General features: G+C 42.6%; 2 protein-coding genes across 6 annotated transcripts; both read right to left on the reverse strand.

The window, feature by feature from the left end:
• Positions 1-6,485: 6,485 nt before the first annotated feature.
• Positions 6,486-35,344, reverse strand: LOC115575308 (nuclear GTPase SLIP-GC-like). Of its 5 annotated transcripts, none has more exons than XM_030407242.1 (23): positions 35,040-35,343; positions 34,459-34,537; positions 32,307-32,419; positions 32,090-32,140; positions 31,919-31,957; positions 30,483-30,516; positions 30,209-30,301; positions 29,821-29,911; positions 27,787-28,003; positions 27,410-27,637; positions 26,776-26,982; positions 26,472-26,647; positions 26,089-26,182; positions 25,909-25,996; positions 25,623-25,744; positions 25,130-25,303; positions 24,878-25,035; positions 24,581-24,698; positions 18,803-18,911; positions 18,564-18,697; positions 18,270-18,351; positions 6,766-6,847; positions 6,486-6,622 (listed from the first exon to the last, which is right to left on the reverse strand). In XM_030407242.1, the coding sequence occupies exons 2-23, from the start codon at positions 34,523-34,525 to the stop codon at positions 6,589-6,591; spliced, it is 2,511 nt and encodes an 836-aa protein (XP_030263102.1). In that variant the 5' UTR covers positions 34,526-34,537; positions 35,040-35,343; the 3' UTR covers positions 6,486-6,588. The 5 variants fall into 5 exon arrangements, 2 of the variants coding, with proteins under 2 accessions (XP_030263102.1, XP_030263103.1); XM_030407243.1 differs by lacking the exons at positions 6,486-6,622; positions 6,766-6,847 and adding exons at positions 16,941-17,904; positions 18,046-18,127 and having other exon boundaries at positions 35,040-35,344; XR_003982652.1 differs by lacking the exons at positions 6,486-6,622; positions 6,766-6,847; positions 18,270-18,351 and adding an exon at positions 24,236-24,462 and having other exon boundaries at positions 18,672-18,697; positions 35,040-35,344.
• Positions 35,345-41,360: 6,016 nt separating this feature from the next.
• LOC115575240 (nuclear GTPase SLIP-GC-like) lies at positions 41,361-52,729 on the reverse strand. Its single transcript, XM_030407110.1, has 17 exons — positions 52,622-52,729; positions 52,374-52,421; positions 52,205-52,243; positions 51,924-51,957; positions 51,703-51,795; positions 49,651-49,741; positions 47,210-47,426; positions 46,866-47,093; positions 45,780-45,862; positions 45,226-45,394; positions 44,974-45,131; positions 44,691-44,808; positions 43,071-43,179; positions 42,827-42,960; positions 42,545-42,626; positions 42,279-42,393; positions 41,361-42,131 (listed from the first exon to the last, which is right to left on the reverse strand). The coding sequence occupies exons 1-17, from the start codon at positions 52,655-52,657 to the stop codon at positions 42,080-42,082; spliced, it is 1,806 nt and encodes a 601-aa protein (XP_030262970.1). The 5' UTR covers positions 52,658-52,729; the 3' UTR covers positions 41,361-42,079.
• Between the last annotated feature and the right edge of the window lie 19,360 nt (positions 52,730-72,089).

Raw genomic sequence — 72,089 nt, forward strand, 5'->3', positions numbered from 1 at the left:
CGACTTACATAAACTGAAAACAGACAAATCCATGCAAAAGGGATGCACACTATTTATCCTAAAGAGGAATTAACTCTTAAAGAATATCAGATCGTATGGTTACATTGTAACCTTGGTTCTCTGAGTGAAGAGATTATCTCTCCACTCCGTGGATATGACCCCCGCTGCTTGTCAGGGCACTTGGATATTTCTTTAAGACACACCGGCTTGCCCGCTAACGCCTCATTGCGTAGCTATAAAGCACCTGCGCCGGCGTGTAATCACTGATAGTTTGAGCGAAACGTGTCTCTGAGCGGCCTAGGGGCTGGAGAGATAGTCTCTTCACTCAGAGAACCAAGGTTACAATGTAACCATACGTTCTCTATCGTCTCGAGACTATCTCTCCACTCCGTTACATATTCCATATGTACGGGGTAGATCTTTAAGACACCCCGTGAGGAGACAGTGCAACCCACAATCCCATGTGCAACAAACAAACTATTTACAAATGTACACTATATACAACTCCCTGGAGCAGGCCCTGCAAGTCGCTAGGGCCGGCCATGGGAGGGAAGGGCTGCCGGGGGAGCCCGCAAGACGCAAGACTGACCCAAGGGGGACAGGCAAGGGCCCCGCAAGACGCAGGGGCCAGCCTGTTCACGGAGCAACCGCTCAATCAGCCCGCAAGACGCAAGGCTGAGGGGGAGACAAAAATGCCTACCATCGGGCCACGCCCAGCACACGCTCCCCAAAGGAGGGGCTGGCGGCCACATTCAACCGGTAGAACCTGGTAAAGGTTGACTGGGACGACCACGTGGTGGTGGAGCATATGGAAGCAAGGGAAGCCCCCCGCCACAAGGCCCATGAGGCTGCCACACCTCGAGTGGAGTGTGCCTGGACCCCTGGTGGAACAGGCGCACCTGACAGCGCATAAGCCTGACGGATCATGTCCACAACCCAGTGCGACAGCCTGGATTTTGACAGAGGCCTGCCCAAACGCCCATGGTCGTAACACACAAAAAGCTGGTCGGACTTCCGGACCGCCTGAGTACGACGAATGTACGCCGTCAGGGCCCTGCATAGTGCGGACTGGCTCTGCTCAACCTCCTCGCCAGCGCTGGGCGAGGAGAGAGACCGGAGCTCGACCGACTGAGCCAGGTGGAACTCAGTCAGGACCTTAGGCAGGAAGGCAGGGTTGGGGCGGAGAACCACACTCGAGCCGTCTGGGGAAAACCGACAGCAATCACCGTGCACCGACAGGGCATGGAGTTCACTCACCCTTCTGGCCGAGGTGACGGCGAGCAGAAGGGCGGTTTTCATGGAAAGCCATTTGAGGTCAGCACCCCCTAAAGGTTCGAAGGGGGGACGCTGAAGGGCTCCAAGGACGACGTCCAAATCCCAGGGGGGAACTGCAGGGCCGGCGGTACGCACCGTAAGTCGCTGGGCCCCTCGAAGAAACCGGGAAATGAGCACACAGTCCTCCGTACTCAGTGCAACTTCCCCGATGCGCACCGCCTTGATTGCTGCCACCAACCCTCGCAGTGTTATGGCGGCCTTCTGTGCCTCAAGCTGGGACTGCAGGAACCGCAGGATCTCCTGAGCCGAGGCCAAATATGGGTCCACCTGGTGAGACACACACCAGGTGGTAAACACCTGCCAACAGTATGAATAGGCGGCCCTCGTGGAAGGAGCCCGGCATGCTGGATTGTCGCCACCACCAGCTCCGGCAGCCCTAAGGCCAGGAGCCTGTCCCTCTCAGGGGCCAGGCCACCAGCCTGAGCCCCTCTGGAAAGGGGTGGAACAGGGCTCCGTTCGCCTGGGAGAGCAGGTCCCTCCGGTGCGGGAGCTCCCATGGCAACCCGTCCAGCAGGGGTGGAATCGCTGAGAACCACGGCATGTGGGGCCACAGAGGAGCCACCAGTATAAGCCGCACACGCTCCACCAGAACTCTTCGGAGAAGAGGCTGGAGAAGGGTGAAGGGAGGAAAGGCGTAGAGCAGAACCCGGGGCCAAGGATGCGCCAGAGCATCCCAACCCATGGGGGGATCGTCGTTCCTCAGGGAGAAAAAGAGCGGGCAATGCGTCGACTCCCTGGACGCAAACAGGTCGACCTCTGCCCTGCCTAGGCGGCGCCATATCTCGGAGACCACCTGAAGGTGGAGTCTCCACTCCCCCGGCTGGGGCCCTCCCCTCGACATGATGTCCGCCGCGGAGTTCAGTGCCCCTGGTACGTGCACGGCTCTGAGCGAGAGGAAGTGTGGGTGAGCCCACTGCCACAGGATGGTTGTAAGCTTGCACAGGGCAGGGGAGCCGAGGCCCCCCTGTCTGTTGATGTAAGCGGCCGTCACTGTGCTGTCGGTGCGGACGATGACATGGTGACCCCTTAGCCTTGGCAGGAAGCGACGCAGAGCGAGGAGAACCGCCCTCAGCTCTAGGACGTTTATGTGCTGGCACAGCCACCGGCCGGTCCAGACCCCGTTGACACCACAGCCTTCGTGTACGGCGCCCCACCCTGAGGAGGATGCGTCTGTGTACACTAGCTGGCGATAGAACAATGGACCCAGGGCTTGGCCCCGCTTGATGTTTGCTGGGACCCTCCACCACTGGAGGGCCCTGTGAAGCCTCCGAGAGACCACCAATTTGGTCTTGTGGGACCTCTGAGGGCACAACCCCAAGCTCAGCAGGCACCTCTGCACGGGCCGCATGTGTAAGAGGGCAAGGGGGACCACCTGCACCATGGCTGCCATTAGGCCCATAAGGTGAAGGCAGAGTCCCCAGTTGACCAGAGCCTGCAGCTGGAAAGGGGCGAGGCAAGTCCTGAAGGCCTGCTGCCTCTCCAGGGTCAGAGCAACCGTCGCCCTCCTCGAGTCCAGGACCATCCCCAGGAAGGTGGTCACTTGGGAAGGCTCCAGCCTGCTCTTTTTGTAGTTCAGACGCAGATCTAAATCCTGAACGTGGTTCAACAGCCGGGCGACGTGGTGGCAGCACTGCTCCTCCGAGACTGCACAGACCAGCCAGTCGTCGAGGTAGTTCAGGATCCTGATCCCTCCCTGCCTCAGAGGGGAGACGGCTGCATCCATACAGTGAGTGAAGGTCCGTGGTGCCAGAGAAATGCCGAATGGCAGTACCTGGAACTCGTACACCCTGCCTGCAAACCCGAACCGCAGGAACCGCCGGTGACCCCTCCAGATGGGTATCTGGAAATACGCATCTTTGAGGTCTATGGTGGCAAACCAGTCTCCTGCAGTGACTGCCTGTCTCACCCTGGGGACTGTCAGGAACCAGCATCGCAGGGGCCGGAGATACCTGTTGAGCCCCCTGAGGTCTACAATTGGGCGGAGCCCCCCATCTCTCTTTGGGGCCAAAAAAATAGCGGGAGAAAAACCTGGCCTGGTGATCTCCGGAGGGCACCTCCCTTATAGCTTCCTTCTCCAGGAATGTGGACAGCTCCGCCTGCAAGACTGCTCTCTGTTGAGGATCGCCCACTGTTGTAAAGGTGGGTGTCCTTGTTACTGGTGGCCGGCGTAAAAACTGGATACGGTATCCGCGGGTCATGGTTGAGACCACCCACGGGTCTGCCCCCAGGGCCCCCAGCCGGGGCCCGTTGGCCGTCAGGAGGGCGGGGGGCGCCTAGAGGAACTCTGAGCCTTAGCAGGTCGTCCTCTCCCTCTGCCCTGTCGGCGGTACCCGCGCTGCCGGGAAGCCTCCAACTGGAGTCTAAAGTCCCCTCGACCCCTTGTCGAGGCTTCTGGTGCCAGCTGAGGCCGAGACGGTCTTGGCCTCCCAGGGCCCGTGGCGCGCCTGGCCAGGCCACCTGAGACCTCCTTCGCACAGCGAAGGCTCTCCTGAGCCTGCTGTATCAAGGCAGTAGCGTGGGGCCCAAACATTGCGGTGGGTTCCACTGGCACCTTAAGCAGGCAGTCTCTATCCCCCTGCTGAAGCTGGGACTGAGACAGCCACAAGTGGCGCCTGACCACCCAGAAGGAAGCTAAGGCACAGCCTGCTGCCTCAGCCTGCTCCTTCAACACTGAGGAGAGGCATGAGGAGGCCATCCGCAGCTCCTCGCCTACACTGGTGTCCGCCTGAACTTGATGAGACAAGTCGCGGAGGTAGAGTGACAAAATGGCCCCGGTATTGGCCAACCGAGTCAAACCGAATCACCTCCTCAAACCGGTGGGCCAACTCCCCTCTTGTCACCTCGCCCACTATGTGCTGTGCACAAGAGAGGTCATTGTCATCAGAGGAAAAGATGGTTTCCACATCCACGTCCTCCTCCTCGGCTTCTTCTTCCTCCCTGCCTGACCCCGAAGCTGGGGACGGGAAAGAGCTAAGCGGAGGCCGGACCACCATAGGCTGAAGAGGAGGTAATGGAGCCTGCCAGGCTCCTAGATACTCCCTCCTCCCCTCCGAGGCTGTCGCCATTCTCCCAGTTTTCTGTCTCGGCCCCTCAGAAACATGGGAGCCTGCACGCTTTGCAGCAAAAAAGCGACAGCAGGCCTCCCTAGTACGTGCAGGCAGAATAAAGCAATCCATGCACGACTGAGGATTTTCCTTAGAGACCAGAGCATGCTCATGTCCCAAACACAGCACGCAGTTATCATGCCCATCATCTAGGGGCATGGCCACCCCGCAGCCCACACAGCAATGTCCCTCCTGGTCTGCCATACTGCCAAGGGCCGGGAACCGGAAGTACTTCGCCACTTCCTGTTTACCTGCTAGCCGGCAGCACCGCGGCTCTCTTGCTTGTTATTTGTTTTTGAGTGTACTCTGCGTGCCGGCCGCTGCTGAGGGCCGTACGTTCACGAGGGGATGGGGGGCAATACGCCGGGGAGAGGACGCCGCCAAGGCCGGGGGCCGGAGACCTCCGGCTTGCCCAGACCAGATGCACGATGTTACCCCACCGAGCGCGTCAGCTCACGAGCCGCGAGCAATATGTCGGGGAGAGGACCTTGCTCCGACACTGTCAGTACTCGGCTCTATCCACTGAGCGCGTCAGCTCATGAGCCGCGAGCAATACGCCGGGAAGAACCCACAGCCACCACTGCCGGGAGCCTGAGACCCTCCGGCTCGACCGGGCAGGATGATGGCTCCGCTGAGAGAGGACAGAAAGAGTTCTGCACAGCAATCCAGGGAGGCTGCCAGAGACAGACACCCCGACTTACTCCGGTAAGCGGATACACAGCTGTACAGTCTCCTCTCTTTCCTTACTTTTCCCTTTTTCTTACTTTCCTTTCTTTGTTTTATGTAGATTGTGTGACACTGCACCCTGACGCACAAGTGGAGATCAAACAATCAGTGATTACACGCCGGCGCAGGTGCTTTATAGCTACGCAATGGGGCGTGGCCGGGCAAGCCGGTGTGTCTTAAAGAAATATCCAAGTGCCCTGACAAGCAGCGGGGGTCATATCCCCGTACATATGGAATATGTAACGGAGTGGAGAGATAGTCTCGAGACGATAGAGAACCACTACGGGTTAGACACAGTGCTGGTTGCCTGATGTCATGTCACTGATATCATTGTTCTTCCTCTTAGCAATCAAACTTTTCTTTATCTCTGGTTTATAAAGGAACTAGGCTGAATAAGCACAATTTCAAAAAAGTCCTCTTGAGGTCCATCCCTATTTATGGGCCGTTTATGAGTCAGCATGTTCCATTTTCTTGCATCAGCAGGTAGTTAGTGGCAGTTTGCTAACATGAACAAACATGAGCAAATACCTGCAGCTACCATTGTTCCAAAATTAATAACAACATGCCTCAACTAAACCTGTCTGGATACAATATTCACCAGAAAAAACAGCTGAACATCGTTGCCCTGTATGAAAGAAGTTTTGAAGATGAACGGCTTCAGGACTGTGACAATTTATTTCTCTTCATTGACAAAATAAGGACCAAAACCAATTAAAATAAATGTCAGGGAGAACGTTGAGCAGATTTTGGGTGCTTTAACTACAACATTAACAACAAAGAAGCCAAACAACCAGTGGCATTTTCACTCAGAAGTGCACTTTATTGAAAGTATACAAAATAAAAGAAAATTGATTAGTGGATGCCTGGAACCGTCTCCCATAGGTGTTCAATTGATTCAATCATTTTCACCCCTTGAGTCCTATATGAAAGCAACCGTATTTGTCAAGTATCTTCACTCATTCATTCAGGTTTTTTCTTATCACTTGTCTGTACACTTGAATCAAAACAATCAGCTGGTTTATCACTATCATCTAATTCTCTCTATTTCTCACATATGAACACACAGAAACAATCATTTAGCATTAAGACAAAATGGTCATTCAAGAGCATTTGTTTAAAAAGCCTGATGTCCATGTCATATCTGACCTAAAGCTTAGGACCAGTGCTATATAAACCGCGATATCCCTGGTTTAAATCTGACTGGGGAACTTTGCTGCAACACACAAATATGTTCGGTCTGAAAAAAAAAAAAAAAACAGAAAAAAACTTCTTAAAATCCTTCTGAATGAAATTTACAACAAGAAAACTCAACATACAATTCTCAAAGAGAACAGGGATAACAACTTGACAGAAATGGTTGAGGCCAAATCTCAAAGGCCTCCTGTCTCTACACAGCAGGTCTGCAGGGACCTTTAGTTTGTAGTCAGACGTCTGCTGCTTCTCCCCACTGAGCAAAACTTAAACGTCCACCAGAAAGACAAACATCAAGACTGTGACATTAAACAGTTATCAGCTGCTACTGTAAGTAAATACATTGTTAGCATTATTCAAAACAGGTTAGAATTAGAGCATCATGTGAACATTCTAACAAAAGTTTTACCAAATCTGTGGTGTTTCTTCTTCTTGGCTTTCCTTCAAGTAATTGAAGTGTTTTTTCATCTCCACAAGTTCCACTGTGAAATCTAAAACAACATAAAAAACATTTTGTTTACAACATGTGCACCATCAATAACACTATTGGAAATGTCTTGGCATTACTTTCAATAAACATTGAAGGTATTTTTAGAGACTGTCAGCAATTCAGCATCAGAAACTTTATTAGTTATCACTCATACTGTCAAACAGTTTTCAATATCAAACTGAATTCAATGTGATTTGTCTGTCTACATTCGTGTTCAGACCAGGCAAATGAAAATAAAGATGTGCTGCACAACATCTTTGACTACATAATTATTGGAATTGATAGAATGTGACAAACCTTCAGGTCTCTCAGTTGGCCCAGCATTATATCTTTAGCCTGCTCAAACATGGTGTTCTTTAAAGAATGTACATGCTGCTTGATAGTGTCCCTCATATTTTTCAGTGAGTCCTTTCCTCTAAATCCTGCTGCTTCTGCAATAAAACAGAAATATGTTCTCAACTACATTTTCTGCACTATGATGATGATGTTTTTTTGTATTATCATACTACCAGGTTGTTTATGTCATGACTTCTAATCTTACTTTGATAGCAGTCCTTAATGTTTTCCTCAATTGTTGTTGTCAGACTACTGTAGACAAGTTTCTTGTACTCCCGCATGATTTCATTGAGTCTCATCTTAACTTTTTCTTCCTTAGAGAAAAAAACAATACAAGGCACAATATTTTCTTATGTTTTCACCTTGTGGAATATGTGTCCTTTTGTCATCATTGCAAATTTTTTTTGTAACAGAAACTACCAGAAAAAAAAGTGATTTGGCAGGAGTTTCTGTCTGTGAAGAGATATTTGTAAACATATAGTGTCACAATCATGCAATATGCACTCACGAAACTTTCTCTTTACTCATTTTATATAGAGTATTTGAAAAAGGTATATATTTATACATTTTTAATGTATCTATTAAATCTTACTTTCATAGCAGTATCTGGGATAAGCCTGATAAAACACTGGGAAGTAGTTGAAACTGCAAATATAAATCTAAGATGACAGTCATGTAAAATTTTGGGCAGACATTCAAACAACCTGTGTAATTGTGATAAACACCCTAGAAGATGCAAAATTGTATCAAACTTGCAGTAACTTACCTGAGCAGGAGAATCAATTGTTTCCTGGTTTGTTGTGTTTTCTATAGTGACAAAAATAGTTGCAAACAAAAATGTTATACAGTAACTTGTTGATGCTCCTGTCAGTGACAAAAAACATATATCTTCATTAGTTAGATTAATGAGAACAAATAGAGTCAAATATTTTCATGGTGCAGAGCATTACCTTTAACAACATGAGTCTTTTCCGGTGGTGTCTCTTAAATGATGATTCACGTCAGCTGCCAGGATGTCAGCAATCAAAAATTATAAATGGATGAAACATAGTGAGTCATAAAACATTTAAGTACTGACACTGGCCCACTTCATTTTGCCCTCTGTCAGACTGTCCAGCGTTTATTGTTTCCTGTTTATCTTGATCCTACTTGCCTGAACCCCTCCCTCATTCTGGGACTTTGTTGTCTCGTACCTGGGTAATGTTGCCTTTCTGTTCACCGAACTGGTTTCAACCTCTGTTAGTTTTGAATTAAAGATTTTGAACTTTTCTGCTCTGTGTCATACTTGTCATTTTATGCCAGTCTTGAGCCGGCACCAATAGAATAATATCTGTGTCCAACAAATAACCAAGGAAATACTTTACCTTTGAGTTTTTGAATATATTCGCTGAGGCCCCACTCAGTTAATTTGTTACAAACAAAATCGTCCATGATCAACAGCAACTAGAAAGTAAACAATCATAATACAAGCAATCATAATATGTTTGATATTTGGAGCGAAAAGAGACAAGTTTAACCAATGGAAAAGGTCTTATTTAATTTCACTGTAATAATGAGGTTCACAAGTAAAGCCATCAAAAAGTCAATTTTGTGAAAATGCTGTTTTCCATTTCCATATTTAATAAAAAGAACATTTCATGGATGTTTGATGATGTAATTCTATCACAACTGAAATTACCTGCTAAGCTTAAGACATTTTAAAATATCTTTGTTTTATTCTCCACTACCTCCTACCACTATAAAAAGCTTTATAGTGATAGGAGGACAGCAGACGCCTGACTACAAAGCGACATAAAGGGGCTGAACTTAACAGAATGCAGATTTTAAAAAGGGATACTTAAAGTAGCAACATTATGTGCACATAATACATCCATATCACATAAATTACATGGTTATTACTACAAATTAGTGACAAAATAACACAGTAAGTTTCCTACACATTATCATAATTTTTAACTTTAGTTTATCTCTCAGTTTTTAATGTAATGCATTGATGTTATTGTACTTATATTTAGTCTGTTCCTCTTTCATGCATGAACATGACTCCTCCTGTGCTTGATGAACTCTGAGATTGTTCTCTTATATCATCTCCACCCATTGCCAACGTTCTGTCCTCTCTGCTAATCAAGCAGGTTCAGAACGTTCAATTCAAATGTGTAAATACAGATGTGTTAATGGAGTGGAGTTGAAGTACAAAGTAAAATAAAAAGAAATAGTAATCTCCAAGTCCCTCAAAACTGCACTTAAGTTCTGTACTAGTTACTTTTCCACCTCTGTTAAAAGGATACAACAGCAGGAGAGGGTTGTCTAATTATTGGTGCACTGGGGGCTCCTGCTGGTTGTTTGGGGTGGTGTTAAGTGAAAGTTTGTTTTTTAGACATACTATTTTATGTCTTAGATGAGTATATTTTATTCAACGTGTCTGATTCTAACAGAAGTCCAGGTTCAAACTGAATGTTGGGAGAAGTGTCATCGTCTGAATCTAAACCCTTCGCAGTCAGACTTTAATAATAATCCACACTGTGTAGAGGGCGTCAAGAGTTCTTTATTCGTATCACAGTGTTTGGTTTCTATAAGCCTGTATACACTAATGTTAGTGTTTATTTATTTAAGTTTGTTGAAGGTTTGTCAAAGAATGAACATTACCCACTACAATAGTACATGGGGAAAACAAATAGAGACTGTGATCAAACTAAATCTGGAAAATGTACATAAAATGAAATGGAAATTAAGTTCTCCTCCTTGAACCAGCACCTTATCGTGGTGGAGGGGTTTGAGCACCCGAATGATCCTAGGAGCTATGTTGCCCGGGGCTTAATGCCCCTGGTAGGGTCTCCCAAGGCAAACAGGTCCTAGGTGACGGGTCAGACTAAGATCGGTTCACTCGCCCCTGATGAAAGCAAGAATACCAAGGACGTGCACGTCGCCCGGATCGGCGTCACAGGGGCCCCACCCTGGAGCCAGGCCTGGGGTTGGGGCTTGCAGGCGAGCGCCTGGTGGCCGGGTCTCTGCCCATGGGACCCGGCCGGGCGCAGCCCGAACGAGCAACGTGGGCCCGCCCTCCCGTGGGCTCACCACTCGCAGGAGGGTTCAGAAGGGGCCGGTGCAGAGGGATATGGGTGGCGGTCGTGGGCCCCGGCGGCCCAATCCCCGGATGGTGATTCTAGTCATGGGGACATGGAATGTCACCTCACTGGGGGGGAAAGAGCCTGAGCTGGTGCGGGAGGTTGAGCGGTACCGACTAGAAATAGTCGGGCTCACCTCCACGCACAGCCTGGGCTCTGGAACCCAACTCCTTGAGAGAGGCTGGACTCTCTTCTACTCTGGAGTTGCCCGCGGCGAGAGGCGGCGAGCTGGTGTGGGCTTGCTTATAGCCCCCCAGCTCAGCCGCCATGTGTTGGAGTTCTCCCCGGTGAACGAGAGGGTCGTTTCCCTGCGCCTTCGGGTCGGGGATAGGACTCTCACCGTTGTCTCGGCTTATGGGCCGAACAGCGGTGCAGAGTACCCGGCCTTCTTGGAGTCCCTGGGAGGGGTACTGGAGAGTGCTCCAACCGGGGACTCCGTCGTTCTCCTGGGGGACTTCAACGCCCACGTGGGCGATGACAGTGTTACCTGGAGGGGTGTGATTGGGAGGAACGGCCTCCCCGATCTGAACCCGAGTGGTGTTTTGTTACTGGACTTCTGTGCTAGTCACAGTTTGTCCATTACGAACACCATGTTCAAGCATAAGGGTGTCCATATGTGCACGTGGCACCAGGACACCCTAGGCCGGAGATCAATGATCGACTTTGTGGTCGTGTCATCTGACCTCCGGCCGTATGTCTTGGACACTCGGGTGAAGAGAGGGGCTGAGCTGTCAACTGATCACCACCTGGTGGTGAGTTGGATCCGCTGGCGGGGGAGGAAGCTGGACAGACCTGGCAGACCCAAACGTATCGTGAGGGTCTGCTGGGAACGTCTGGCAGAACCCTCTGCCAGGGAGATCTTTAACTCCCACCTCCGGGAGAGCTTTGACCAGATCCCGAGGGAGGCTGGGGACATTGAGTCCGAATGGACCATGTTCTCCACCTCCATTGTTGACGCGGCTGTCCGGAGCTGTGACCGTAAGGTCTCCGGTGCCTGTCGCGGCAGCAATCCCCGAACCCGGTGGTGGACCCCGGAAGTAAGGGTTGCTGTCAAGCTGAAGAAGGAGTCTTACCGGGCCTGGCTGGCCCGGGGGACTCCTGAGGCAGCTGACGGGTACCGGCAGGCCAAGCGTGCGGCAGCACAGGCAGTCTCGGAAGCAAAAACTCGGGTCTGGGAAGAGTTCGGGGAGGCCATGGAGGAGGACTACCGGTCGGCCTCGAAGAAATTCTGGCAAACCATCCGGCGCCTCAGGAGGGGGAAGCAGTCCTCCACCAACACTGTTTACAGTGGAGGTGGGGAGCTGTTGACCTCGACTGGGGACATCGTCGGGCGGTGGAAGGAATACTTCGAGGATCTCCTCAATCCCACTGACACGCCTTCCATAGAGTAAGCAGAGGCTGGGGACTCAGAGGTTGACCCATCCATCACCCAAGCCGAAGTCACTGAGGTAGTTCGTAAGCTCCTCAGTGGCAAAGCACCGGGGGTGGATGAGATCCGCCCTGAGTACCTCAAGTCTCTGGATGTTGTGGGGCTGTCTTGGCTGACACGTCTCTGCAGCATCGCGTGGCAGTCGGGGACAGTGCCTCTGGACTGGCAGACCGGGGTGGTGGTCCCCCTATTTAAAAAGGGGGACCAGAGGGTGTGTTCCAACTATCGGGGGATCACACTCCTCAGCCTCCCCGGGAAAGTCTATTCCAGGGTACTGGAGAGGAGAATTCGGCCGATAGTCGAACCTCGAGTTTGCCCAACCAGTCCACATGTGTTTTGTGGACTTGGAGAAGGCATTCGACCGTGTCCCTCGTGGCATACTGTGGGGGGTGCTCCGGGAGTACGGGGTCGGAGGCCCTCTGTTAAGGGCCGTACGGTCCCTGTACTGCCGGAGCAGGAGCTTGGTTCGCAATGCCGGCAGTAAGTCAGACCTGTTCCCAGTACATGTTGGACTCCGGCAGGGCTGCCCTTTGTCACCGGTTCTGTTCATTACTTTTATGGACAGAATTTCTAGGCGCAGCCACGGGCCGGAGGGGATCTGGTTCGGGAGCCAATGGATCTCATCTCTGCTTTTCGCGGATGATGTGGTCTTGTTGGCTCCTTCGAGCCGGGACCTCCAGCATGTCCTGGGGCGGTTTGCAGCCGAGTGTGAAGCGGCTGGGATGAGAATCAGCACCTCCAAATCCGAGGCCATGGTTCTCGACCGGAAAAAGGTGGCCTGCTCCCTCCAGGTGGGAGGAGAGTTCCTGCCTCAAGTGGAGGAGTTTAAGTATCTTGGGGTCTTGTTCATGAGTGAGGGAAGGATGGAGCGTGAGATTGACAGACGGATTGGTGCAGCGGCCGCAGTAATGCGGTCTTTGTATCGGTCTGTCGTGGTGAAGAGATTACCAGTCAATCTACGTTCCGACCCTCACCTATGGCCATGAACTTTGGGTCACGACCGAAAGAATAAGATCCCGGATACAAGCGGCCGAAATGAGTTTCCTCCGCAGGGTGGCAGGGCGCTCCCTTAGAGATAGGGTGAAGAGCTCTGTCACCCAGGAGGAGCTCAGAGTAGAGCCGCTGCTCCTCCACATCGAGAGAGCCAGCTGAGGTGGCTCGGGCATCTGTTTCGGATGCCCCCGGGACGCCTCCCTCGGGAGGTGTTCCTGGCATGTCCCTCCGGGAGGAGACCCCGAGGAAGACCCAGGACACGCTGGTGTGACTATGTCGCTCAGCTGGCCTGGGAACGCCTTGGGGTCCTCCCGGAAGAGCTGGAGGCAGTATCCGGGGAGAGGGAAGTCTGGGTGTCCCTGCTCAGGCAGCTGCCCCCGCGACCCGGCCCCGGATAAGCGGATGAAAATGGATGGATGGATGGATGGATGGAAATTAAGTTTAATGTTTGAATGTTTCCCAAAGGCTTGTGTATTCCAGCTGCTTGCTAACTGTGTCTGTCTGTTGTTTGGTGCTGAACAGGTAGCTGTATAGGACATTGTTGGGGCCATAGCCAGGGGAGAAAAATTTTATACTTTGTTAAACATGGCTGTGCTGCTGTGTTTGTTACTTTGTCAGATGACAGAAGAAGCAACACAGCCTTTATCAGACAGCGGTGGAGTGGCAGAGTCACAGCAGCAGGTGAACTTGAATAAGGACATGGTGGTTAATTTAATTTTAAGTGTTAGCTAGTTGTAATATTAAAAGTAGGCCTGGTGAATACTAATGATCTTCTTCAAGATTTGAGCCGTGCTTTGTCGCTGCTTATAGCATCAATATTATATTTATCAGGTGACAGAGGAATCCCTGCCAGGCTGTAGCTCATATAGGCAAAATTCAGAGCTACCGGTAAATTTGACATGGTGCTATACTAAATGTTTTACTGCATATGTTTGACTGCTTATGTATAGTAGGTAATGCATCATACAAAGTTAATTTCAGGCTGGCATCATGTGTTATTTCATTAGGATGCTGCAGCAATCTTGCCTGGTTGTAGGCCTAGTTCAGGGAGAGACCAGGTGGCGTTAAAGGTGAGACCTCAACATAGGTTATAACACTGTAATGTAATTAAAATGTAAATTTGTTTCTACAAAAAAAATTAAATGTGTAAATATTAACTTTATAAATGTGATGTTGCCTGCCTGCATATTTTCAGATGCAGTCATAGAGAGTAGTTAATTATATAATGTGGTCTATTTCTAAGGAAACTGGTCCAACTGTAGACAGCAACTGGGAGAGAGTGGTTTGTCCCCACCAATGTCAAAATCAAACCTACACCCTTGGTTTGAACATGCTGAGATCAATACAAAGCTTGAGAGTGCTGCCAGAGGACACAACTTCATCAGTGTATCAGATCTTTGAGAAGTCCTGACAAGGTTGCATTTTTCAATGTGGAAATCAGCATATTAAAATATTTTCAAATGTTGCATGTTGGTGTTGCAATCATATGTTTCTCCTAATGTACTGTATATAAGGAAGCTTTAGTTGTGTTGCACCTTAGTTTATAGTAAAGCTATCTGTGTTCAAAAAGAGAAAGAAATATTGAAGGCAGTGTTCTTGCTCAAAGGTTAAAGATCTTTATGGCGATGACAATTTCATAGTTGTTTATTCGCCATCTCAATAAAGGCTTTATAACCTTTGTGCCAGAGGAGTGTCTTGGTTGTTTTTTATCTCTTTGAACCTCAGTTCTCCCTACCAAAGAGCACCATCATCACATTTAGCTTGAAATTCTTGAACACTTTCGTGTGTTTAAATTGTTCATATAATGTGTACTCATACAATTTGCTGGTGCATTGTATCTACATCAGTGTTGGCAATGTTCCACACACACAAGAAAGGCAAACTCACACAAATAGAATGCAAAACATTTATCCTGAAGTGGAAATAACCCATAGGGCGTACGAGGTGAGCCACTTATAAACACAGGGTGTTTCACAACATCACTTCTGAGTCCCTAAAAGTGACGAATAGCTCATGGGTCGGTCCTTGGTAATGATTACTAACCTATGAACAACAGGTTTTTTTTAAATTGATAGTTAAATGTGTGTAAATGATTGCCTGGTTGAGACATTTTTCATGTGTCATTATCAACAAATCCATACTGGTGGTTATTTTTAATTTCTGTCATACCTGTTGGGCAATGTTGTTGCTCCACACATCATAGATGCTCCATGATGATGTGGGAGTCATTAACAGGTTTGTTGGGGCTGACTTCACTCTTTGTTGTCTCGTCGTGAAACTAATAGACTAAATGTGAACAGGATTTAGTTTGGGCTCTTCTCTTAATCTGTTGGGCAATGAAAGACCAAATAATAAACTGATTAGATATGGTTTATATACGGCTAGAGATGGTGGGATTTACAAATTAACTTTCATATGGAATAATTGTGTTATTGTGTTATTATTGTTTTGCAAAACACACTTTTGGACCTATCAGAAGGCTTAACTTTTTCTCAGTGAAGCCATTTCTTTATGGAAACTATTCCTACCACATGTACACATCACTTAAATACACTGAAAACAGACAAAGCCAGGCAAAAAGGATGCAAACTATTATTCTAAAGAGGAATTAACCCTTAAAGAATACCAGATCCACCTCCTGCTATACACAGAGTGTTTTACTGTTAAAGTGGTTGCCTGATATCATGTCACTGATATCATTGTTCTTCCTCTTAGCAATCACAGTTCTCTTTATCTGTGGTTTATAATTTAACTAGGCTGAATAAGCAGAATTAAAAAAAGTCTTGTTGAGGCCATCGATGAGTCAGCATGTTCCATTTTCTTGCAATCAGCAGGCAGTAAGTTGCAGTTTGCTAACATGAACATACATGAACATATTCTTGCTGTTACCATTATTCCAAAAGGAAGAACAACATGCCTCAACTGAACCTGTTTAGATATGAGGAATAATATTCGTCAGCATCACCAGTTGTTGTTTTTGACTTTTCAACTCCCTCAATGAGGCATTTTCCAAGAACCTTACAAGCCTCTTCCATGGTTCTTTTTGGCCTGTTTCACCTGCCTGAAATGAAACAACACATTTGGTATTGTAGCGGTACAGACAATGACACTATACTGCAAACTTATCAGTTTATTTCTTTGGATTTCAAGACAGTAATTATTGTACCTTTATTCTTGCCTTTAGTCTTTCTCCCTAAAAAACAACTTTTTTCCAACTATAACTGTTGCGCAATGTTGTTGCTCCACACATCACACCTGCTCCATGATGATGTGGGACTTATTTGAATAATAACAACAGCTATGTTGGGGATTATACCTGCAAAATATTTTTACACCAATCAGTTGGGGCTGATTTCTTTACTCATTTGTTGTGTCGCTGTGAAAGTTATAACGTAAATGTGAAAAGTATTTTGTCTGGGCTCTTTTCTTAATCTGTTGGTTCATTTGGCCACTTTCAGATAGAATTATTGTGTTGTATTGTGTTATTAATGTTTTGCAAATCACACTTTCGGACCTATCAGAAAGCGTAACTTTTCTCAGTAAAGTCATTTCTTTATAAAAATTGTTCCTACCATGTGTTCACATCACTCATGACTTACATACACTGAAAACAGACAAAGCCATGCAAAAAGGATTCAAACTATTTATCCTAAAGGGGAATTAACCCTTAAAGAATACCAGATCCACCACCTGTTAAACACAGTGTTAGTTGCCTGATAGCATGTCAGTAATATTATTGTTCTCCCTCTTAGCAATCACACTTTTCTTTATCGCTGGTTTATAAAGGAACTAGGCTGAATAAGCACAATTTAAAAAAGTCCTCTTGAGGCCCATCCCTATTTATTGGCCATCTATTAGTCAGCATGTTCCATTTCCTTGCATCAGTAAGCAGTAAGTGGTAGTTTGCTAACATGAACAAACATGAACAGGAACAAATACCTGCAGCTACCATTATTTTAAAATTAATATCAACATGCCTCTTCTGAACCTGTTTAGATATGAAGATTCATTATTGTCAGAAAAACAGCTGAACATTGTTGCCCTGTATGAAAGTAGTTTTGAAGATGAACAGCTTCAGGACTGTGACAATTTCTTTCTCTTCATTTACAGAATGAGGACCAAGAACAATCAAAACAAATGTCAGGGAGAACCTTCAGAAGCTTTTGGGTGCTTTAATGACCATATTAACAACAAATAAGACAACCAATCAGTGGCATTTTCACTCAGAAGAGAACTTTATTGAACGGTATACAAAATCCAAAAAGATTGGTGACACTTTAAGGGATGTCTTGAACCGTCTCCAACAGGTGTTCAACTGATTCACATCATTTCCATTCTCATAAAAACATCCAATGACCCCTCGAGTCCTGTAAGAAAGATTCTGTATTTGTCATGTATCTCCACTCATTCATTCAGGTTTTCCTTTGTCACCTATCTGTCCATCTATGCAAAAATAACAGAAACAAAACAATCAGCTAGTTTATCATTTTCATCTAATTCTCTCTATTTCTCATATATGAACACGCAGAAACAATTATTTAGCATTAAGACAAAAGGGTCATTCAAGATCATTTGTTTGAAAACCCTGATGTCCATGTCATATACGAGCTAAAGCTTGTAATCAAGGTTCAGGGGTTTAATGAAAACACACAGAACTAAAATGTGAATATAATTAAATTGCAGTGTATTGATCCCAATCAACCATTAAACTCAACTAAAAATTAACTACTAAACTATGAAAAATAACAACATGAATGAATACCATAACATATACTCAAGAAGGAGAACAAATGAAAAACAAAATGTCTCTGCACCATGATGGTGTGGTTGTTAAGACTAGTACAATGAAACCACAACGTCCCTGGTTTAAATATGACTGAGGAACTCTGCTGCGACACACACACACACACATGTTCTGTCTGCCTCTGATTCAATCAATTAAAGAGTGAAAATATCCTTTGCAGGAAAAATAAAAAATAAAAAAATCCTTAAAATCCTTCTGAATGAAATTTACAACAAGAAAACTCAACATACAACCCTGAAAGAGTACAGGAATAACAACTTGACAGAAATGGTTGAGGCCAAATCTCAGAGGCCTCCTGTCTCTACGCAGCAGGTCTGCAGGGACCTTTAGTTTGTAGTCAGGCGTCGGATGCTTCTCCCCACTGAGCAAAACTGAAACATCCACCAGAAAGACAAACATCAAACTGACTTTGAACAGTTATCAGCTGCTACTGTGAGTAAATACACTGTTAGCATTATTTAAAACAGGTTAGAATCAGTGCATCATGTTAACAAATCCAACAAAAGTTTTACCAGATCTGTGGTGTTTCTTCATCTTGGTTTTTCTTCAAGCAATTGTAGTGTTTTTTCACCTCCACAAGTTCCACCGTGAAATCTAAAACAACAAAGAAACAATTTGTTTACACCAAGTGCACCATCAATAACACTATTGGAAATGTCTTGCTATTACTTTCAATAAATATTGGATGTATTTTTAGAGACTGTAATTGTTTTAAACTTTGATAAAACTCCCTTACCTGGGAGTGAGTAATCATCTGTCTTGAGTGACAGCTTGATTGATTTCTGCATCGTTTCCTTCAGTTCCTTCAGGATGTAAACCTAATTCAGCATCAGAAACTTTATTAGTTATCACTCACACTGTCAAACAGTGTTCAATATTAAAATGAATCCTATGTGATTTGTCTGTCTACATTTGTGTTGAGACCAGACAACAAAACAAACAGATCACCTAGAATCACAGATGAATATAAAGATGTGCTGCACAACATGTTTGACTGTATCATTATTGGATTTGATAGAATATGACAAACCTTCAACTTTCTGAGCCGTCTCAACATTATATCTTTAGCCTGCTCAAACATGGTGTTCTTTAAAGAATATACATGCTGCTTGACAGTGTCCCTCATATTTTTCAGTGAGTCCTTTCCTCTAAATCCTGCTGCTTCTGCAATAAAACAGAACAAATATGTCAACTACATTTTCTGCACTGTGGCAACAATATAAATGTGTGTTACTGCCAGAGTGTTTATGTTATGATCTTCCATCTTACGCTGATAGCAGTCCTGCATGTTTTCCTCGATTGTTGTTGTCAGACTGTTGTAGACTGTTTTCTTTTTCTCCCGGATGGTTTTGTTGAGTACAGTCTTAATTTTTTCCTCCTTGGAAAAAAAAAACAATACAAGGTAACTTATTCTTTTTCAACAAGTTTTCAAGTTTTCAACTTTCAAATATGTGTGTAGGGTGAAATCTTGTGTCTGTGGGCTTCCAGCATGTGTTCTGTCTGATGCCATCTGATCTGCAGATTATGAATGCGATGTATTGTACATGGTATAATGTACAACTAATATACAACTCTCATCTGCTCTAGACAAGCAACTGATATTTAATTGCCACGACTGCAGCTTACATCAAAATAAGAAAACGGGTGGGCAGTGCAGAACGACGAAGATGTAAGACGCGTTTCACAGAGGCTCTGCTGGAATGTGACTTTTTTTTACACTTTTATATTCAGGGTTCGTACACATTTTTCAAGGTCAAATTCAAGCACTTTTCAAGCACTTTTAAGGGTCATTTTTAAGATTTTCCAGCACCTTATTGCTGGGGTAAAATACGTATCTAAAGGAATATATATACTTGTGATTTTTTTTTCATCACTTTTTATAACAATTATGTAAATTGTATTATGCTGTAAACATCTAAAATTATATTTCATAATAGCAAAAACTTCAGAAATTAATCATCCAGTCTGATCCCAATATTGAGAAAGCCACAGAGTTATAATGTCAAGCACTTTCAAGCACTTAAACTAAAATCCAAGCACTTTTCAGACCTTGAAAACACAACATTGAAATTCAAGCACTTTCAAGGATTTCAAGCACCCGTACAAACCCTGTATATTACACTTTTGTATTCTTTGTACCGCAATAAGCCCTAATACTGCAGCCTAAACTTATTTTTTCGCTCGCGGACACTCTATGATGGCAGGCCGAGGGAGAAATGATGCTTCTAAAACATGCCGCGGCAGGCCCCAGCCATCACCTGAGCCACAATCCTCAGAGCAGCCAGATGCTAATGCTAACGCCACCCTGTTGCTAAACATGAGGGAGATGATGGACGATATGCGATCGGATATTATCAGTAAGTTTAAAAACAGCATCTCAGCAGCAGTTAAAAGAGAGATCGTGGTGGCTTTGGAGCCCTTTGAGAACAGACTTGCTTCATATGGTGAATCGTTTGCGGACCTCGAGCGCTCGGCTAACGCTCACGACACAGAGCTATCCGACCTCAGAGCTAATTGTTGACTCCTTGTCAAAGAAATGCGAGGACCTGGAGAGTCGTTCAAGATGGTATAATGTTCGCCTAGTTGGCCTGCCTGAGGGCACTGAGGGTCCCCATCCCACCGAGTTTGTGGCCCAGCTCCTACAGGACATACTTGGCCTGTAGGGCCCATCGCACTCTACGCACAAAACCCAGGGATGATGAGCGCCCTCGTCCACTCGTGATTCGTGTAAACCTATTTCAAGTTCGGAACCAAATCCTATGTCGTGCCGGAGGAGCTTCCCCGCTGTCCTACATGGGCAGGAGGATCTCATTCTACCCCAACTTAACCCCGGCGGGCCGCCTTTGCTGCGTTGAAGAGGGAGCTCCATTCCTGCCCAAACATCAAGTTTGGTCTTCTTTACCCGGCAACGTTACGTATCACTCACAGGTTTATGGATCTGACATTGGCTTTATACATTATTGAGAAGAACATTAAAAAGGGAGTCATTGATGACACTATTTAGCACACATGTTTATTTGCTATGGGGCTGCTACTGTTATTATTCCTGAGGACTACATTTGCCACCTATCCTGGATGTCATGTTTTCTTAATGTGTTCAGTGAACTACAGTTCTGATATGACACCAATTTTGTTTTCTTGTTTACTCCTGTTATTGATCCTCTATATGTGTGTAACAGTGCTGTGTGTGACACCGAGCTTCAATTTCCGTGAGGGAACCTCCCAAAAGGATGAATAAAGTTGTCTAAGTCTAAGTCTTGATTTAACCCAACATGGCTCATTGTGACCACTTGAATGCAGGAATACCTCAGGCAAAAACTGTAGCACTCTAGGTCCCTTACTGTTATGACACAATTGCTTGTGAGATGCTGCAAGTGTTCATAATTTTATACTGTTCAAATTGTTGTTCAATATTATGTATTGATTTATTAGTCAGATGAGTTAACTGGCCTGGTTATAAGTACAGTTATCACAGTGTAACTTCATTGATTTAACTCCATGTTACAGTTCCAACACCTAATTAGTTGTAGTTCTTCAGTTGTTTACTATAGGCTCTCTTCAGAGCTATAAGAGGTGTGACAGCATGTTTGTTTAGGGGGTACATTGTACATATCCCGTTTGGGGGGGATGCCTCTGCTAAAGTCCATGTGGGTGGGCAGACGGATGGGAGGGGAAAGGTACGTGTTTGTTTTCATGCTTTTGTTTCTGTTTTTCTCTCTTTTTGTTTTGTTTCTTTTTGTCTCAGTCAAGTTTTCACTTCCAGCTTTGCCTCAGATCATCACTCTTATATAATACTCCTGTTAGCTGTAATTAGCTGTCACTGACATCTGGCGCTTTTTTAACCCCTCTAAGAGGGAATATTCTTTTTTTTCTCAGGTCCATCACACTTTCACCCGCATTGATTATTTTTTGGTTGATAATAGACTGCTGTCATCTGTATCTAACTGTAAATATGATGCTATTGTTATTTCTGTTATTTTTTTATTTCCCCTATTATTATGAATATATGCTTTAAGAACTTCAATTCTACGCATGCAGCATGGCGTCTTAATACACGCTTGCCCCTTTGTTATTGGATATGTTCAATGAATCATTTGAACTGGGCCGCCTTCCTCAAACTCTTAATCAAGCCTCCATTTCCCTTCTTCTTAAAAAGGGCAAGGACCCATAGCCTGCACCTCTTATCGTCCAATAAGTTTATTGAATGCTGATTTTAAATTGTTATCCAAACTATTAGCACTACACCTGGAATCCTTTCTCCCCTCTATCATTTCCTTGGACCAAACAGGGTTCACTCGAAATAAGCACTCTTTCTCTAACCTTAGACGTCTGTTCAATGTACTTTACAGTGTCTCTTCTTCCAACACTTATGAAGCCATTATTTCATTAGATGCCGAAAAGGCATTAGACAGGGTTGAGTGGGATTACCTCTTCTATGCTTTGGAGAATTTTGGTTTAAAGAATAATTTTATTTCATGGATTAAGTTTCTTTATTCAGCCCCACAAGCCTCAGTCAGGACGAATAATATCCAATCAGAATTTTTTCACCTGTATCGCTCTACTAGAGGGTTGCCCCTTGAGCCCCCTATTTTTCGTAATCGCCATTGAACCTCTCTCGATAGCCCTTCGATCCAATCCTCTTATTACAGGCTTGGATTGCACGTGTCAACTCCGTAAAAAAATGAACATACTCCCAAGACTCTCCTACTTATTCCAGTGCGTACCACTCTTCCTCCCTCAGTCTTTTTTCCTCAAACTCGATAGCCTGGAATAAGAAAATCCCTAGGCTGCGCAAACAATATTTGCAAAGACTGAAGCCACTGGGAGGGCTGCCAAATCTTTGGTTCAATTATTGGGCTACCAATATTAGGATTCTTAAATACTGGCTTCAATATGAGGCTTTTGATCCACCCCCAGCATGGCTGGTTATGGAGGCAAGTTCAGCAAAGCCAGTCTCCCTGAAAGCCTTAGTGCACTCTCCTATCCACTCCTCCACTTTTCCCTACACCAAAAATGTGATCGTTAAGACCTCACTCAGGATCTGGGTTCAGTTTAAGTGTTACTTTGGCCTACAGGCATTCTCTATTTATGCACCACTCGCAGCTAACCATGCATTTCCTCCTTCTCTAATAGACAGTGTTTCTTAAGGTGGACAAATTTTGACATTCATAGACCTGTATATTAATAATGTATTTGCTTCATTTCAGTAACTTTCAGATACATTTTCACTTCCTAAGCAACATTTCTCTAGATATTTACAAGTCCGAAGCTTTGTTTATGACACCTTTTCTAGCTTTCCTAATTTACCCTCTGACTCAGCCTTGGATACTCTCTTGATACCAATCACCACTCTTAAAGGCTCTATCTCATATATCTATAATCAAATTAATCTTTTACGTTCAGAGCCCTTAGGCTTGATAAAGTCTCTCTGGGAGGTGGACCTAGTGAAGTGTGTGACTGGCGATATCAGAGGAAGTCTGGACAGAGATTTTGAGATGGGTACATAAATCTTCTATTTGTGCAAGACACAGTCTTATTCAGTGCAAAGTTGTACACTGTACCTATTATACTAAGGCTCAACTGACTAAGATTTATGAGGGTGTAACTCCAACTTGTTATAGGTGTCAGCTATCTCCTGCAAACTTAATACACACGCTCTGGCATTGCCCTTCTCTATATAATTACTGGACTGAGATTTTTAATACCCTGTCAGAGGTAATTGGGGAAAAAATAAGGCCAAATGCTCTGAGTGCACTATTTGGGGTTGCCCCTCCTTCCCTCACTAAGTCCAAAAGGATGTACTTGCTTTTGCTACCCTGCTGGCCAGAAGATTACTTGTAATTAATTGGAAATCAACAAGACCGCCCTGTCACGTCCGCTGGATTAGGGATAACCTTTATTTTCTTAAGTTGGAGAAAATCAGACTGTCTTTAACTGGCTGCTCCAGTAAATTTGAGAAGTTATGGGGCCCTTTCCTTCAATTTGTTTAGAAGACAGATCTTCATCTCACCCCCAACTGACACGACAGAAGTAGCTTAGAGAAGTGGATATATTATCTCTGCTGTGATGAGGTCTATATGCCGCTACCTTGACTTGGGATGTCTGCTACTTTCTCTATTGCAGTTTAATATTACCTGAGTGATGTGCCTGTATTTCTCATGTCTTTTTGGGGTTTTTTGGTTGTTTTTTTTTGGTTTTTCGTTCCCTTTACCTTTTAATTGTCTATTTCTGTCCTAGTTCTACTTTTTAACCTTTTTCATCTTATCATCCTTATTGTGGTTTTTCTAGTTTGATATAAGTTGTTTGGACATGCAGCAATACCTCAGTGACCACTCTTTCTTTCTGTTGTTTCTCCTAAAAGAAAAATGTACTTAACTCCTTGTAAATTGTTTAATACAAATGTATACATCTGCAAAACCCAATAAAAAAAGATTGAAAAAAAAATAAGAAGATGGATGGACTTCTGAGTAATAATGATATAATAAATTAATGCCGACTGAGTAGTTAGGGGTCCAAATGTGTACATGTTGATGGATATCATTGCTGGTGTGATCCTATAGCAAGATGGTCTCTTGTCAATGCCAAGGTAATATTTTCAGTTTTTCTTCTTTCTTCTTATCCTTTTTTAAAAATATATTTAAAAAATATATATTTAAAAATATATACTTATTTATTAATTGTTCTTTAATCTATTTGTCTTACTTTCATAGAAGGACCTTTGCCAGTCAGCCTTTTTTTGTTAGCACTTTCGCCAAGAAGGTCCTGGGTTGGATTCTCACTGGGGCGGGGCCTTTCTCTGCCAAGTTTGCATGTTCTCCCTGTGTACTCTGGTTTTAATCAGGGTTATTCTCCAGTCAGTGCCCATGACCAAGCCACTGGCTAAGATCTGCAGTTGGTCCATGTACATTGTTTCTTCTTAGTGTTCAATTCTGTGTAACTTACAAAGCAATGCAGTGAATAGATGATAGTTAGATGGATGTTTTTTTCCCTGAATAAACAGCTTGACATTGGACTAATGAATAGGATGGTATTGTTCTCATATTTTACCTCTGTCTTGAGAAATATCAGTTGCAGTTCGACATCTTTGTACTTCTGAATCAGCTCCTCCATGCCAAGGGAAAATGTATTGATGACCCCATTGAATGCTCCACATTTTTTCTCATTTCTGAAACATGATAACAAATTGTACATTTCATGAAGAAAGAACTGACATGTTTAAATTTCAGTATTAACATTTGTACATATGTATTTTCAGACATAATTCATATTAACTGTATATTGAAGAATCTCTTAATTCTGTACATTCTACATATTGTCATATATGCTTATTAATTCATTTCTTACGGGAAGGTCTTCTTGAATTCCTCATCAATGCTGTCAGTCAGGCATGCAGCTAACTTGACATTGAGGTTTATTGGTTTCTTGTTTTTTGGTTTGTAGGTGCCACAATTCCTAACCACACATTTTAAGATCTTGTGAAAACCACGACCTGATACTCCTCTCTGAAACAAAACAGAAAAAATTAAAAGATAGTTAACATATTCATATAAAGACCAAAATCAGTTGTTTTGATTTAATAATGTTTTAAATACGTACAGGTTGTAAGATGGACTTTAAGACTTTGTCACACAAGCTTTCTGATTTTTCAACCCCCTCACTCAGGCATTTTTCAAAAGTCATGTAAGCCTCTTCCATGGGTCTTTTGACTTTTTCAAGTTCATGACTTATTTTTTCTTCAAGGTCTTTGCACACATCTGCTGTATTGCCAGCCTGAAATGAAACAGCACAAAAAGTATATAAAGAAATGAAACCATAACACTTATTTAATTTTGTTGTACAATGTTTGAAATGTACTTCTATTGCTTACGGTATGACCATCCTGACTGTGATTATGCAGCCTCTCAAACTAAATTCAGGATTTTAATCAGTATCAAAAGTTAATTGGGTCTGTTATTTGACTTTGCTATGTTTTCATTACATATGAGCATACTAAAAGAGCATACTTACAAACAGAAGCTTACTGAGCTGCTCTGAATATTTACTGTCATTATTAATGACAATTAAGACATTTGAAGAAAATAAAAAATACCACGTTTCTGCTGTGGGCCCCTTGAATCAGAGAGAGAATCCCATAAGCTCCAGACACATAGTTCAGTGTCTCTGAGTGACGGTTATTGAGATCTTGCAGAAATTCCTGGAGTTTGGGTATTTCTATAAAAAAAAAAAAAAAGATTTTAAAAATGAAATATAGATTCATGCCATTTATTTATGTTCTACACTAACATTCATATTTCATAATCCAATTAGTCATTTCTGTATATAGTTATTTGCGCTGTACACTTTCTGTTATCCACATATATGAAGACTTCTCCTACCAGTTTCATCTGGTGCTAGATGTTTTTTCTTGAAAAACTCTTTGGAGCTCACTGTGAACACTTTAAAACATTCGTCACCAAAATGTTTCTGAAAAAATAAACAAAATTGAAGAGTTTTAAAGCAGGCTTGCAGTTGTAGACAATCTTTGGTTGGACATCCTGTCTGTCTATAAAACTCACCTTAACCTTGTTTAGTTTTTTGAATTCTTTGTTCACTTCTTCCTTGGCTTTCATGTTTTTTTTTAATATGAGTGCACGGACACCAGCTGCTGAACTGTAAGAAAAGATTTGCATGAAGAGGAACATCGTACAGTATAAAGTTTTTTTTGCTACAGTGTTCTTTCAAAAATAGAATTAAAAGTCAAAATAATCTGTTTGTAAACCTGTGCCTGTTTCTATCTGTTGAACAAGTGAATGAAAAAAAATATATTTTCTACTATACTACTAATCCTAAAAATTCTTTGTTTTCCCTGCCGCACCAGAAACGGACCAAACTGTGCCCCAGGACTGGATCATATCCCTGAAATTACATGTATTGCATTTGCTTGTGCATGTTCACTTACGAGTCATCTGAATCTTCAATATTATCCGACTTGGTGCAGATAAAATCAATCTGCTGACACTCGCCACCATTTCCCATGATGCTGCTGGCACTTTTCAGGATCTCCCAGGTTTCTTTCTCTGCTGCTGCTCGATTAATTTCAGTCACAATCCACACAATGGAACAACTTCCAACAACCTGAAGGAGCATAATCCCAAGGTTACTATGAATAGGTACGTTATCAGTGCTGTGTGATAATTTGATGTAACACTTTTCCTGTTAAGACAGTAATGTACATTAATCAACAGTCCATGCATTTAAATTACCGATTTCCACATTTCATCTCTGCTCTTGTTACGGTCACCAGTTCCAGGAAGATCCACAATTGTGACATGCTGGAGAAGACGATTCTTTGGCACCCTGACAGTCACACACTTCACTAGTGGCCAATACCATCTCTTTCTTTCTTTACCGTCTCCGTCTTTTGAGTCACTTTTTGTGTATTTGACACATTTTGCAGACAGCTCTTTAGCCTGAAACAAATAACGAAAATAGTTTTATAAATTAGGGAGAAGGAAAAGAGGAAGAAAGAGGAAAACAAGGTCCCAAGAACACAGTTTGAAGCTAGAAACATGGCAGGGCCCGCCAAATATGAACAAAGTAAAACAGTATGAAAGGTCAGTTCGGTTGTTCAGTCTATTCAGTCATGACAATGAAAAGAGTTTATGTGTTTGTTTTGACATCAAAATCAGTCAATGAAGATCTGATTGAGATTTCTCCTCCAAAACTACATAGTGCACCTTTAACCCATTTTTCCACAACAGCTCATTGCAAAGATGGGTTTTGTAGTTGGAGTATACATGATGGTCCTGTAGCAACATTAATTATGATGTTCCAAGAACATCATCAACACTTTTATATGAGATAAACCATGTATACATAATATTTTGTCTCACTTACTGATTCACATGTCAAAATCTTCCTCTTGGATTGGAGAAATTCTGGAATTTCTTTGAAGTATTTGTTATCCATGAGGTCTTCAGCAGATTTGCTTCTCCATTCCTCTCCATACACTGCTGACAGCTTTTCATCAATGTCACGATAATCTTCCTCTTCGTCCTGATCATTTCCCTGATCTGCATTATCCCCAAGGAAATTTAACAAGGACCACAACTCGTCTTTCCACTCCTAAAATATAAATGATTGTGTTTAACTCATGTTTAAATGGCATGTAAAAACGATAATGTCTGCACTAGTATATGTTTTTGCAGCTATATCATTTTTTCCAACTAGTTTCAAGTAAATCTTGGATCTAAACTCATTCAACCAATTTTTACCTCTTTTGTGATGAACTCAATGTCCGCCTCATACTTTGGGCTCTTCATGTTGGCCTCCACTTTAATCATGACTGAGGTACATGCACTGATGCTTCCTGAAGGCAGAAGGTTCTTCTCTCCAATGACAGCATTTATCAAAGAGCTCTTTCCAGCCCCAGTTTTACCAAAAACACCAACCAGGACCCTCTTGTCTGTCTCCAGGTCACTGATTTTATTTCTGTTGCAACAGATTTAAAGTTAAAGTTTAGTTTAAATATTTGTTAATTGATCGAATTAATCCATCCTAATTCTCCTTGACCTATCTTCTGCGTTTGACACAGTCAACCACCAAATCTTCCTCTCCACTCCACTGGCTGAACTTGACATTGCTTACTCTGCTCTAACCAAGTTTACATCATACCTGAGAAATCGCACCTTTCAGGTCATATGGAATGGCTCCTTGACCAAACCCTCCTCTCTGGAAACTGGTGTCAGTCAATGCTCAGTACTAGGACCACTTCGATTTTCACTATAAACTAGATCAGTGGTTCCCAACCTTTTTTCCTTGAAGCTCCCCTTGCCTGTGTCCAAGACAAGCCAGGCCCCCCCAACCCCAACCCACATACACTAAAAGAATAAAGTGATTAATTACAAACTTTTATTTGCGAAAATAAACATCAGTTATATTCTCCTAGTTTTACAATGTATATAGATACATTTCTTCCTTTTTGTGTCATCAGGTGTATCACACACAAACACACACATAACGCTTAAATAGCTTAATGAATTTAAATGTGGACCAAGAAATGTTTCAATTTGGATTATAGAGAGTTTTGATTGGGTGTGTTATTGGGACTTTATGCAGTCCAGGGTATAATTGGCCGTTTTTTACTATTTTTGATTTTACCATTATATTTGACCTTAAAAACTATTTACCTTGCCTTGTTTGGCGTCATTATTTTTAAGACAACCTCACATGTGTGACTATACAGTTATTTTTTCATTTTGACACACTGTATTAACACAATGGACCTAAAATCACAAAAAAGATAAAATCCGAGTAGGAAAAAGTTTGATTTTTTACTGTGAAAACCACAAATATGTTTAACGAACCATTTTTATTACTTATAATGCAAATATAAATTGTTGTTTGCTAAACTTGTGCATAAGTTTATGAAATTTACACAGTTATATGTAATTATTTGCGTTTAAATGCAGGCATTGCCTCAGGCTCAGGTCTGCCTCAGTTCTCCTGCCTGCTCCACATTCAGCAGTCTCCTCATTGTTTTGACTCATTAAACAAAAAAATGTTACACTCCAAAACACGCTAAATGTCACAAATCTCTCAACCCTCAAAACTCGCTATCACCATCACTGTTGGTCCCTCCCACAACTTCCCCCTGTTCCCCAGCAACCAAATCACGTGTTTTGCCATGTAATATTGTGATTGGCTGGTGTGGTGCCCTTTTCCACCAATAGGAATGTGTTTTTTCCCTTGCAAACACTTCCAGCTTGCGGACACTTTCGTGAGAGAAGCCAGTTTTTACCGTCTCCGACCCCAGGTTGGGAACCACTGAACTAGATCACTAGACTATGCAATCACATCATATGGATTCTCTTACCACTGTTATGTAGACAACAGCCAACTGTTCCTCTCTTTTCCCCCATGCTCTGACACCCAAGTTGCAATGCACATCTCAGCTTGGACAACTGCGCACCACCTCGAGCTCAACCTTCATAAAACGGAACTGCACTTACTGTGCACTAATATGCAAATTATTATTATTAATTATTAGTAGCAGCCAGAGGCAGGCTTTGAACCACAAATCGAGTGATGTGCCTCACATTCATCCTTCATGGTAAAAGTTTGCTGGAAAATAGCTTAATATTTTAAGAGGTATGATAGTGATTATAAGCACACTGAAATAGTTGAACATTTTGACTGTTTAATGGTTTCTGTTGCTGAAGGCATGCAGGAGCTGAAATGTGCCAGAAGTAGAGGCTCATATAACAAGGAATGTTTAATATAAAAATCTTAATAAACTCAGTACTTACCTAAGGAACCTATTGATGTTGCTGTCTTGGTTAGGTAGCCTCTGTTGGACAAACCTCATGATGCTTTTCACATCAGATAGTATGATTTCTTCTGTAAGAATGCAAAGCGGTACTGGATTTAGGATGCCTTAGAGTGTATCATCAGGCTCATACTGTGGCCACTTGGGCCACATGATATACGGTTGTCTGGGTTGAAAACATCATACAGTAAATACATGCAGTTAAATATACATTTAGGATGTTCATATAATGTATGCTCTCAACTGTTTGAGGTGTTCTGATCAGAAGTGTTGGCCAAGATATAGAAACAGATGGTAAATGATTCCATTACGTAACAGTTTTAAAACCATATTGTATGTTTTAATTGTCTAAAAAGTGATTTAAATACCTGTGTATAATCCCAGTCCACTGGTACGTTGGCGTTTACTAGGTGGTGAAGGCCATTTGCTGGACTCGCCCTGAAGATCCAGCTTTCTCTTTCCTTTTTTTTTTTTTTTTTTTTTTTACATACATTATGTAAGACGTTTAAAAAAAATAACATTTGTTTAATGTTCCTGTCAAGATATTAAATATGGTTAACTCAAAGCTAAAAGATATGGCTACCTTTAAAACATCTCCATGAACTCTTCATGTAATCAATAAGATACTGAACTTATACTAACCTTTATCCTTTGTGCCGCTGGTTGATGGCAAAACCTGAGAATGAATAAGAATGATGACTCTTTTATTGATCTAGTAATGAAATTCACACAAGCCTTTTCTTTCGATTGTTATGGGGAAACCAGTGTTTCCTCATGTTCATTAGGTTGTTGGTTCTTGAACACACCCTTGTGTTCAGGCCAACCCCTCCCAACTCCTCTGCCCAACTCCTTCCTGAATAATCTGAGGGTATTTAAGGCACCTGTGGCCACATGGCTGTCTCTTTGTCTCTCCCTGGTTATCATGTGGGGTCCTCTGACTCTGAGCTGCTCTCTCCCTCTTTTGCCTGGTCATAGTGTGTATGCACCTACTAATGAATGAATGAATGAATGAAGGTATATAAACCCAAGCTTGTGCTCTTTTATAGTTCACCTCCAATGTTGTGGGAGTGCATTGTTAAGCGGGGTTAGCCTGTACACCTTTTATTAAGGTATGTAATTTTAACTGTAATAAGGATATAACTGAAATTCCAATTACATGTTTTAATCACTATTTACTCACCCTTTTTCGAATTTAATGGTCAGTGTCAGCTGCTTTTTTTTCATTTCACTCTAGTTTTGCCTTCATTCATTTGCTTCTGTTTATTTCTTTTATGATTTAGTCTGGACCAACTGGTGTGTTCTTAATTGTTCCTAGTAATTTCTTTTGGTCCTTTTTACCTTATATATTTTTTTTTGTGGCATTAGTCAGCTCATGGTGGAGGCTAGGCACGTTAGAGTGGTTCCCCTCATTGTTTGTAGTGTTAAAGTTTACCGGGACACAGTTTGCGGTGATGCACCGTTTTTAGTGATTGCCGATTGCCTTGAGCACGTGTGGTGGGTAAGTTGGTACACTCCTGGAACACACCCTTAAGTAGGCTGGCTTCTGCCCATTCTTTTTGTTAATCTTGTAATAAGTGTTTCAAAATGACACCATTTTACTGTTTTATAAAATACTTAAATAAAATTGTTATAGTTTTATAATTTGATTAGTTTTCCTTGCGTTATTAACCCCCTTCTCCACAGATGCTTCCATTTACTCAACAATTGAAATTAATACATTTGGCTTTGTTTAGGAACCACGTTTCTGTCTTGTCTCCGTTTAACAAACTTATGTTGTCTGTCAAGTGATTGAGGTCTTGGTCAGATTTTCAGAAGATATTTCCTGGCGTTGTCAGGTAGGTTCTGGTGGCTTTCATCCACACTCTCACCTCGTCACACTAATATGGGTCTTCAGGCTTAAACTAAAATCTTTACAATTCACACAATAATAGCTGTATTTGTGTTTTAGCCAATCTGGGATGAGCCTGACAAAACGCTTAGAAGTGGAGACAAGGAAGGGGATAACATGTGATCACTTGCATGAGGAGGAGAGGCATGTTTACTGATAACATTCCCGTGAAATCCAGTGTGATCTTTACCTGATCTGATTCAGCTGCTTCTTCTTTCTCTCGTTGAAACTGCATTTAAAGATGAAATTCTAAGATGATGGCCATGTTAAATTTTGAGCAGATATTGAAACAACCTGTGTGATTGTGACAAATGCTATAGAAGATACAACATTGTGTCAAACTGTAGTTGCAGTAACTTACCTGAGGAGGAGAGTCAATTGATTCTTGGTGGTATGTTGTGTTGTCTTCTCCCTACAACAAAACAATAGTTGCAATCCAAAATGTTATACAGTATTATAACTCTGCCTGTAAGCATCATTATTGTTCATTATTGATGCTCCTGTTAGTGATGAAAAAATATCTTAAGTGAGATTAATGGAAACAAATAGTCAAATATATTCATGGTGCAGAACATTACCTTTAACAACATGAGTCTTTTCTTGAATATTGCCCTTCGTCCCACTTTTGGTATCAAGTTAGCAATGTCTTGAAAATCAAGGCAGTAAAAACTTTCCTCATCAATGCCTTCATCTGAAACCCAAAAATGTTAATGTAATTTTTAGTCATGCAGAAATGAGAATGATTTCAATTGCAGCAGAAATGTGTTTAATAAATGGTGAAACTGCGTTTAATTTATTATTTTCGAAAAGTCCTACAGCCTCACAGAACAAGCTGATTGCTTTGTATTTTAAGTATTTGTCACTTTTCAGTCTTGATTTCAGTGCTGCTCCCGAGTTTATTACATGCTGCCCTTCAAGGTCTTTACTGTGAGTGGTTTTGTAGTCTGAACACTGACACTAACACTGATCTCTCCTATTTTTCCTAAAATGTCAAAACAGCAAAAATATGTTCTAGGTTTTTTTTTTTTATGTCTGTAGTAGATTGGTCAGTCAAATCAATAATGGATAATTGTCACATATTCCCCTCACTGCAGATCCAGCCAGACCCTCCTTCCCTCTCTTAACCCTGCTCCCGCCAGTTTCATCACGTGACCTGCTCCACCCACTTACTACTCATTCCTCCTGATTACCTCAGTGCAAAGTACGAGGCTCATTTATTTACATTTATACAACACAGGATTGTCAAACAAAAGTGCAAGTTGTAGTCCATGTATGCCACTCACAAAACAGAAAATTATAAATAGATGAAACATGGTGAGTCAAGTACTGACAGTGGCCCACTTAATTTTGCCCTCCGTCAGACTGTCCAGTGTTCATTGTTTGCTGTTTTCCACATCCTGCTTGCCTGAACCCCTCCCTCAGAGTCCTGCACGGGTTCGGGTACCCGCGGGTACCAGACGGGTGACCCGCACAATTTGGATGAAACGGGTGAAAAATAATGTCCTGTGTCGGACACGGGTGCGGATCGGGTCGGACGCCTAGAGAGCGCGGGTCGGGTTTTGCGGTGGTCATTTTCATGGCGTCAGGTGCAAAAAAAAAAGAAAATCATTATCGACACATCTACAAAATATGCCTGCATTTCAAAATGATAAGCATGTACTGTATTGACCCGAATATAGGACAAAGTTTTTTTCGAGGAAAAAATATGTGACAAAGTGGGGTCGTCTTGTAATCGGGGTCTAACCGTTGACACATGCTGATAGTTGTCTGGGTCGCTACACGACCACAACAGCAGAGGGCGCCAGCTTAATGTAGAGAAGTCAATAACACTGTGGCTGGGTTATCTGTCAATCACAGCGGAGAAGAAGTGACGGGAGATGAAAAATGGAGAGACGCGGTGATTTTACGGAGCAAAGTGGATCAAGTGGGGCAAGTTAACAGACATCTGAGGCGGAGCTATGATGCTGATTTTAAGATAATGGTGATCAATGCAGCGGAGGCGCCAAACAACTGTCAGCCAGCCAAGAAATATGGAGTTACGGAGTGTAACGTCTGAAGATGGCGGGTCCAAAAAGACCGTCTGAAAACACTAACAGTAAGAGAAAAGCTTATCGTGGTCCTCTAAGCGGCCGCTTCCAAGAGACTGACAGGAGGGGATGTGAGTTTGTTATTGAGAAACGAATTTTGGTTATCAGAGTCTTTTTCTGAAGATTAATCTTGAAAAGAGGGGTCGTCTTATAATCAGGGTCGTCCTTTATTAGGGTCAATACGGTATATTTCATATGAGCTCATTCATGCGTGCTTGAGCCCTCCCAGAACTCCCATTCCCCACGCTGGCTTACTTTCATTTTTAAAAATTGCGTCAGTCTAATTTTGCTTCGGGTGCGGGTCGGGCGTCGGTATCAATTTATAGCGGGTCGGCTCGGGGGCGGAATGTAATTTGTGCCACTGTCGGGAAACGGGTCGGATGCGGTTTTAAGTACGACGGGTACGGGCGGGTGCGGGTTTGCAAAATAAGACCCGTGTAGGACTCTGCCCTCCCTGATTCTGGGACTTTTTTTCATTGTCTCGTACCTGGATAATGTTGACTTTATGTCCACCTTACTGGTTTCAACCTCTCTTTTTGAATTAAGGATTTTGAACTTTGACGCTATGTGTCATACTTGTCATGTTATGCCAGTTCTGAGCCAGCACCAATAAAATAAACAAATAACCACTGAAATACTTTACCTTTGAATGTTTCGATATATTCACTGAGGCCCCACTCAGTTAATTTGTTACGTACAAAATCATCCATGATCAACAGCAACTAGAAGGTAAACAATCATAATACAAGCAATCATCAGTGTTTGATAATTGGAGGGAAAAGAGTTTAACCAAAGGACATTTTTTAAATCTAATTTCACTGTAATAATTGTGGTTCAGAAGACAATTTCTTAAAAATAATTTTCCATTTCCATATTTAATAACATTTTATGGATGTTTAATGATGTAATTCTATCACAATTGAAAACACCTGCTGAACTGAAAGCATTTTAAAATGTATCTTAGTTTTACTCTCCACTACCTCTTACCACTATGAAATCTTTGCAATAAAGGACATAAAGGGGCTGAGGTTTACAGCGTGCAGATTTTAAAAAAGGATACTTAAAGTAGCAACATTTTGTATGCATCATAAATCTATTACATATGACATGGTTATTACAAATATTGACAACACAACACAGTAAGTTTCTTAAATATTACCCTGATGTTTTACTTTACTTTATCTCTCAGTTTTTAATATAATGCATTGTTGTTATTGTACTTACATTTAGTCTGTTCCTCTTTCATGCATGAACATGTCTCCTCCTGTGCTTGATGAACTCTGAGCTCTTTCTTTTATATCGTCTCCACCCATCGCCAACATTCCGTCCTCTCTGCCCACGAATCAGGTTCAGCACAAGCAATTCAAATGTGTTAATACAGATGTATAAATGGAGTGGAGTCATAGATGCAGAAATGCGTATGGACATGTCAAACGATGGCTGAAATGTCCACACCAATATTGAGGTTAAAGGAAAAAAAATGCGCCTCATGTGACATACAAAGGGTTAAATCCTTTCATACTTGGGCACCGCCTCCCAAATACGTCTTTGAGACAGGTCTGTTTTTTGATTGGCTAAGCTCCATGTAGGCTGTCGAAGTTGTTTCACTTGCGGGCTTTGCCAGTGTTGACGAGAGGAGGTCGACACTGTTCCCGTGCAACACATGTCGGGTAAGAAAAGAAAGGTAGAAGACATTAGAAGCTATTTCACCAAACAAAGTGTAAGTCACCTAAGGAAAATAGTCCCCCCTCATAGGCTACCGCTTATGAATGCAAAACATCGTTTCCAACCGTTTTCTCACTCTTAATGGTGATTGATTTGTTACTTTGTCAGGTGACAGAAGAAGCAACACAGCCCGTCCCCCTTATCAGACAGGGTGGAGTGGCAGGGTCACAGCAGCAGGTGAACTTGAATAAGGACATGGTGGTTAATTGAATTTGAAGTGTTAGCTAGTTGTAATATTAAAAGTACGCCTGGTGAATACTACCGATCTTCTTCGAGATTTGAGTCGTGCTGTGTCACTGCTCATAGCATCAATATTTTATTTATCAGGTGACAGAGGAACCCTGGCCAGGTTGTAGCTCATTTAGGGACGATTCAGGGCTACCGGTACATTTGACATGGTGCTATACTAAATGTTTTACTGCATATATTTGACTGCTTATGTACAGTAGGTAATGCATCATACAATGTCAGGCTGGCATCATGTGTTATTTCATTAGGATGCTGCAGCAATCTTGCCTGGTTGTAGGCCTAGTTCAGGGAGAGGCCAGGTGGAGTTACAGGTGAGACCTCAACATAGGTTATAACACTCTAATGTATTTCAAATGTAAATTGGTTTCTACACAAAATATAAAATGTGTAATTATTAACTTTATAAATGTAATGTTGCCTGCCTGCATATTTTCACATGCAGTCATAGAGAGTGGTTAATTATATAATGTGGTCTTTTTCTAAGGAAACTGGTCCAACTGTAGACAGCTGTTGTTAATCTATGTATAATGCAAAGTTTAATGCAGTGGTTTGCACTATAATGTAATGCAATGCACTTTGACTGAAGTAAGTTCAGACATCAGTATTACATAGCCTCCTTGTCTGTCATTAGTGTCATTACACCGCTTAACAACATATACAGTTTTTCTCTCCTGGCAGCAGCGCATGGGGGTGGGGGAACTGGCTATGTAATATTTACTTTATTCAAAGCTGCTATATAATTTGCATAAACAAGATTGGTTCAGAAAGCAATACAACCTGGCTGTCACCAAACAGAGCCTGGGAAGTTTGTTGATAAGAACTTTCATCACAGCGAAGAATCAGTTAAGTTCTATTTATCTGAATATTTGTCTGAAGACTGCTCTAATAGGAATCTAGGTTAAAACTGAATGTTGGGAGAGGTATCATCATCTTGCATTCTGAATCTAAACCCTTCACATTCAGACTTAATGCTACAAAGATGAGCTACATTGTGTAGAGGGCGTCAAGAGTTCTTTCTTTGTTTCACAGCGTTTGGTTTCTACAAGCCTGTATACACTAATGATAGTGTTTATTTATTTAAGTTTATTGAAGGCTCATCATAGAAAGAAAATAAACTACTAGAACAGTACATGACATGGTGGAATCAAATAGAGACTGTGATCAAACTAAATCTGGAAAATGTACATAAAATGAAATGGAATCAAGTACCTATCAGTAAATGAAGTTTAATGTTTGAATGTTTCCCAAAGGCTTGTGTTTTCCAGCTGCTTACTTACTGTGTCTTTTTGTCGTTTGGTGCTGAACAGGTACTGTACAGTGTGTTTTACAGACTTTTTGCTAAAAACAAATGTCTGCTGCAGCTGAAACTCTATGAGAGCAGTGAGTGCAAAACAAAACAGTGACGTTGCTGACCAATGAGCTGTAGCTCTCTATAAAGCTCAAAGAAGATGCCGTAATACAAAACCCTTCAGTTTGACTGTGACATGAGAATACGCTCACATACAGTTAAAGCTCTTTAATATTGAGCTGGACAGTTCTCATATAAACCCTCTGTTTGTGTATTGTCAACTGGATGTTGTCTAATATACAATACTGTTTGTTGCTGTATAAGCAAGGTAGCTGAAATAGGATGAAAAAAAACCCATCAATAAAATATTTATATAGATATTTAAATGAAAACATGAGGCAAAGAACTGTGTGTCCTCCCTGCAGGAGGTGAGCTACTGTGTTCTGTCTCCATCTCTGGGAGAATAGCTCCCTCTGCTGACCAGTGTTTGGCTACTCAATCTCCACAGTCAGAAAGCAACAGGCAGAATTTTTAACAAGTATGATGTCACATAGCCCTGCAGCAGTTTTAGGTTTATCTGTTCTTTCAACTTGTACAAAGACTGTCTTTGATGGATGGTTGTATGTTTGGGGTGTATTTTGTGGAACGATGTATCAGGTTTGGTGGACCACAATGGTCCTGCTGTCAAATTGGCTTCACTGTTGATGTAATCACCATTTAACAACCGCCACTGCTGATAAAAATCTATCTGATGTAAATCAGGCACAGACTTCCCTATTCCGACGGTAGTGAGAGGCAACCACATGAAAAGTACCTCATCACCTTCAGTAAAACATGGGTTTAAACACTGTTGCAGACATTTGGGAAAATGTTAGTACAGAACTCAACAAAATATAAAACAAAGGTTGAGTCGTATTTAGACATTTCAGTGCATAATTTCTACATAATATATCTTTACGTGTTTTTTTTTGGGGAGCAATGATGTAGAATATTACATGTTGTTGTTTTAAGTGCGATTAACAGATTGAAAAGGTTGAATTAGTTAACAAATTGTCCTCAATCAGTTGATTTGGAGATGCCATTTATATACAGGACCGATCACTCCAACAGTTGCCTTTACTGCTGTTTACCCACAAGAACCACACCTGCAGTATGTCAACAAACAGCAGGGCTTCACTTCAATAATAAAACCACAGAGACCAATAACAGCTTTAATCATAACCAGCCCTGCTGACATAAACCAAAACTCAGTGTAAACACATTTCTGATTTATGCAACAGAATATGTAATTTAATTAATCAATGGTAACAATATAGTGTTGGAGAATTAGGATGTACTTACATTCCCACTTTTGAACTTCTGTAACATCACATGGTTCAATGGGTCTGCTTCATCAGAAAGACCAGAAGAATAAGACAAAGGCCTGGATAAACCGGTTAGATATGGTTCACATGAGGTTAGTTTGTGGAACATGTTGAGACCAATACACAGCCTGAGAGTGCTGCCAGAGAATGCACCTTCATCAATGTATCAGATCTGTGAGAAGTCCTGTCAAGGTTGGATTTTACAATGTAGAAATAAAAAAAACTTTGCAAGTGTTGCAATGATATTTTCACTGCTAATATACTGCATATTAGGAAGCTTCAGTTGTTTTGCAACTTTTGTTAGAATAAAGTAAACTGTGTTCAAAAAGAAAAAATAAATATTGAAGGCAGTGTTCTGGCTCAAAGGTTAAATATCTTTATTGCAATGACTCTTTCATAATTCTTTATTCGCTATCTCAATAAAGGCTTTTTCACATTTGTACCAGAGGAGTATCTTGGTGGTTTTTTCTCTTTTTGAACTTCAGTACTCCCTACCAAAAAGTACCTTCACCACATTTCAACTTTCAACTTTTCTTTCTAAGGCCATTTGTGTGCTTAAATAGTTAATATGTGTCCTCATACTTGTAACTTGTTGGTGCATTGTATCTACAGCAGTGTTAGCACTGTTGCACGCAGACAGACAAACTCATGCAAATAAAATTCAAAACATTATGCTGAAGTGGAAATAACCCATAGGGCATACAAAGTGAGCTACTTTTAAACACAGTATGTTTCATAACAACGTTTGTCAGTTTTGGCCTGAACTCATGTCACTGGTATTACTCGTGTTTCACTTCGTTATCTGATCATTTGTCCTGAGGAGGATCTAACCTGAAGCCTTACCCAGTCAGCCACAGTCATCACACATGAACTGATCATAGTTAGAAAGCTCAGCATGGAAAAATATTCTTTAAACAACACTAATGATTCTCAACACTGTTCATGGCTACATGTTCCATCTCCCTGCTTTAGTCAGTGATAATTTGTTAACATAATTACCTGCAAAATATTTTACACCAACCATGGTTTGGGATGATTTCTTCTCTCATTTGTTGTCTCACTGTGAAACTAAAAAACAAAAGTGAAACATATTTTGTTTGGGCTCTTCTTTTAATCTGTTGGTAAATGAAAGACCATACGGACATGTTTAATAAAAAAATTAACAGGTTAGATATGGTTGATATAGGGCTAGAGATGATGGAGTTTACAGAGTTGCTTTTTATTTGACCACTTTCATATGGAATTATTGTTACTGTGTTGTACTGTGTTATTAGTATTGTTTTGCAAATCACACTTCCGAACCTATCAGAAGGCTTAACTTTATTCAGTAAAGTCATTTCTTTATGAAAATTGCTCCTACCACGTGTTCACATCACTCATGATTTGCATACACTAAAAAACAGACAAAGCCATGCAAAAAGACGCAAACTATTTATCCTGAAGAGGAATTAACCTTAAAGAATATGAGATCCACCACCTGTTAAACACAGAGTGTTTTACTGTCAAAGTGGTTGCCTGATATCATGTCACTGATATATGGTTCTTCCTCTTAGAAATCACAGTTTTCTTTATCTCTGATTTATAAAGGTACTAGGCTGAACAAGCAGAATTGAGGCCCATCCCTATTTATGGGCATCTATGTGTCAGCATGTTCCATTGCAAGTCTGAACAAATACCTGCAGTTATCGTCAGAAAAACAGCTGAAAATCATTGCAAAAGAGATGTCGGAGAACCTTGAGCAGCTTTTGGGTGCTTTAATGACAACACTGACGTCAAAGAAGCCAAACCAGTGGCATTTTCACTCAGAAGAACTTTATTGAACAGTATACAAAATCAAAAAACGATTGGTGACACTTTAAAGGATGTCTCAAACCGTCTCCCACAGGTGTTCAATTGATTCACATCATTTTCATTCTCATAAAAACATCAAATGACCCCTTGAGTCCTGTATGAAAGCATCTGTATTTGTCATGTATCTCCACTCATTCATTCAGGTTTCCCTTTGTCACTTGTCTGTACATTTATGCATTTAAAATCCGAAATAAAACAACCAACTTGTTTATCACTATCATCTAGTTCTCTCTATTTCTCATATATGAACACACAGAAACAATTATCTAGCATTAAGACAAAAGGGTAATTCAAGATCTATTCATTTCTGACATATAGCTTGTAATCAAGGGTCAAGACTTAATGAAAACACCCATAACTAAAATATCGCATTGCAGGGCATTGATCCCGGTCAACCATTAAACTCAACTAAAACTTAACTACTAAACTCAAAAAATAAAAACATGAATGAATAACATAAAATATACTCAAGGAGACAAAATTAAAAACGAATAGTCTCTGCATCATAATGGTGTGGTGGTTACGACCAGTATAATCAGTCCCTCCAGAAAACAAAGTTGAAAAACGTTGCGTTTACTTCACACAGGAGCAGCCATTTTCCCCTGTTGCCATGGGAACGTTATGAAGTGACGTAATTACGCGACGTGAACATCATCGAAAAGCTGCAAACCCCGCGATGAAGCCATGATGAAGCCCGCAAATCAGTCTCATTTGCCAACAAAAAATCATACTAGTTCCAAAAACCTTACAGTTGTAAGTATATTAGTAGTATGTAAATTTACGTTACAGTAAGAGATTGCACTTTGTGCATTGGAAGCACTTATTTTAACAGAAGATGTCTGTTTTGTATCGCTACCTCTGTAAAACAGGAAGCACACATTTTATTTTTCTTATATTTTATTTATTCATTTTTACAGACGTTGTAGCATATTCCTTTTGTAAAGCTACAGAACTTGTCTGACTCATCAATGTTTTGTAAGTTTGAGCCACGTGTTTATTAAGGTCTGAAATAAAACAAGATGAGAACTTAAATATTCTCAGCACTTTCTGTGATGTAGTATGCTTGCTTATCATAGGAAGTAATAAGTAATGACTCTTTTCATTATGTTAGTAGCCTAGTGAGAACATGGTGTTGGGGGAATCAATTTTTTTTCTCTTTTTCATCAAACCGCAGTTTTGCAAGTTCCCACAATTTCATTGCATAAAATTGCATAATTATCCCACATATTCCATCGCATTTTTTAAGAAAACATGCCGCATAATCAAGGATTTTTGCCTGCAACAATCACAAAAAAACTCCAGAAAAACTTCCAGAAAAAAATTCTGGAAGAACTGTACAATGAAACCACAATGTGCCTGGTTTATATCTGACTGAGGAACTTTGCTGTGATGCATACACATGTTCTGTCTGCCTCTGCTCTTTAATTAATAAAAAATGAGAACGTCCTATTCAGGAAAACTGACTGTAATTTAAGTTAACTCACAAACATACCATAGCAACTCTCAGAGTGAACAGGGATGACATTTTGTTAAAAATGGTTGAGACCAAATCTCACAGGCCTCACATCTCAAATCAGATCTGCAGGGACATTTGGTTAGTAGTCAGGCCAAACCTGAGACATCAACCAGAGAAACAAGCAAGGTTGTGACATTGAACAGTAATCAGCTATTACTGTAAGTAAATACATTGTTTGCTTTATTTAAAACAGGTCAGAATCAGCGCATCATGTGAAAATTTTAACAAAAGTTTTACCAAATTTGTGATGTTTTCTCTTCTTGGCTTTTCTTCAAGTCATTGTTGTGGTTTTTTTTTCACTTTTGCAGGTTCCACTGTGAAATCTAAATAAAATCCAAAGAAAAAACAAAACATTGTGTTCACAACAACTGCACTATCAATAACACTATTGGCAGTTTCTTGACATTAATTTCAACATTTCAACAAACATTTAAGGTATTTTTAGAGACTGTCATTTTTTTAAACTTTACTTTATCAGTGCATCATGTGAACATGTTGACACAAGTTCTGTGGTGTTTCTTCTTCTTGGCTTTTTCATCAAGTCATTGTAATGTTTTTTCACTTCTGCAAGTTCCACTGTGAAATCTAAAACAACAACAATAAGAATAAAAATCATTTTGTTTACAACAAGTGCACTATCAATACAACTATTGTAAGTTTCTTGACATTCATTTCAATAAACGTTTACAGTATTGACATTTGGAGTCTTTTTTTTACTTTGATAAAACTCCTTTACCTGGGAGTGAGTAATCATCTGTCTTGAGTGACATCATGATTGATTTCCGCATCGTTTCCTTCAGTTCTTTCAAGATGTAACCCTAATTCAACATTAGAAACTTTGTTATCAGTCAAACTGTCGAACAGTGTTTAATATTAAACTGAACCCTATGTGAATTGACTGTCTACATTTGTGTTCAGACTGAGCAAAGCAAAAACTAAAAAAAACCACAATACCAAGAAAGATGTGCCTGACGATGTGTGACTACATCATCACTGGATTTGATAGAATGTGACAAACCTTCAACTTTCTCAGCCGGCCCAACATGACATCTTTAGCCTGCTTGAACATGGTGTTCTTTGAAGAATGTACATGCTGCTTGATAGTGTCCCTCATATTTTTCAGTGAGTCCTTTCCTCTAAATCCTGCTGCTTCTGCAATAAAACAGAAATATGTTCTCAACTACATTTTCTGCACTATTATGATGATGTTTATGTGTATTTTTATACTACTAGGTTGTATATGTCATGATTTCTAATCTTACTTTGATAGCAGTCCTTCATGTTTTCCTCGATTATTTTTGTCAGACTATTGTAGACTAGTTTCTTGCACTCCCGGATGCTTTCGTTGAGTCTCATCTTTACTTTTTCTTCCTTAAAGAAAAAAACAATACAGTGCACAGTATTTTATAATGTTTTCACCTTGTGGAATGTGTGCGTGTATGTCATTTTGTCATCATCGCAAAATATTTTCCTGGAGACAACTATTGCAACAGAACTACCATAAAAAAGTGATTTTTAGTTTTTTAGCTGGAGTTTCTGTCTGTAAAGAGATCTTTGTAAGCACGATAGTGTCACAACCGTGCAAGGTGCTGTCATGATACTTTACAGGTGTGCAGTTAACATCAAAATAAGAAGATGGGTGTGGTCTGACCAGTTATTGTTGTAATATGGTTTATTTTTTCCTTTTTATTCTTAAAAAGAATGTATTAATTGTTTTATTTATCTATTTAACTGACTTTCATAGCAGGACCTTTAGCAATCAGCGTTTTTTATCTGTTATGGGGCGTTCAGACCGAACGCGACAGACGCGAATACAATCGCTTGAGATGCTTGTATCGCGCCGCTTGATCATTTAGGACTATTCGCGTCATTTGCACTTGACGCGCTTGACGCTCAGGGAGAAAAAAAGACGAAGCGCTTGCCCGCTCATTTTTGAACCGGTATTTCTCAACCCGCTCTCTTTCCACGTCGATCATGGCTGATATCACCACCGTTGCTGCACTGTACCTGCTGTACAAGTCCCAGAAACGCCGGAAAACCACCCGCCGTCGTGTCTGGGTTCATGAAGTCCTCCGGAGACGCACGGAGCTGGGAGAATTTCACTGTCTCCTCCAGTAGCTCCGTCTGGATGACAACCGGTTCCAGCAGTACCTCAGGCTGACCGGAGCCCAGTTTGAGGACCTGTTAGCTTGGGTCGGTGCCCACACACAGCTACAATTAGCTTCTCCTCCATGTTGGTCTGAGTGTAAACAACCGTATGTGAGGGAAGTGAAGTCGTCGGCTTGAACTCGTCGCTGATTGGATGTCGCGGCACGATGCCGCCTGAAAAGTTCGATATTTTCAACTTTATTCGCGTCGCTTCAGACACACCGCTTCAGACGCTCCCGACACCCCAGATGCTTCAGACGCTTCATTCGCGCCACGTCTCGCCGTGCTAGACACTCCATTCACACCGCCGCCGCCTGAATCGCGCCATTTCCATTGATTTTCAATGTAGAGTTGCCGCTCAATTCGTGTCTATTGCGTTTGGTCTGAACGCCCCTTTAGTAAGGTCACCTCACAGTAGGAAGGGTTGGATTCCCACTGGGGCAGGGCCTTTCTCTGCCAAGTTTGCATGTTCTCTCTGTGTACTCTAGTTTCCCCCACCACCATCACCCACCATCAAAACATGTACATTAGAGTTATTCTCCTGTCAGTGCCCATGACCAAGGCACTGGATAAGATCTGGAATTGGTCCCTGTACGTTGTTTCATCTCAGTATCCAATTCTGTGTAACTTACAAAGCAATGCAGTGAATAGATGATAGTTAGATTGATGTTTTTCCTGGACAAACAACTTGACATTGGACTACTGAATAGGATGGTATTGTTTTCATATTTTACCTCTGTCTTGAGAAATGTCAGTTGCAGTTCAACATCTTTGTATTTCTGAATCAGCCCCTCAGTGTCAAGGGAAAATGTATTGATGACCCCATTGAATGCTCCACATTTTCTCTCATTCCTGAAACATGTTGACAAATTTCACAAATTGTCAGTGACAAGTTTGGGTTTCAGCAGGGAAATTTGTACATGTGTATTTTCCCACATAGTTTATATTAACTGTATATTGAAGAATCTCTACAGAATTCTACATAGTCTTTTATACCCTAATTAATTCATTTCTTACGGAAAGGTCTTCTTGAATTCCTCATCAATGCTGTCAGTCAGGCATGAAGCTAACTTGACATTGAGGTTTATTGGTTTCTTTTTCTTTTTTTTTGGTTTGTGGACGCCACCGTTTTCAACCACACACTTCAATGTGCTGTAACAAAGAGATACTCCTCTCTGAAACAAAACAGAAAAAATGAAAAGACAGTTAACATATTCACACAAAGACCAAAATCAGTTCTTTTGAAGTAACAATGTTTGAAATACGTACAGGTTGTAAGATGGACTTTAACACTTTGTCACACGAGCTTTCTGATTTTTCAACCCCCTCACTCAGGCATTTTTCAAAAGTTACGTAAGCCTCTTCAATGGGTCTTTTGACTTTTACAAGTCCATGACTTATTTTTTCTTCAAGGTCTTTCCACACATCTGCTGTATTGCTAGCCTGAAATGAAACAACAGATTCAGTATTTAAAGAAATGAAACCATAATGCTTCAGTGATCGGGTTTATTTTTCGTACGTTAGATAAATGCTTCTGTTCAGTGGCGTAAGTATCGGCGGTGCAACCGGTGCAGCTGCACCGGGGTCCAGACGCCATCAGGGGCCCATGAAGGAAAAAAAAAAAAAAAAAAAAAAACAGCTGTCCAGAATTGCCACAGGCCCGTTTTGTGAATTAAATACCTGGGGGCGGGTCGGTAAGGTAACGCTGAGTGGCCTTGATGCCTGTCAGTCATGATGAGTCGCATCTCATCACCTCTCTGATGTGTCTGCAGCTGAGCACTGTGATGCATGTCTCTCTCCCCGGGCCGGGAGAGTTATCATACCGTGAAATACCAAATAATTTACCATCCCCGTCTTTTGAGTCATTTTTTGTGTATTTGGCACATTTTGCAGACAGCTCTTTAGCCTGCAAAAAAATAATGAAAGCAGTTACATAAATTCATTCAGATACTGGTAGACAAATTCTCAGGGATTTTCCTTACTGTGTGTACTGGTTCATACAGTGGTGCACGGTATAATGCCACCACCAAAGTGACTACTAGAGTAACTCTGTTGCTGAATTCTAACCATATATACGTGTATCTACCGATATGATAAGTGAACAGTATAACAATATGTTCCAGACAGTTATGAACCCCAGTCTCCTGGATGAGAGTCCTCTATTCTCTAAGGTGAGGACTCAAATGCAGACACACACAGGAGGCAGGAAATGGGGGAACAAAAAGTGAGTTTTAATGTAAAAAGCTGAATGAATACAAAAACCAATGGACCCATAATTCACAAAAAGCTAAAGACAAAAGTCAAGTCAAGTCAAAAAGACAAAGTAGTGCAAAGAAAAAGCAAAGTTAAAAGTTAAAATCAAAAAAGAGAGGCAAGAAACCAAAACCAGAAACATGCCAAACGAGAGACACAAGGAAACACTGGAGCAGAATGCAGGGTGGCAACACAGGAGAAGGCAGACAGGCACAGAGGAATGACGGACCAAGAAAATGGAACAACACGGAACAAGACACACAGAAGGAACTGACAAGGACTTCAGGGAGAACAAAGACTATATACACAGACACACTGATGGTGGGATGAGGAAAAGGTGGAGTGAGGAGGGAAAAGGACAGGTGAGGTAGTGAACAGAAAAACAGTTTGTTTATTCAAATTATTCAGTCATGAAAACCAACAGTTTGTTTAGGGAATTTGTTTAGCATAAGAAAACAGTCAATGAAGATCTTTCTATTCGGATTAAAACATAGTGCACCTTGAACCAATTTTTCCACATCTCAATGCAAACATGGGCTTTGTAGTTGGAGTTTAAATCATGGTCCTGGAGCAACATTAATTATGATGTTCCAAGAACATCATCAAAGCATTTAAATGAGATAAACCATGTATACATAATATTTTATCTCACTTACTGATTCACATGTCAAAATCTTCCTCTTAGATTGGAGAAATTCTGGAACTTCTTTAAAATATTTATTATCCATGAGGTCTTCAGGAGATTTGTTTCTCCATTCTTCTCCATACACTGCCAACAGTTTTTCATCAATGTCACGATAATCTTCCTCTTCGTCCTGATCATTTCCCTGATCTGCATTATCCCCAAGGAAATTTAACAAGGACCACAACTCGTCTTTCCACTCCTAAAATATGAATTATTGTGTTTAACTTGGTTTAATTAAATGGCATTTAACATATCTAACAACAGTAATTTTTCATCTAGCGTCAGGTAAATCTAAACTTATTCAACTAATCTTACCTCTTTTGTAATGAACTCAATGTCCGCCTCATACTTTGGGCTCTTCATGTTGGCCTCCACTTTAATCATGACTGAGGTACATGCACTGATGCTTCCTGAAGGCAGAAGGTTCTTCTCTCCAATGACAGCATTTATCAAAGAGCTCTTTCCAGCCCCAGTTTTGCCAAAGACACCAACCAGGACCCTCTTCTCTGTCTTCAAATCGTTGATTTTATTCCTGTTGCAACAGATTTAAGTTCAAATTTTGTTTGAATATGTGTTAATTGATTGAGGAAATACATAGACACTAAAATAATATGTCATAATCTGGAAGACATCCATCTTCACACCAGCCTAATCAAGTAGATTTTAAAGCAGCTATAATACTTTTTTTATACTGACAATATTTCTAATGACTACTTGTATGCAGCTGTTAGTAGGTGGTGGACATGTGACATTTAGCAGATGTTTTCCTCAAGATTTGGTGGAAACCAAAATGACAGCTACAGGAGAGGAAATAGACTTACATAAGTTAAATGCATATCAATATAATTATTTCTCACAAGGGTGGTCAACCCTCACCGTGCTCTCACTGTGACTTTTGCTCCATACACTTAAACAAAAATGTGTGTGATTGTTCGACAGCAATCTGTTTTAGTAGGCAAGTCTAGTCCAACTAAAAGCCTAAAACCTTCACTGCTTCTAGATACAGTCAGACTGCTCAGCTCCCTTCATTCCCACAGAAAATGTTGCCTTCAGTAAGAAATCCACAGTTTCAAGGACATTTTATTGAGAACAGTAATCATACACCCCCATCAAAAACATCTAGTACCATAAAATCTTAATGTAGTGGAGACCTGTAGTGAGCTGAGATACTGTGGCTTCTTAATGTGGCCTCAGCAACAACAGTCCTAGTTGTTATTAATTGTAGGACAACCAGTAGTAGTAGTAGTAGCAGGTGTAGTAGCACGAGTAGAGGTAGTACCAGCAGGCTATTAGTAGCAGCAGCAGTAGCAGTAGTAATAGTAAAGGCTGTAGCAGTAGCCAGAGTTGGGATTTGAACCACCAACCTTGTGATTATGTGAAAGAGCTGAACTTTTTAATTGTTGAATGGTCTCTGTTACTCAAAGCACACAGGAGCTGAAATGTGCCAAAAAACATACAGAAAGATAACTACAAAATGCATTTCTTGCTGAAAACACAGTGTGAATGTTACAATAACCATTGCTGAAAATACAGAAACTGCTTCCCACTGCGTTACCAACTGTCAGGATTCAAACTGGTTATCTTGTGGTCCAGTGTATAGACATGAGTTCTATTCTCAAATGTCTGAGCAGGGACAGTGATGTTTAAGTGTATGTCAGTATGTGTGTATAAAAGCTGAATCAATGTCATAATGCATGAGGGATGTGAAATGTCTTTTTAAATGTTTTTATTGTTTTGCCTCTTCATGGTTTACCTGTGTTAGGACAAGAAAGAGTGACAAGAGATGGGAGGAGAGAGTGAGTGGGGATGACATGCAACAAAGAGCCACAGGGTGGGTATTTGGACCCCAGGACACTGTTACAGGACACAGCCGCTGTCTATGGGGTGCACACTACCAATCAAGCTACGGGGCACTCTTTAAAGGCAGGAACACACTTGCCCAACCATTGGACGTCTGAAGCGTTTGGGGAGACTCGGACGAGGTTGGGAACAAATCTGTTCGGTGTGTTCAGATGCGTTGGAAGCTTTCGGAGCCGCACGGACGTTGTCTGCTCCGATTCAACATGCGAAGTCTGAGGAGGTAGGCCGTTGGCCGTCTGAGCCATTGGATTCTCTAACTGGTTGTGTGCTAGCTGTATGACCATTCTGATTGGCGGTGTAATAGCGAATCAGCGCATTGTGTGGGAGGGGCGGAATACTGTGTGCACTTTGTTTTTCTATGCACTCCGTTACGTCATTTCCTGTTTTCATGTAGCGCCACCCCCTTATTGCATCTCGCGCAAGCGCAGAACATACACGCTACTGTGGAGTAGACAGCACGTCGAAGCGGTGTGTTCAATGCAACTTTTCTGCCGAACGGGTCAGACAAGAGGCAACAGAGTGGTCGGATAAAGGCAGTTGGATGTTGGTTTGAGTCTGGGCAGTGTGGGGGGGGGGGGGGGGGGGGGGGGGGGGCCTTAGGACTGTTTCATTACAGTAGGTCTGAGCACTGTAGTGTTTGTCAAACAAGCATGAGAGTCTACAGTCATGTGCATGGATATGAACATCTGCAATGATAATACAGATTCTAATATCGAATCCACATTTGTCAGTATTTATTCTTATAAGACTGTTTAACTTGCATTTGACTAATCTTAAGACTGGCTCAAGACTAAGGACCAGTCAAAAATCTCTAAATGAAACTGGCCCCTGTTCAAAATTAGAACATGGCTCATACAACAAGGAATTGAATATACTAGAAAACTTAAAATACTTACTTCAGGAAATTATTGAGCCTGTTGTCTTGGTTAGGTAGCCTCTGTTGGACAAACCTCATGATGGTTTTCACATCAGACAGTAAGAATTCTTCTGAAAGAACATGAGCAAAGAACTATTCAGAAGAAATGAAGAATGCATTAGTGTATCCAGTAAACAGTCATGTACAATGAGGACATTACATAGTCCCCCCAGGAATCCGCGATTCCGCGATCGCGGAATTCACCGCAGATTTCTCGGCCGTCCGCGGATTCAAAGACCCTCCGCGGAATATCACATTTTGCATGTAGTTTTCATCCCAGCCGCTACATGTTGCTGTCAGATAGACTGGGCTCTAGACTCACAGTAGAAGTACACGTTGATAATGAAAATAACTTCATTATCAACGTGCAGTGAAGCGACAGACTCAAGTTTCCATCCACCAGGTGAGTGAAGAACACCTGAATCATCGTCAAACAAACGTGTCGCAGCTCTGAATGTACAGTCACAGTTTGAACTGCTCCACCACAGGAAGGCTGACTCAATGTGTAGAGAAATGTTCTGACGAGCAGCTCAGTCTGGTTCTGTGTTCACTGACACCAGCTCTCCTGCAGTGACACCAGAACTTCAGAAGAACTGGTTTCACTGCTAGTTCCTAAACCTTCACCCATAGTTTGGTGAAAAGTTTTGCACTTTTTATGTTGCAAATAAATCTGCCCAACAGGGACAAAGAAAATGTTGATGTTGATGATTTTAAAACCAGTAATAGTAGGTTCCACAATGTTTTACAGTGTTCTGGTATTGCAATTAATTTCATAAGAGAATACTTAATTCATTATTATATTAAAAAAGTATGTTTTTTAAAAGAAAGTATGTTTTTTTATGCTTGCAGAGTTTTAACTTTCAAGCCGCGGAATCAAGAATTGCTCTCCACAGAATCAAGAATTGCTCTCCACAGAATCAAAATTGCTCTCCGCGGAATTTAAACTTTTTCTCTGCAGATTCCTGGGGGGACTAATTACAATACAAAGAAGGAGAAAAGTAATAACAACAATAATGATAATAATAATAATAATAATAATAATAATAATAATGTAGAGGTTAAGCGTACTTTATCTGCCGAGTTGATTTAGGATGCCTTAGACGTGTATCATCAGACTTGTGCTATGGCCACTTATCACAGGATCAAAGGTTGTCTGGGTTGAACCGATCCAGAGTCCTGCATGGGTCGGGTACCCGACGGGTGACCCGCACAATTTGGATGAAACGGGTGAAAAATAATGTTCTGTGTCGGATCGGGTCGGACGCCTAGAGAGCGCGGGTCGGGTTTTGCAATTGTAATTTTCATGGCGTCACGTGCAAAAAAAAAACAAAAACAAAAAAAACATTAGCGACACATAGGGTTCTCCCCAGACGGTGGAACAGCGCTACGCCGCTATACTCATTTTCAATGTTAGCTGCTTTATAGCGAGTGTTTGTGGGCTGCCGCGGTCTTTTTGTAAAAGAAGCGCCCAGCCGCCCGTTGACGGCGAGGAGCCCCCGGCCGACGGTGATGAGCGTCTGTCCGTCCCCCTGCTCACGGAGTTGACTACCGTACTACACCCCCCCGGCTGATGAGCGTTCCAACCCATCTCTCCTATTCGTCTCAAGTTCTTATAACCCTCCCCCCAAGACCTTCTCTTTCTCCGCTATCCTTTCAGGATCATGGGCAGCCAAGCCTTCGACATCGCCATCCCACGGCAAGAAGATGCTACAGACCCGGGCCATCCAGCACAGGAACCACTGGGGGGAAGATGAAGCCACGCCTATTAGGACGAGCGCCCATGGAGACGTACCTCCACTGTGAGTCTCAACCACCCCCCAAGGTTCTTCGACGGTTCGGCAAATCAGCAGCCCCATTCAAACCCCCCCTCCACCAACCTCGACCCCTTTCCCTCATCCAATCACCCCGACCCCTCTTTACTATCCTCTCCAAAATTTCCCAACAATTTAAATAAACTACTTTAAACAGTAAAACTCGGTGTGGTCTTTTTAGTAAAAGTATGTTTTAACTGTTTATAAAGTAATCTAAATACCTGAGTATGATCCTGGTCCACTGTCACGTTTGCGTTTAGTAGGTGGTGAATGCCATTTACTGGACTCGCCCTGAAGATCCAGCTTCCTCTTTCCTTATTGTTTTACATACAAAATCAAAGTTTGTTAATTGTTCCTCTTAAGATATTAAGACCTGGTTTAGTCAAAACTTGAAGATACCTCTACCTTCTTCATGTAATAAATAATATGATGTATATCTCACCTTTATCCTTTGTGACACTGGTGGATGGCAAAACCTGAGAATGAATAAGAATGTTCACAATTCACACAACAATATATGTATTTGTGTTCCAGCCAATCTGGGATGAGCCTTACAAAACGCTGGGAAGTAGAGACCAGGAAGGGAATAACAAGTGATCACTTGTTCACTTCCTAAGTCAACAATGACTTTGCCTCAGTAACAATTCAGTAACTTTGTTGCATAAGCATGAGGAGAGGCATGTTCAGTGATTACATTCCTGTGAAATCCAGTGTGATCTTTACCTGATCTGATTCAGCTGCTTCTTCAGGCATCTGTTGCAACTGCAAATATAAATAACAGTCTAAGATGAAAGCCATGTTTAGCAGACATAAAAAATGTCAACATATGTGATTGTGATAAATGCCTTAGAAGATAAAAAAATTGTATTAAACTGTAGTTTCAGTAACTTACTTGAGCAGGAGAATCCTTTTTTTCCTGGTTTGTTGTGTTTTCTCCTCCCTGGTGACCAAAGAAATAGTTGAAAACCAAAATGTTATACAGTTTAGACTTACACTTAGACTATAGACAACTTTATAAGTATTATAACCCTCTAGGCATCATTAAAACGTGTTGATGCTCCTGTCAGGAATAAAAAACATATGCAAGTAAGATTAATGAGAATGAATACAGTAAAATATTTTCACAGTGCAGAACATTACCTTTAATAACTTGAATCTTCTCTTGAATATTAGCATTGGTCCCACTTGTGGTATCAATTTAGCAATAACGTCTTGATCATCAAGGCAGAAAAAACTTTCCTCATTAATGTCTTCATCTGTAATCCAAAATTATTCATGTGAATTTTAGCGATACAGAAATGAGAATTTTTTCCATTGCTGCAGAAATTCTTTGATAAAAGGTGAAACATCATACATCTAACATTTTCTAAAAGTGCTACAGCCTCACAGAACAAACATAATTTTTGTTTGAGCTGATTGTTAATTTATTTGATTGTATTTTAAGCATTTGTCACTTTTCAGTCTTGATTTCAGTGCTGCTCTCAAGTTTATTAAGTGTCTGTAGTAGATGTCTCAGTATTAGTCAGTCATATCAATCGTGTATAATTGTCACCATTGTCACATATTCTGCCAGTTTTTTTTCCCCTCACCACAGACCCAGCCACACCCTCCTGGCCTCTCTTAACCCTGCTCCTGGCAGTTTCATCATCTGACCTCAGTGCAACATAAGGCTCATTTATTTACATTTATACAACAAAGGGTAGTAAAACAAAAATGCAAGTTGTAGTCCATGTATGCCACTCACAAAACAAAAAAATATAAATGGAAGAAACATAGTGAGTCATAAAACATTTAATAAGTACTTATACTGGCCCACTTCATCTTGCTCTCCGTCAAGACTGTCCAGCGTTCATTATCCTGTTTTCTTCATCCTGCTTGCCTGAACCCCTCCCTGATTCTGAGATTTTTTTTCATTGTCTGATACCTGGGTAATGTTGCCTTTGTGTTCACCTAACTGGTTTCAACCTCTGTTAGTTTTGAATTAAGGATTTTAAAACCTTGCTTCTAACATATGATGCTCCATGTCATACTTGTCATGTTATGCCAGTTCGGAGCCAACACCAAAACAATAACATCTGTTCCCAACAGATAACCACTGAAATACTTTACCTTTGAATGTTTGGATATATTTGCTGAGGCCCCATTCAGTTAATTTGTTACGTACAAAATCATCCATGATCAACAGCAACTATAAGGAAAACAATCATAATACAAGCAATCATCAGTGTTTGATATTTGGAGCAAAAAGAGACAAGTTTAACCAAAGGACAATTTCTTATTTCATTTCACTGTAATAATTTGTGATTCACAAGTAAAGACATCAAAAAAGTCAATTTTTTAAAAATCCATATTTAATAAAATGAACATTTCATGGATGTTTGATGATGTAATTCTATCAAAAATTAAAACACCTGATGAAGTGAAAGCATTTTAAAATATCCTTGTTTTACTCTCCACTACCTCCTACCATCATTAAAAGCTTTGCAATAAAGGACATAAAGGGGCTGAGCTTTACAGTGCAGATTATAAAAAAAGGATACTTAAAGTTGCAACATTATGTATACATAATTGTCATGACTGTAAATCTGTTTGTTGTGTTCTTGTCAGCGTCTGTCTCGTCCATGCTCCCGTCCATGTTCCTGCTCCTGCTCCTGACTGTCCCTTGTTCCCCCGTCTCTGGTATGTGTTTTCGGATTTTGGATTTTGCCATTTGCATTCTTGATTTGAACTTTGATTTTTTCTTTGTACTTTGTCCTGCCTTTTAGTTGCTACTTTGTATTACTGTTTTTAGTTGCTACTTTGCCTCTTGCCCCCGTTTTGTCTGTTTGGTATTCAGCTTTTGTTAAATAAAGCTCGCCTTTTGTTTCCCCACGCCTTGCCTCTCGTGTGTTACTGCATTTGGGTCCACCTTCCCCTTTCCATAGTCTTCCCTAAAACCCCGACCTGACAGAATGACCAGACCAAAAATAGACCCAGCAGTTGATGGCTTAGCCATAATTCGATGGTACCAAGACTTTATGACTAATCCAGCTAGCAGGGCTCGTCAGATTGCTGCTAGCAACCCTTTTTTTCACACCACAGCCAAGCTACCAGCCTCAGTCCATGCCTCAGCCCATGTCTCAACTCCAGCATCAGCTGAAGTGTCTCCGTTCTGGGGAACCCGCCTGGCCTACAAGGCTCCCCGACCTAAAAGGCGACGTTCTCGGCAGCGGCCTGGCTCCCTGAAGTCAGGTTCTGGGGCTCCGGCCACAGACCATGCCTCCGCTCCGGCCACAGACCAGGCCTCAGCCACAGCACAGCTACCAGCCCATGCCTCGGCTCGATTCCCAGCTCCTATGTTGGCTGCCCAGCCGATGCCAGCTGGCCTTCAGTCGGCGGCCCGGTCGACACCTGCCAGTGGCCTTCAGTCGGCGGCCCGGTCGACACCTGCCAGTGGCCTTCAGTCGGCGGCCCGGTCGACACCTGCCAGTGGCCTTCAGTCGGCGGCCCGGTCGACACCTGCCAGTGGCCTTCAGTCGGCGGCCCCGGTCGACACCTGCCAGTGGCCTTCAGTCGGCGGCCCGGTCGACACCTGCCAGTGGCCTTCAGTCGGCGGCCCGGTCGACACCTGCCAGTGGCCTTCAGTCGGCGGCCCGGTCGACACCTGCCAGTGGCCTTCAGTCGGCGGCCCGGTCGACACCTGCCAGTGGCCTTCAGTCGGCGGCCCGGTCGACACCTGCCAGTGGCCTTCAGTCGGCGGCCCGGTCGACACCTGCCAGTGGCCTTCAGTCGGCGGACCCGATGGTGCCTGTTCCTGCCTGTGGCCTTCAGTCGGCGGACCTGATGGCGCCTCTCCCTGCTCCTCGGTCGGAGGCCCGGCCGAGGCCCGTCCCTGCACCTCGGTCGGAGGCCCGGCCGAGGCCCGTCCCTGCTCCTCGGTCGGAGGACCGGCCGAGGCCCATGCCAAGTCCTGTTCCTGCTCCTCGGTCGGAGGACCGGCCGAGGCCCAGGCCAAGTCCTGTCCCTGCTCCTCGGTCGGAGGACCGGCCGAGGCCCATGCCAAGTCCTGTCCCTGCTCCTCGGTCGGAGGACCGGCCGAGGCCCATGCCAAGTCCTGCCCCAGCACCTCGGTCGGAGGACCGGCCGAGGCCCGTCCCTGCTCCTCGGTCGGAGGACCGGCCGAGGCCCATGCCAAGTCCCGTCCCAGCGCCTCGGTCGGAGGACCGGCCGAGGCCCGTCCCAGCACCTCGGTCGGAGGACCGGCCGAGGCCCGTCCCAGCACCTCGGTCGGAGGCCCGGCCGAGGCCCGTCCCAGCACCTCGGTCGGAGGCCCGGCCGAGGCCCGTCCCAGCACCTCGGTCGGAGGCCCGGCCGAGGCCCGTCCCAGCACCTCGGTCGGAGGCCCGGCCGAGGCCCGTTCCTGCACCTCGGTCGGAGGCCCGGCCGAGTCCCACGCCAAGTCCAGCGCCTGCACCTCGGTCGGAGGCCCGGCCGAGTCCCACGCCAAGGCCAGACCCTGCACCTCGGTCGGAGGACCGGCCGAGGCCCACGCCAAGTCCAGCGCCTGCACCTCGGTCGGAGGCCCGGCCGAGTCCCACGCCAAGTCCAGCGCCTGCACCTCGGTCGGAGGCCCGGCCGAGTCCCACGCCAAGTCCAGCGCCTGCACCTCGGTCGGAGGCCCGGCCGAGTCCCACGCCAAGTCCAGCGCCTGCAACTCGGTCGGAGGCCCGGCCGAGTCCCACGCCAAGTCCAGCGCCTGCTCCTCGGTCGGAGGCCCGGCCGAGGCCAGTACCAAGTCCCGTGCCAAGTCCAGTGCCAGCTCCTTGGTCGGAGGCCAGGCCGAGGTCGTCTGCCGCCAGCGACCCTTTATTGGCTCACAGGCCACCAGCTCCCTGCGAACCTCTGTTGGTGGTCCGGCCAAGGCCCAGGAGGGTTTCCCAGTCAGCGATCCGGCCTCAAGAGGGCTTCAGCCTTCGCCTCCGCCGCCGGCCTCCAGTGGGTCCCAGCCCACGTCTTCGCCGCCGGCCTCCAGTGGGTCCCAGCCCACGTCTTCGCCGCCGGCCTCCAGTGGGTCCCAGCCCACGTCTTCGCCGCCGGCCTCCAGTGGGTGCCAGCCCACGCCTTCGCCTTCGCCGCCGGCCTCCAGTGGGTGCCAGTCCACGCCTTCGCCTTCGCCGCCGGCCTCCAGTGGGTGCCAGCCCACGCCTTCGCCTTCGCCGCCGGCCTCCAGTGGGTGCCAGCCCACGCCTTCGCCTTCGCCGCCGGCCTCCAGTGGGTGCCAGCCCACGCCTTCGCCTTCGCCGCCGGCCTCCAGAACGCCTTCGTCTTCGTCGCCGGCTTCCAGAGCACCTTCGCCTTCGTCGCCGGCCTCCAGAACGCCTACGCCTTCGTCTTCATCGCCGGCCTCCAGAGCACCTTCGACTTCGTCGCCGGCCTCCAGAGCGCCTTCGCCTTCGACTTCGTCGCCGGCCTCCAGAGCGCCTTCGCCTTCGACTTCGTCGCCGGCCTCCAGAGCGCCTTCGCCTTCGACTTCGTCGCCGGCCTCCAGAACGCCTTCGTCCCCGGCCTCTAGGGGGCCCCAGTCCACGTCCCCGGCCTCTAGGGGGCCCCAGTCCACGTCCCCGACCTCTAGAGGGTCCCAGTCCATGTCCCCGGCCTCCAGTGGGTTCCAGTCCTTGCCTCCATCCTCCTGTTTGTTTGGACCTTGGCCCTCCTCCAGACCCCCTCCACCCTCCCAGGCTCACTTGGACTTATGTTTTGAGGGACATCTTGAAGCTGTCCCTTGAGGGGGGGGTACTGTCATGACTGTAAATCTGTTTGTTGTGTTCTTGTCAGCGTCTGTCTCGTCCATGCTCCCGTCCATGTTCCTGCTCCTGCTCCTGACTGTCCCTTGTTCCCCCGTCTCTGGTATGTGTTTTCGGATTTTGGATTTTGCCATTTGCATTCTTGATTTGAACTTTGATTTTTTCTCTGTACTTTGTCCTGCCTTTTAGTTGCTACTTTGTATTACTGTTTTTAGTTGCTACTTTGCCTCTTGCCCCCGTTTTGTCTGTTTGGTATTCAGCTTTTGTTAAATAAAGCTCGCCTTTTGTTTCCCCACGCCTTGCCTCTCGTGTGTTACTGCATTTGGGTCCACCTTCCCCTTTCCATAGTCTTCCCTAAAACCCCGACCTGACAATAATAAATCTATATTACATAAATTACATGGTCATTACTACAAAATAGTGACAAAATAACAGAGTAAGTTTCTTACATATTATCCTAATGTTTAACTTTAGTTTATCTCTCAGTTTTGAATTTAATGCATTGATGTTATTGTACTTACATTTAGTCTGTTCCTCTTTCACAAACGAACATGACTCCTCCTGTGCTTGATGAACTCTGAGCTCTTCCTCTTATATCGTCTCCACCCATCGACAATCGCCAACGTTCTGTCCTCTCTGCCCATGAAGCAGGTTCAGCACAATCAATTCAGTTTAATACAGATGTGTTAATGGAGTGGAAAAAGTAACATAACAAGGAAATAGTAATCTCAAAAGTATCTTAGAAATGCACTTAAGTACTGTGATAGAGTACTTAGTTACTTTTCCACCTCTGTTAAAAGGATGAAATAGCAGGAGAGGGTTGTCTAATTATTGGTGCACTGGGGACTCCTGCTGGTTATTTGGGGTGGTGTTAAATCAACATGTGTTTTTCTATAATTCAAACTATTTTATGTCCTAGATGAGTTTATTTTATTCAAAGCAGCTATATAATAACCAAGATTGGTTCAGAAAGCAGTACATACTGGCTGTCACCAAACAGGGCCTGGGAAGTTTGTTGATAAGAACTTTTAATCACAGCGGAGAATCAGTTAAGTTCTATTTATCTGAATATTTGTCTGAAGATGCTCTAACAGGAATCTAGGTTAAAACTGAATGTTGGGAGAAGTATCATCGTCTTGCATTCTGAATCTAAACCCTTCGCATTCAGACTTTAAGAATAAGATACATTGTGTAGAGGGCGTTAAGAGTTCTTTCTTCGTGTCACTGTGTTTGGTTTCTACAAGCCTGTATACTCTAATGTTAGTGTTTATTTAAGTTTACTGAAGGCTCGACAAGAAAGAAAATAGACCACTAAAAAAGTAATTTATCAAATAGAGACTGTTATTAAATCAAATCTGGAAAATAGAATACATAGAATGAAATGGAATCGAATACCCATCAATAAATGAAGTTTAATGTTTAATGTTTCCCAAAGGCTTATGTTTTCCAGCTACTTGTTAACTGTGTCTGTTTGTTGTTTGGTGCTGAACAGGTACTGTGCAGTGTGTTTTATAGACTTTTTGCTGAAAACAAACGTCTACTGCAGCTGAAACTCTATGAGAGCAGTGAGAACAAACCAAAACAGTGACATTGCTGACAGCTAAACAATGAGCTGTAACTCTCTTTAAAGCTCAAAGAAGATGCTGTAATACAAAACCCTTCAGTTTGACTGTGACATGAGAATATGCTCACATACACCAACAGCAGATTAAATATTGAGCTGGACAGTTCTCATCCTCTGCTTGTGTATTGTCAGAAGTATGTATTTAATGATGGGTATGTCTTCATCGATACTACTGTAAAAAATTGTTACTGATAAAAAATAAAAGTTCATGATCAGTTTTGTGTTTCTTGTGCCTCCTATTTTTTTCTTCTAGGCTTTCCTTGTTCTCAACACCAGAGGGCAGTAGAAGTCAATGTTTGGTTTTATTTTCTTCCTATACTATTGCTCTATGTGTGAACACAAAGATTTTTTCCACTTTCAATTGACATAAAACAAGCATTCCTAAAAATGACACCAACACAACCAGTTGCAGTTCTCTGCGATTAGTCAGTCAGAATGATTTATCAGAAGAACAGGTATGGAGGGAGCAGACTGGAAGAAGTCTTGATGTCAGGACCAGTTAACTCAGTGCTACCAGGAAATCCCCATTTACATGAAGTTGTGCAGTATGTTTATTTTGTAATACCACGTTTAAATCTGGCTTACCGTTTAAAATAAAAAACAACATATGCATGGACATTGAGGGGAATTCTGTTGCACTTAATATTACAGTTGGGTATTAAATTAATGATGAAATAATAATAAGATGATTAAACAATGGGCTAATGGTTAGTTTTAATTATACTATTTACGGATTCATATCCCACTGCAAAGTCATCATACATGAACATAACCTCTTATACAATGCATAGTTGTCCCACGCTGGACAAATTCTCCCTTCCTAAAACACAAAACACTAGGGATGTTACTCTGGCAAACCTGTGGATAAAATGTCTGCAGTGTGGAAATAACTTAAATTAGAAAGCGAAAGTAGTCCAACGGCGACATGTAACAACTGCAGTACGACCGTTTCGAGGAGCTGCATTTAATACTACTCAATTGTTACGGCAACAAACACTCAAAGAATACAACGTGTTCACTCGAGAGTACAGGCAAAGACACTGAAGCAACAAACACTCGCGGATACTTTCAAAAGGAAAGAGAAATATCCTCAAGACAGTGACATGGCCACAAATATTACAGAGAGGTAGGGCTGGGCGATATTGTTTCAACAACATAAAAAATTATAAATAAATAAATAAAGGAACAGCTTGGATACAGGTTAATGCAGCTGTATTATCCAGGAAAATATTAGTTAAGGCTGAGTATCGGATCGGGACTCGGTATCAGCAGATACTAAATATTAAAGGACTCGGATCAGGATCGGGGTAAAAAAAACCTGATCGGGACATCCCTACAAAACACCTTACAAGAACTCATTATAAATGAAGGGCATTTTACTAAAAGTTAAGCCTATAAATATTCAAATAAACAATTAAATATAAAATTGAATTTGTCTTCATCCCACCTTAATCAATAACAAAGTCGTTTCTTCTCAGGGAGGGTAGTTACTTCTCTGCTAAAAGGTAATTTACCTTACCAGTGAACACATATCATTGAATCAGCAGTTCACCTCAGCACCTACACTGTCTTCAAGCTCCTTGCTTTTGATTTTTTGGTGAAAATGCTCCTATAACAATTGTACACTACCAAACTACAGGCAGATAAAGTTATTGACTTACTGGGGAAAACAGTGGTGCAATTACCAGCTAAAAGGCCAAACATTGTCAGTGTCACAAATGCAACGTAAAACAGGAGAAAGCAGCATGGAGGCAGTGTTGCAATACACATTTCAACACTGCCACAAAATAAAGCCCCAAATATAATCACAGAATCAGATCAGCTCTATTTGACACTATGTCACTAACAAGGATCAAACGTAGGATTTATTTCCAAACTCCTGTATTGGACTGCAGTGGGTGTAGCTAACTGTACCAAATGTACTGGCAACTCAGTGTATGTTTAGGTGACTCTGCAAACAAGCGTCCCTGTTCACCTGCCTCCAGTGCCAAGTCCAGCTGACCAGACCTTTCCATGACCCTGCTCGGTGGTGACAGCTGCACCCAGTCTCTATTGAACAACACACCATCCCAGAACGAGCCAAACAACGGTTCCTTCAGGATGAGGTCCCTCAAGACAAACAGGCAGTCAAAGCAGGTCTTTAGCACAACCTGAGTCAGAACCAACCAGCCACCCAGGTGTGCCCTGCTCACCCCGGCACAACTACTCTTCTATTTGCCACTTGTTTACCTCACTTTACCTCATTTCCCTTCATTTCCCTGCTCTATATTTGTAGCCATGCTGAGCAGTTGGGGGATTTTCCTGTTGACAGGTAAATTCTTAAACATTAGAAAAAAACACAAAAACAGATTAGTGGTCACATAAACTGTGTGGATGTAAGAATTAATAGAAGATAACAACTAAGATCTCACTAGAGGTGAGAGGTGCAAAAACATTTTAGATAGGTGTACCTGTGGATTTCAACCAAACACAGGGAAATAGTCAACCTGCAGGACACTCGTCTTGAGTCTATGTGGTAGGTTCAGCCACTTCCTCTGCCCAGAGAGGGTCATTTTCAGGGCGTGATCATTAAAAGGCACTGTAAGCAGTAAGAAACTAAACCTGGCTTCAATGTTGATTCTTATCTTGTTAAAACCTTTTATTATTCTGATCTCGTACGCCCCTGGACTTGAGCTAAGAACCACGACACCATAACTAATGCGACTGCATTTCGCATCACCTGTAATGTATACCAATTAAAGTCTCACAGTACTCGACACACAGAGATATGAACAAAAACACAGACGCTCATAAACTAGTTTACTGAAGCATGTGAATTGCAGTATTGTTCGTGGTGCCCTTGAAATGTCCCCAGCACTGCTTTAAAGTTCAAATGTTGGAAAAAGAGACCAACATCATTTGCCAAATGGTGCCCGGCAGATATAAAGAATTTGATTAAACGACAAAGCCTAAAAATATAATCTTGTTGAAAACTTACTGTCAGTCAGATAACATCTAACTAATTTAATATACATTTTAAAAACAGCTAATCTATCATTATCTATCTAATCTAATTTTTATTTTATTTTTTAAATATGGTTTTAATTATAAACAAATGTTAGCCTGTGGCTCTTGTTTAGACCATTTTAAACCTTTTTCATAATGACAGCAGGGAGACAGACTGGACACAAAGAGAGAGATTGGACAATGATACACAAAATATCCTGCCTGGAATTAAACTGTCTTACTGTATACATAATTTCTAGTAGAAATTGATATGTGGTTTGTTCTCCTCTCATGTCTTTTATATTCTTCCGCTTTGTTATCATCACACTCTTCTTCCATGAAATCCAGACCGCTCTCTACCATCTTTATTGGAAAAGTGTGTGTGTCTTTGCAAGCTTGTGTGTCTACTTGCGCATGGAGTTTGTCAGTATTCTAGCAGTGGGTAAACACTGCCTGTGGCCAAGAAAAGCTGCGGTGGTGGTGATGTTGTGCATGTTAATTGGAGGGAAGACAGGCCTCTGCCCAATGTAAAGCGGCTGGATTAATTTATAAATCCAATGAATCAAGTGGACTGGCACCATCTCAGAGGACTTCCAAAGAAACACTGTAGAGGACACCAGTGTGTGAGTGAGGCATGTATGGAATGATGCTTCCACAAAGTGAGGGGATCAGTCTGATTTAGGAGGCTCCAACTGAGATCTTGATTATGGGGGAGGTTCAGAACATTTCCTCCAGTTAGAATAACAGGGGTTGTTACCTGGTAACCAAACACAACCAGTCGCACGCTCAGGATACATTTGAGAAAGAGAAGAAACAGAGGAAAGATGAGCCTTCATCGGTCTTCTTTCTGTCTGTCTGTCTTTCTTTCTGTCTTTCTCACCCAGCCTCTGTTTCAGACCTTAAAAGGCAGGGATGTTGTGTGACGGATGGCAGCCGAGCCTCTGACTGAACAGGGAGCTGTGGTGCCACTCTACAGAGTCCCTGCAGTTTCTCCATTCAGCTCCATTCACAGATGACAGCACGGGGGGAACCACCTCTCCTACTGAGCAAAAACACCACATCCTGACTGCCAGCCCACCTCCCCGCTCCCCTCCCTCGTCCTCAGATCCAGACCTAGTAACACCACTGTATTTTTATGGTGCTCGACAAACTGCTCCTTAGCAACCAGATCAGAGGCACCAGGAGGCCCAACAACAGTGCTTCTGAAATCAGCCCCATTCTTCTAGGGAGAGATAAAACGCACTGATGATATGTGTCTACTTTTTCCTCTCGTGAAAAGCAGGCATTAAGTTTTAGCTAGTACACAATCACACAAAATATACATAGCGCTAAGTTCATGGTTTCAAACATAAAGGCCGAATCAAGAGAAACCATACAGCACTTTTATTTCGGATCACATGCTCCTATATGGATCGAGATCACTCCGAGAACATTCTTCAGGCTGAATATAAAATAAATCAAATAACAGCTAACTCAACTGAAAAAAGATAGCATTTAAATAACAATGTGCAATGTCATTTCAAGAGTAAAAAAGCAACCTTTTCACCTTGCAGACATTTCATACCCGAGAGCCATTCGACTTCTTGTTGCAGCATGCTAGGAAAATGAAGTCAAGTCCTGCCCACAGTGTATAATAAAGCACAATTAGGTGTGACATATGGACTGCATTTTAAATAGCACTCTATACATGAAAGTAGAGTCTTATAGATTCATCCTAGTCAACACTTTACATTTCTATATGGAATCAACACCTCTTCAGTCCAATAAATCTCACTGGGAATGATTGTGTGAGCTCAGTGCTGCTCTGCTTCCAGCCTGTGTTTCACTGAGTGGAAAAGCTAGTAGTGAACACGAAGCCAAGGGCACGCACACATCTGCACAAACACATTTGCAAATGTTGATGGAGCTGAGGCTGTCTCACAATGCTGTGGGATTCCAGGAAAGTTACCAACATCCCCTTTTCCCCTCAGCTCTTCTTCCATCCCCTCCATCCTTCCCACATCAGTCCTTCTTTCCCTCTGCAACCACCATCCCACCACTACTGGTAGCCTCAGCATCATCATGAACATGGACAGTTTCTTCTCTTTTTCCGTATGTTGAATATCATATGTGATCTGTTCTGATATTTACGTTGTAAGAATACTGAGTGTTCAAAGAAGGAAGAGCGATCAGAAGCAAAAGACCTACATCAACACTTGTCTCTTCCTCCTGGCTACGAGAATTTATATTACAAGATGCTGTTGATTTAACATTTGCTGAAGCCATGTTACACAAAAGGTGATGACAGTCCTCTGAGGAACTATGATGCTCTTGCTGCTGCGCCATGTGTCTCGGTGTGGTTTCAACGCAGTCTGCGGCCGTGCCTCACAGCGTGAGAGCTCAGGCAGCGAGCTCATCTGCCGCCAGGCGTGGTGAGACAACTTCCATATCCTCCTCTGTCGCCTGTGATCTCCTCTCTCACCCCACCAGCATGTGGCTTCGTACCACACCGCACAATCATGACCATCCCAGGACAAGTTTTTAATGTTCTCTCACGCCCGCTGCTTTCAGATTTTGTTATCGGCTGTCAAGATTGCACTGTAAGCCCGTATTGCACTGTTACAACAAAATTCCAACACTGCTGAGGAAATGAATGGGGTGGATTAACGCTGGATTGTTCCAGTAACAACGTTCAGACACTTGACATCCTGTGTTTGGCAGGATATTAGCTCTCACCCCACATTGCATGACATGGTTGTGATTTATCATGAGTATATACACTCTTTATTATGTATACTACACAGACGAGCATTTGGCTTTGATTTGATGAAGGTAGAGAGCATCACATCTCTTCCTGTCTTTTGGTGGCTCAGTACTTATCCTGTCATCCATGATCTACAACCACACTTCGGCTGGGCCTAATCGTGACAGACCTCTCTCCAGTTCACCCTCTATTGTCTTACCTCCCCTTTTTCTCTTTGGCTTTGAGTTTTTGATTTCTCCAAATCTGTCGAGGTGGAATTTTAATTTGTAGCTGGCCCACGAGAGTGTGACGGGGAGCAGGAAGGGAAAAACAGGTGCAGTGGGGTCGAGTTCCCTCCTCCCAGCTATGGAAATAGATATGATTGACTGTGCTGTGTTTTTTGAATCTGACACATATTTTAGAGTCGTTTTTACCCTGTATGTCCAGTTTGCAGTTTAGCTCTTCTTACTTCCTCTTTGCTCACTTCTCACCTTTGATAACCTTACAGAGAGATAATGTAGGCTATAACAATGCATCAATCATTTGTTTGATGAACAAAATGTCGGCTAATAGTTCAAATATCAATCACTATCTTTGGAGTTTTTGGAGCCCATGATAACATTCTCAGGTTTCTTCTTTGGTCTGACCAACAGTGCAGAGCCCAAAAATATTCAATTTACTATCATGAACAACTACAATAAAATGTAAATAGAAAATATTTATTTGAGGAGCTTAAATGCATTACAATGCATACATCCTTTGTGCTGCAATTCAACCTTCATTTTTCCAGGAAAAATCAAGCCCGGTGGCAGACCGAAAAGCAAAGTGAAAGCGATGCAAAACCCGCTGTGAAACATTTCAGTTTACATAAGACTTTTAAATGAATAACCCTTGATTCTGTCCTGAAGCAATAATTTCAGAGACCAGATGAAACAAAATTATAATACTCAACAGGTATACATGATATGCAAAAAATAAGTAAAAGAGATAGGCTAATCATTCTGTGATTATTTTGACAAAACTTGTGACATTCGTTAGTGTTGATACTAAGCACACCTGGTTTCTTACAGATAGAGAAGAGGCATCTCTGCAGCTCTAAGGCTAATTATAATCCTGTTTTGTCACACATTTAACCTTTATAAACAATTGCAGCCTCTGCAATTTCAGATATTGCACTTCCGATTTCCATGTGCAGCCCTTATACTCACTGTCACACTGTGCCCTTTAAAATAAAACAATGCAGGCCTGAGTCATGACTTTGGACTGTTGGGGACTAAAACAAATGTTGGCTTTTCTTGCTGACAAAGCTCAGAAAATGAAACATTATTGAAAACACGCAATAATGGTTTTTACTCACGAATCCATGGCTTGATTCCTGAAGCATTTGCAGGTGAAGGACGGAGAACAAGCGAGGGATGGCGGGGGAAGGACTGTGGATGTTAGGTTGCATCAGAATGGCTGCTGCAGTCCAACATGCTGCACTGGCTGGTTGCTTGGCGTTAGCAGGCAGGAGACATGAAGCTCCACACATAGTGTCCTGTTCCTCTCTGTCCAACAAAAAAACAAACGCATCAGCTTGACCACACAAAAAAAACTAATAAATGTTAGTTTCAGTTTCAGCTAACGCCCCTGCTCACTGAAAAAATACTGTCACAAAGCAGGCTACTGCTGCTAGCTACTGCCGCTAGTATGCTAGCACGCAATTCGCGATTAGCATCACCACTTGTACTAATTCCACAAAATTGGTACAGTATTAAAAATATATATAAATATTTTTACCTTCTGAACATTGGCAGTACGTCCTCAACCAGTTGGTAAAACTCATTGTTAACCTAAGTTATGAACAAATTCACAACACATGCAGTCCTGACCGGTGACTAGCTTGTAATCTAGCTAGTTATTTATACTTGTCAGCAACTGCTAAAACCTGCCCCTCTACTTTGACAAAGACAGCAGAGTTTTAGCTGAACGTTTATAAAAAATTGTACAGTATCAGAAATTTCAGAAAAGACACATGAGAGAGTTAGCTTGTGAGATTTAACCTATTGCTTTTCCTGTTCTTGTTTTTGAATTCACAACACGCAACTAAACTTAGTTGGTTTTAATATAACATTTATGGGTATTTATTCATATATGTTTATCTTCAAAGTTAAAATTTAGACTGGCCTACATGGTTAAAAACAACAATACACACACGTGTTTAAAAATCATGTGGGCCCCATGAACGTGATGAATGACGTCAGAATATTATCAGTTGCTCCTCTGTAAAAGTTAAAGAGAACTTTGCAGTAGGATATAACCTTCAATAAGTTCCCCTTTCCTGTGCCTTTGTTTTTTTGTTTTTTTTTTCACCAGGATGATGTCATGTTGATCCCCAGGAGCCCAAAGCTGTTCACCTGCTCCACGTCAGCGCCACTGATAAAGGTGTCTTTGCCTCCTCCTTTCTAAAAACAACAATCAGCTCTTAGGTTCTGCTGATGTTGAGCAGCAGATTATTCTCTGTGGGCCACAATGCAAGACTGTTGATTACCTCTCTACATCATTGCTGTTACTGTGTCGTATGCAGACTTCACAAGAGTTCTCTCGCTATGTGGGAGTGCAGTCATGGGTGTGAAGTGAGAGCAGGAGGGGGTCAGGCTCACAGCCCTGGGGCCCAGTGTTGAGTAGACTTTCTCAAATCGAAAATATGAACCTTGTGAGGGTGCTACCGAATAAAGAACATAGTTATTATGAGTCATCCTCTGGGGACCATAAATACCTGTACACATTTTAACACATCCAGTAGGCGTGGTTGCCAATAATTATTCTTGCCAATATTGTTGAAGATTAACATTATGTCCATCTAGTAACAAATAGTTCCGCTTATGGCTTCAGCTCTCAGAATAAGCACACAATAGGTCTGTGGTGTATGGTCCTCACCATGCAGCTCATCCAACAGGCCCTCGGCCTGGTAGATGAAGTTTCCCTGGATTCGTCAAGCTGCTGGCCTCCTCGCTGAGTCCTCATGAGTGATGGTTTTATTAAGCTTCTATTTGGACGGAGGCAAGGAATGGCAAGATGGAGAGAGAGGTAACAAGAGCGAGAGAGGGAGAGATCCCGATTTTTCCGCATGAGCAGCCTGAATATGACACATTATTAGGGGCTTCTAAAAGAGGTAAATCAACCAAAGTCAAAACATATTTTTAGGGCGAGAGGACAAGCTTTAATAATATTAGCAGTGAAGCTAAGAAAAGTATTTAAGGAGCCCATTCATACGCTGACCTTTTCTCCCACTTCTCTCTTGTCATTCCCTCCCTCCTGTCGTTAACACAGAAAACAAATCCAAAATTATTCAGAGCGGGGAAACATAAATGTAGGCATATGGAACTTTACTGCTGAATGGAGCACACAAAAGACAAAGTGTTGGCTTCTGCGTTCTCAGAGAAATCCTTGTTTTATGGGCAAGACTGTGTTTGTATTCATTTGGGTTCATTTAAAACTTTCCAATCTGCCTGGTAAATGTTTTAGGAAAAAATAAATCTAGCTGTGAAGCTGCTAACTATTGAGGGCTGGGAGTGGCACTTGGGTCAGGAGGACCCAGTGTAAATGCTGTCTCTCTCTCTGTCGCACACAATATTGACAGACAAATGGAAAGACAGGCAGACACATATGGTACATATAGAGTCAATCCAGCCTCTTTAATGCTTCTTACCACTGGCGCGAAGGTGATAGAGTTGTAATTGTGTAAAGTCTGGTGCTGTGTTACTCAGTTTGTGAGTCTGTGTGTGCATTATATACTGAATTACACAGTACTAGCGTCCTTTCTCATGCTAATGTAGCCTGCATTCTAACAGAAACGGATTGAGAGGAAATAAATGGGCATTCTTTCTTTAGAGAGACAGAAAGACAGTGACAGTCAAGAATATCCAGCAGCTTATCCTCTTTGACCTACAGATGGCGCAAGATATCCAGTCATAGAGTGATGTCTCTGCTTTGACCTCTGATTCTGCATCAATGTTCAACTGAGCCTGAACGTGTGACTCCTGAGTTTGTGTATAGATCCATATGGGTGTGTGTGTTTGAGGAAAAGTTTTGCTCCAATTACGGCGTCTGTGGAGGAAGTTGACTCACAGAGAGAAAACACTGACCCTGTGTCTCCTGCCATATAATAGCCTTTCTTTCACTTTCAAGCGTGTAGCCTAACTTATCTCAAGCACACATCTCTGTTGTGAGGCAGGAAAAAAAGATAATAAAGCTTACCTGACAAGTAAGACCTGAAATTGGTCCATAAATCGATTAGGTGAAAGATTAATTGTCATCTATTTTGATTAAGGATTTAAAAGGTACCTCCACCAATTTAATTCACATTAAAACATGTTCACAGATCTTGGAGAGTACTACTGCATATTTTAAAAAAGTAGTGTATTCCTCAAGAGGAAGCTGCATGTAATGTGATGACCTGCCTCCAGAGATGTCACTCAGTGGTGATGTTGCATTTTGGATAATGTAGCCATCAGGTTTTCAAAGGAAGATGAATGCGTGGTTCTGCTGTATCGATTATGATAGTTTGTTATAGGAGTGCAATGATAGGCCAGTGGACTGCTTTTCAAAACCCGGTGCCTACATTACCCACAATGCAACCCGGCCACTGAGGTAGCAGGAGGTAATTGATCAGATTACATGCAGCTTCCTCTTGAGCCACAAAAGGCTACTTTTTCACATATGCAGTAACTTTGAAAATAGGAATTTGTCTGTTTTTTTGTTGAATATTCTTGGATTTGGGGCTTTGGGTCGAGTAAAACAGTTGAAGATGTCACCTTGGGCTCTGGGAAACTGGAAATGATCAGCAGACTGACTGAGAGGGAACAGAAAACGAAAGTCCATTATACGGTATTTCTATTATTTTGTCAACCCCCCAATTATATCTATATACTTTGATCATACAGTAGACTGGACTGCACACATCTGTCTATACTTGGTACATACAGTCTTCAGTAACTGCCGGACGATTTTTATCTGCCCTGTGTAAACACATAAAAAGCTATATCTGACTGTGGGAGCTCTTCTCTGACCATTTGACTGTACGGCAGCAGTGTTAGTGGAGGCCTGACTGGCTTCACTGGGATCCTCCTCCTGGTCCCTCCACAAACAGAAGGAAACCTTGAGGAAGAGCAGCTGATTGATTCAGTTTCCACGCATCCCTTTGCCCGGAGGGACTCGGGGGCAGTCGAGAGGCGCAAGTGGAAAACTAAACATCACAAGGCTAGAGGAAGCTATGGCACAGATTAAGCGTGGAAGGGTTGGGGTGAGGTGTTGGCAACTCCTCAATAGTTGCAGCCTTGTAGAAATCTCTCACCCTCACTTTCCCAGATCTCACCAGTCAGCATCTTGAAAAACACAGCAGAACGCCCACAGGTCAGAATCAATATTTGCTGTACCGGTTCAGGCCTCCTTGCCTGTTATTGTGTGGGTGAGTTGCCTCCATGTGCCTGCTAAAATCAGCCCCAGCTCTTTTTTCAAACTTGATAAAAAATAATGACTAACATGTGAGGGAAGATGAGACAGGTGAGCATGCCACCCAGGAACACTGGCCTGCACAATGTAGATCTTTTTGGCAGGGAGATACGCCAAGATTTTTTCCCTTCGATCATCTTTTACTACTCTGAAGGTTTCCATGTGGAAACTCTTCTCAAGCACAGTCCTCATCAAGGTCAAAAACAGGATTTTAGACCTATAAATCTTTTATTTTGGCCATGTTTTTTCAAAATTATTTTGCATGCTATCTCCTTCTTGTCTTCCTCTTATTGGAACAGGTCTGAAGGCAAAATCCTTTTCTGGCATCTTCACCTTGCCTCTACAAGAAAGCTGACATTCAGGCAGGAAACACTGGTGAGCAAGAGGGAGTTGACGTGTAATAAAGGTCACCAGCCAGAGTTGAATTGGGGACGTCCTGGTTTCACGCGTCTTTAACTGCTTGCCTGTGACGATGCCCCCAAGGGCACAACTCTTAACAGGCTACCACCCGGGCCAGCCAGGCCGTGAGCTGTCGTCAGGTGTGTCTGTAACTGGGATGCACCTGAGTCATAAAGCTTTGCTCTGTAACTACCAGCCCTTCAGCTGATGGCCCATTAGATTGGCGAGCTGACCAAACTGCACTGCCCAAGGGGTCAGAAATATCAGGGCTGAATGGAGCAACTGTAGACTAAAGAGAGAGACGGAGGGACCCAGCAGGGCATGCATTAAAGTATTTCGTCAGTATAAGCTACCCCCTAGTGCCACCACCTCACAACCTCAGGGGACTTCCCATCTCATATGATAAGGGGAATTTATCCATGTAATAAAGGAGCACTACTATGCTTTTTCACTTTTTCCCTTTCCTTCAGTGTTTTATATATATTCTTATGCATTTTAAAGATCTTGAAAGCTGAATATATGTCAAAGAAGTTCCCCTTTCCCACAGAAAACACTGGTCCTAAACACCTCATCAGTAGGCCCACCTTTAATTCCACGACTTTTTGATGTAACACTACATTACAATGTCACACATTTGTATAATTTATGCTTCGTGGATATTTCGACATGTAAGAATTGATTTAGCACAGCTGCTCTGTTGTTGTAACTGGTGCTGGCTCAAGCGTGTGCGAGCTGACCAATCAAGAGCTGACTGGGTATTTGGGAGGGTGGGCTTAAAGAGACAGGAGGTAAAACAACATGGGCATTATGAGAAAACTGATGTGTTTTTAAACACTGAAGCATGCAGACTACTCTATTATGAATCAAAAAATATAATCGTGAACCTGAATATAAGCATAATATGTGTCCTTTAAAAGTGAAAAAAAAAAAAAAAAAAATGGCTATGTGGGCCTCTAGTGTCTTATGAGTGTGCTGCAGCTCTTGTAAGTGAAACATGATCATGTGCCTGTTGGGCAGAGAGCATCTGAATGAAAGTCTTGAAAAGCTGGCTATCTCGCTCTCCTGTAGAGGGGGTTAAATGCCAACACTAGATGAGCCTAGTGGCTTCTCGCCAATATCCCAAGCCTATTGAAGTGTATTCAAGCTCTAATTCAACCCTGCCAACAAATATTTCTTTGAGAAAAAAAGAAATAGGAGGAAGACAGAAAAGCACCAGCTTGCCAGTGGAGCAGCGTATTGCAGCCAGTAAGAGCTGAAGCATCAAAATACCTCAATATTGGACCGCCCCCAAGAGGGAAATGCACACAGATATGTTTCTTCTTGTAGTTTGTTACGCAAGTGCCTGGAGTTGTCTTAAGCTGTTTTTCTCTCCTCTGTATGAAATTTGTCGGGGTTCAAAGAGGTCAGTTAACTGAAGCACAAACACATTTACAGTGTACACCTCATTGACTGTAAAAATACTTATACTTATACAGTCTCAGTGCTGCAACAGGCTGAAGCTGGGTTTGGTTTTCTCTCTGCCTGTTGATGTTCTCTTCTGTACCTCATCTTTCATGTCAGACTGTCACTGGCGTCCTGCGGGGTCGAGTGTTGGGTCACGTC

This window comes from Sparus aurata, chromosome 23 (genome assembly GCF_900880675.1).
Source record: "Sparus aurata chromosome 23, fSpaAur1.1, whole genome shotgun sequence".
In the NCBI taxonomy this organism is placed as follows: domain Eukaryota; kingdom Metazoa; phylum Chordata; class Actinopteri; order Spariformes; family Sparidae; genus Sparus; species Sparus aurata.

Excerpts from the sequence above, each read along its gene's own strand:
- LOC115575308 (XM_030407242.1), bottom strand. The coding sequence starts at position 34,525 with ATGGATGATTTTGTACGTAACAAATTAACTGAGTGGGGCCTCAGTGAA. Across the intron at positions 27,638-27,786 it reads TTGAGTTCATCACAAAAGAG|GAGTGGAAAGACGAGTTGTG; the intron begins GTAAAAATTGGT and ends TTTATATTTTAG. Across the intron at positions 25,304-25,622 it reads GGGCCCACAGCAGAAACGTG|GCTGGCAATACAGCAGATGT; the intron begins GTATTTTTTATT and ends GTTTCATTTCAG.
- LOC115575240 (XM_030407110.1), bottom strand. The coding sequence starts at position 52,657 with ATGCTAATATTCAAGAGAAGATTCAAGTTATTAAAG. Across the intron at positions 42,627-42,826 it reads GCCGGCTGAGAAAGTTGAAG|GGTTACATCTTGAAAGAACT; the intron begins GTTTGTCACATT and ends ATGTTGAATTAG. Across the intron at positions 42,394-42,544 it reads AGATGATTACTCACTCCCAG|ATTTCACAGTGGAACTTGCA; the intron begins GTAAAGGAGTTT and ends TTGTTGTTTTAG.